Raw genomic sequence first — 72,089 nt, forward strand, 5'->3', positions numbered from 1 at the left:
TTGTCGTTATATTTGTCAAACAGAATAAGTAGGTTTTTTTTTTTTCAGTTTTCTTTTAGTTCTACATATCCTGGCAGTAGCATTTCCCTAGGGACAGGCCAAATAGTCTTTCAAGTTTGCACATCTCATTTGCAGCACTGTCATTTGAGCTGATAGTCATTTATAGTTTGCAGAGGAATAACTTCATTCATATGAGTGAACAAATGGGTTAATAAAAGCTGTCTAAAGTTGTAACCTGGTTCACAAGCTATTTCGGAAACATCCATCATGATGGTCATGATGTTAAATGAAGAACTACCCCAATAGTCTACTAGATTATAAGACCTTGAAAACCAGGGTTAAATCTCATTTAAATCAGTACCATCGAAATACTGAACTATGCTTTGAGAAGTAATGGTGGTACAGTGTTTATTATTGTCTTATTGAATACAGAAATATTAAAACAGTGACACTAATTTAAATAATGTGTTTAGAATTGGTTTTGTGCTGCAATTTTATTCTAAAATGTATGTTCTTTATCTTATAGCCCTCTATCAAATTACTTTGGCATCTTGCTAAAAATATAAATATATTTTTACTTTATTTAAAGAAAAAATGCATTGTATAGTTGACATTGTTGACCCTAATACATTTGTTTCCAGATAAGTAAAAAAAAACTTATAAAAATAAAATAATAATAATAATACAATAAAATAAAAATGTACAAAAAAAAGAAAAAAAGGGAAAAAGACGAAAGAAGAAAAAGAAAAAATATGTTTCATAAAAGAAATAAGAAAGAAAAGTAGAGTAGCAAGCAACACATATGTGAGAATTACTGTATCTTCATGACGTTATTACAATCGGCAGAAGGTTATTGTAAGGTCTCTGTTGTTAGCTGTCCATTCTTTTTTAACTGGTATGTTCTTTGATGAAAGAATCAAACCAAGTTAGCCAGAATTTCAAAACACTATTACTAATACTGTGTTTTTTATGGGGAGTATTAATAGCTGCTAGGCCTGCTGGGAAAAGAAGGATGCAAGGAGAGTGCCCCACCCCTCACTTCATAAAACCCTAGTGAAATCAACCCAAAGTCAGCGTACATGAAGTTTAGTCATACTAGTGTCCCCGAAGAAGAGAATCATAGAGGATTCTACATGGTGCTGGGCCATCAGCAAAATGATGACTCTAGGTTCTGAATACATCAGGTGTGTCTTCAGCAAGGTGCAGGGATTGGCCCATTCTCTGCTCCTGAGATCTCTAGCTTTGTGTTGCCTGGGCCAGTGTAGCCATAATCTTTAACAGATTGCTTTACATCTCATTGGAGAAAAGGAGCTGGCCTGGTGAGAACATGACAACTGCAAAATACAAACACATTTAAGTCTAAACTCTATGGCTTTAGGTAAAGGTACTATTTTAATGTAGTTTTATGGGTTTTGAGCAACAGCCAACTGTGCTCAGGGCTTACTTCTGGTTCTGAGCTCTGGGATCACTCCTGACTTTGGGGAATGCTAGGAATTGAACCTGCTATTGGCCATATGCAAAGTAACACCCAATATGTTTCATTATAATTCCAGCCTCTTAATGTGTTATTTTAATTTTATTCCAACCTCCTCATTTTGGAGTGAGATTGGTTTAGTTTTTCAGTGCAGCACATAGTGTGATTTGAATTCATTTTGAATTTACATAAGAAGGAAATGTAGGGAAGGCATTTGGGGCAATTATAGAATTTTGGGCATGTATGGACATTTTTAAATCTTTTACATTTGATCTTTAATAATTTGCATTTTATTTATATAATATATTTTTTTGAAGTATAAACCCATTTATATCAAGTAACATTTAGTTATTGAAAATAATGGATAAACTTTTTCTATCTCATTTTGTTTCATGAGAATGTGTCTTTACTTAGACACAGTTCATTCTGGTTTTTTTTTCCTGTTAGCATTCACAGAATTTTGAGTCTTCATTATAAGTTAGCTAGTTATAATGTTGGGAACAATAACTAGTTATAATGTTGGAAACCAATACTAGAGGAAAAAGGAACCATTTCCAGTTATCTTGTGAGAGTTTAACCATTAGAAAATCACTTTGGGAGACAGTGCAGTATGGAGAAAATTGTCCTGTGTCCAATTCAATACATTCTGCTGGGTTATGACAATGAAATACAGTGTTTAGAAAGAGATATTGGAACATCCATTAGAAAGGATGAGAGGGGGAAACCCAAATAGATTTGTCCTTATAGACAATTTCTCTTCACAACCCTGCAACACTTCTTTCAAGCACACATAAAGACCAAATGGCATGAATGGAGCTGTTGAATTTCTAGGTTTCTGCTATACTCAGTTGTATATGAGTGCATGTATATAAGGTTGCATATTGATACTCAACAGAATAAGATAATGGCTTCAGTCTTGACTGCACATTAGAATAACTTGTAATCTTAAAAACATACCATAAAATTAAAAATGTAGTTATTAATGTTACTGGTATTGCAAGCATTCCATGTGATTTTCATGTGTGACTAGGGTTAAAAGTCATTGAAAAGGACTGTGAAAAATTGTGAGTGCTGCCTGTGTGTGTCTGTCTACTGTCCTGTGACGTGAACCTCTTGGGAGTGGATCGAAAAGAGGCTCCAGCAGAGCACGGCCGTGTAGCGAAGTGGAGGGGCTGTACGCTCTTTCTAAGAAAAGAACACCATCACAACAAGAAGAAAAAAATCACACTAAGAACTGTGCTGGATCACTGAAGCCCAGTATTTCTCTCCGGACTGTCTTCTCTGCTGCTGTGCTCGGGCCTAAGATTTGATCCTGTGAAAGGCTTCATCCACAGAGGACTCCCCTCCCTTGGAGGCAAGTCGACCCACCCAGAAAGGGTGGAGCCAGAGAGTGTGGCTGCATACATCAGTTAGCCAATGAATACCACCACAACACGTAGAAAAACCCACAATACAAGTGTGACAATGGGGAAACAACGCAGGCCAGCATCAGACATAGAGAATAAAGATGACAATTCTGATGAACAGATAATGACCAAGCAACTAATCAACCTCTCAGATAAGGACTTTAGACAAGCAATATGGAAGATGCTCAAAGAACTCAAAGAAACCATGGATAGAGTTGAACAGAACACTAATAAGAACCAAGAAAATATGAAGACAGAAATCACAAAACTCCAAACTGAAATAATATGTCAACTAACGGACCTGAAAAACTCAGTAAACCAAGTGAATGAGAAAATGGATAAGCTCTGGGACAATATATCAGAAGCTGAGAATAGACTTGGTGCTGTGGAAGATGAGATAAATAACAATTCCATACAGTGGGAGAGATTGGAAAAAAAACTTAAAGCAAATGAGCAGACAATGAAAAAATTAGTCAAAGAATGGGAACAGATGAAAATAGAAGTCTGTGATAAGCTCAACAGAAACAACTTAAGATTCATTGGAGTCCCAGAGACCCAGGAAGAAAATTTCCAGGAATCAACGGTCAAGAACATTATTAAAGAGAAACTTTCAGAGCTAAAAAATATATGTGATCAAATCCTGCATGCTCGAAGAGTACCAACCAAAAGAGACCCCAGAAAAAATACCCCAAGACACATCCTAGTCACAATGACAAATCCCACAGATAGAGACAGAATTCTGAAAATGCAAGATCAAAAAGGGAAATTACATTCAAGCAAGCATCCTTGAGATTTACAGCAGACCTGTCACCAGAAACACTCAATGCCAGAAAGCAGTGGTGGGATATTGTGACAAGACTGAAAGAAATGAATGCTTCACCTAGAATACTGTACCCAGCAAAACTCACTTTCCAGTATGACGGAAGAATACATGGTTTCACAGACAAAAAACAGCTCAGAAACTTTACAGACTCAAAACCAGTCTTAAGAGAAAAACTGAAAGACCTAATCTAAGACAAGACTGACCAAAAGACACACCAAATTTCGATATAAAGATGGCATTAAATTCCAGGACAATTCTTTCTCTCAACGTCAATAGACTAAATGCACCAGTTAAGAGACACAGTGGCTAAATGGATCAAAAAACTCAATCCAACCTTCTGCTGCCTACAAGAAACACACCTGAATAGTCAGAACAAACATAGACTCAAAATAAAAGGCTGGAGAAAAATTATCCAAGCAAACAACACCCATAGAAAAGCTGGAGTGGCCATACTAATATCAGATAATGCAAGCTTTATACTCAGGAAGGTTATAAGGGACAAAGATGGACATTTTATATTAATCAAGGGGTATGTAGAGCAGGAAGAAATCACTCTCCTAAACATATATGCACCGAATGAAGGTCCAGCAAAATATTTAATACAAGTGTTGACAAATCTGAAAAATAATATCAATAACAACACAATAGTTGTGGGGGACCTCAGCACGGCTTTGTCAACACTGGATAGGTCAATCAGACTGAAACACAACAAGAATATACTAGACCTGAAGAAAGAAACGGAAGAAAGAGGCCTAGTGGATATATATAGGACACTCCATCCCCAGAAACCTGGATACACATTCTTCTCCAGTGTACATGGGACATTCTCCAGGATAGACAACATGCTGGCACATAAAATATAGCTCCATAATATCAAGAAGATAGAAAATTTGCAGGCTACCTTCGCTGACCACAAGGCTCTGAAATTATTTGTGAATACCAAAGGGACACAGAAGAAAAACTTTAACACCTGGAAGTTAAACAGCCTCATACTCAATAACCAGTGGGTCTGAGATGAAATCAAGGGGAAAATCAAAAGGTTCCTGGAAAGAAATGACAATGAAGACACAAACTATCAGAACTTATGGGACACTGCAAAAGCAGTACTGAGAGGAAAATTTATAGCTTTGCAAGTACACACCAGGAAGGAAGAAGGGGCTTACCTGAGTAGCTTAATGACACAGCTAATAGAACTAGAAAGTGCTCAACAAAAGGACCCAAAAAATAGGGAGACAGAAGGAAATAACAAAGCTGAGAGCAGAAATCAACAAAGTGGAAACCCCCAAAAATCCAAAAGGTCAACGAAAGCAGAAGTTGGTTCTTTGAAAAAATAAACAAGATTGATAGACCACTGGCAAAACTAACCAAGAAAGAAAGAGAGAAACTTGATAACTTGTATTAGGAATGAAAAATGAGAGATCACTATTAATATGGCAGAGATTCAAAGGGTAATCAGAAACTACTCTGAGAAACTTTATGCCACTAAAAATGAGAACCTGGAAGAAATGGATAAATTGTTGGATTCTTATTATCTTCCACAATTGAAGGAATGGGATGTAGCATATCTAAACACCCCCACCACTATTGATGAAATTAAAACAGTAGTCAAATGTCTGCCTAAAAACAAAAGCCAGGCCCAAATGTATTCACTAATGAATTCTTTCAAACTTTTCAAGAGGAACTACTACCAATCCTGGCAAGACTCTTTCATAAAATTGAACAAACAGAAACACTTCCAAATAGGTTTTATGAAGCCAACATCACCTTGATACCTAAACCAGACAGAGATGCTATGAAAAAAGAAAATTACAGACCAATATCGCTGATGAATGCAGATGCAAAGGTCCTCAACAAAATCCTGGCAAATAGGATTCAATGCCTCATTAAGAAGATCATCCACTATGATCAAGTAGGTTTCATCCCAGGAATGCAAGGATGGTTTAATATCTGTAAATCTATCAACATAATACACAACATCAACAACAAGAAAAATAAAAACCATATGATCATATCAATAGATGCAGAGAAAGTATTTGATAAGGTCCAATATCCATTCTTGATCAAACTCTCAGCAAGATGGGAATGGAAGGAACCTTTCTCAATATAGTTAAGGCCATCTACCACAAGCCAGTGGCAAATATTATCCTCAATGGAGAAAAACTAAAAGCCTTCCCTCTAAATTCTGGCACAAGACAAGGCTGTCCTCTCTCACCACTCCTATTCAACATAGCACTGGAAGTACTCACTATAGCGATTAGGCAAGAAAAAGATATCAAGGGAATCCAGATAGGGAAGGAAGAAGTCAAGCTCTCACTGTTTGCAGATGACATGATACTCTACTTAGAAAACCCTAAAGACTCTACCAAAAAGCTTCTAGAAACAATAGACTCATATAGCAAGGTGGCAGGCTACAAAAATAACACACAAAAATCAATGGCTTTTCTATACACCAATAGTAATAAGAAATGGACATTAAGGGGCCGGGCGGTGGCGCTAAAGGTAAGGTGCCTGCCTTGCCTGCGCTAACCTTGGACGGACCGCGGTTCGATCCCCCGGTGTCCCATATGGTCCCCCAAGCCAGGAGCAACTTCTGAGCACATAGCCAGGAGTAACCCCTGAGCGTTACTGGGTGTGGCCCAAAAACCAAAAAAAAAAAAAAAAAAGAAAAAAAAAGAAATGGACATTAAGAAAACAACCCCATTCACAATAGTGCCACACAAACTCAAATATCTTGGAATCAACTTGACTAAAAATGTGAAGGTCCTATACAAAGAAAACTATAAAACTTTGCTCCAAGAAATAAGAAAGGACACGCAAAAATGGAAACACATACCCTGCTCATGGATTGGCAGGATTAACATCATCAAAATGGCAATACTCCCCAAGGCATTATACAGATTTAATGCTATCCCTCTAAAGACACCCATGACATTCTTCAAAGAAGTGGATCAAGCACTTTTGAACTTTGTTTGGAACAATAAACACCCTAGAATAGCTAAAGCAATCATTGGAATAAAGAATATGGGAGGAATTACTTTCCCCAACTTTAAACTTTACTACAAAGCAATAGTTATCAATATAGCATGGTATTGGAATAAGGACAGGCCCTCATATCAGTGGAATAGGCTTGCATACTCAGAAAATGTTCCCCAGACATGCAATCACCCAATTTTTGATAAAGAAGCAAGAAATCCTAAATGGAGCAAAGAAAGCCTCTTCAACAAGTGGTGTTGGCACAATTGGCTAGCCACTTGCAAAAAATTTAACTTAGACCTCCAGCTAACGTCATGTATGAAGGTAAAATCCAAATGAATTAAAGAACTCCATATCAGACCCAAAACCATAAGATATATAGAACAACACACAGGCAAAACACTCCAGGACATTGATACTACAGGCATATTCAAGGAGGAAACGGCACTCTCCAAGCAAGTGAAAGCAGAGATTAACAGATGGGAATATATTAAGCTGAGAAGCTTCTGCACCTTAAAGGAAATAGTGCCCAGGATACAAGAGCCACCCACTGAGTGGGAGAAACTATTCATCCAATACCCATCAGATAAGGGGCTAATCTCCAAAATATACAAGGCACTGACAGAAATTTACAAGATAAAAACATCTATTCCCATCAAAAAATGGTTTGAAGAAATGGACAAACACTTTGACAAAGAAGAAATACAAATGGCCAAAAGACACATGAAAAAATGCTCCACATCACTAATCATCAGGGAGATGCAAATCAAAACAACTAATGAGGTACCACCTCACACCGCAGAGAATCGCACACATCACAAAGAATGAGAATAAACAGTGTTGGAGGGGATGTGGAGAGAAAGGAACTCTTATCCACTGCTGGTGGGAATGCTGTCTAGTTCAACCTTTATGGAAAGCGATATGGAGATTCCTCCAAAAACTGGAAATCGAGCTCCATACGATCCAGCTATACCACTCCTAGGAATATACCCTAGGAACACAAAAATACAAAACAAAAACCCCTTCCTTACACCTATATTCATTGCTGCACTATTTATCATAGCAAAACTCTGGAAACAACCAAGATGCCTTTCAACAGACGAATGACTAAAGAAACTGGTATATATACACAATGGAATATTATGCAGCTGTCAGGAGAGATGAAGTCATGATATTTCCTATACATGGATGTACACGGAATCTATTATGCTGAGTGAAATAAGTCAGAGAGAGAGAGAGAGAATAATGGAGAATGGCCTCACTCATCTATGGGTTTTAAGAAAAATGAAAGACATTCTTGCAATAATAATTTTCAGACACAAAAGAGAAAAGAGCTGGAAGTTCCAGCTCACCTCAGGAAGCTCACCACAAAGAGTGATGAGTTTAGTTAGAGAAATAACTACATTTTGAACTGTCCTAACAATGAGAATGTATGAGGGAAATGGAAAGCCTGTCTAGAGTACAGACGAGGGTTGGGTGTGTAGGAGGGAGATTTGGGATATTGGTGATGGGAATGTTGCACTGGTGATGGGTGGTGTTCTTTATATGACTGAAACCCAAACACAACCATGTATGAAATCAAGGTGTTTAAATAAAATATAAAAAAAATAAAAACATTATTAAAAATTAAAAATCAAATAAAAACTCAAAGATAAATGACTTGGCTTTTTTTTTGTAGTTTTTCACATTATTTTATTTTATGTTTTAAAGTTTCTTTTCTTTCTTTCTTTTTTTTTTTTTGTTTGGTTTTAGGGCCACACCCGGTGAGCTCAGGGGTTACTCCTGGCTATGCGCTCAGAAGTCGCTCCTGGCTTGGGGGACCATATGGGACGCTGGGGGATTTAACCGTGCTCCATCCTAGGCTAGCGCAGGCAAGGCAGGCACCTCACCTCTAGCGCCACCACACAGGTGTTTTAAAGTTTCTAACTTAATAGTTCTTATCACATTCAAAATGTTTAAGTATAGGCTGATGAATATATGTAGAGAGAAAGGACTTGGTTTATTTTTAAATTTCTCAAACCTAAATTTTGCTATTCATCTTTTTCTTTCTTATGGGGCCCTTAGCCCTATAGTTCAAAGGCAGTGAAAATGTTGGGGGTCAGAGGAACATCTTTTCAGTGTACCACCTGTACCACAGATCAGACTGTCCTTCATCCACTAGCATAACAGTAGGAGGGGGTGGAGTGATAGCACAGTGGGTAGGGCATTTGCCTTACACTTGGCCAACTCAGGTTTGATACCATGTTGGCTTTTTATATTGTCCCCAAGCCCACTAGGAATGATGAGTGGTTTCTGAGTGCATAGCCAGGAGTAACTCTTGAGAATCATCTTGGATAGGTCCCAAACAAATAAACAAAAACAAACAAAAAACAAAAAAAAGAAACTCAAAAATCCCCAAAACTGTGGCATGTGATAGATAATTCAGGGGCCGTTAGATAATAAATGTGCTGCCACTTTGTTGTGCTTCCCTCCAGTTTCCTAACTAGGGCTAAGGAAAACCATAAAACTGAGAACTTGCACAAATAAATTTATTCAAAATAAAAAATATAAGCAGTACTGCAAAATAATTCATGATAAACCAAAAAATAAGCTTTAGACAGTATGTTCTTGTGGAAAATATAGTCTCTCTAGTAACATTTCTGCCTTTTTCTTCTACAAGAAATTTCCATTTAAACCAAGATAAATCCTTTTACCTTCATGTATGGCTTGCATTTTTTATGTTTAGAAAAATAGTTTTCATATCCCTATATCAGAAATGGGTACTTTTTAAAACAAAACATGAAGAAAAGTAATTAACTGGGAGCTATGTTCTCTCTAACTTTGGAGAAGCCCGAATTTTCTCTTGAGCACACATTACTCTCTCCTCTTCCTGAGTATCTTGACTACTTTGAAGAAAAAATGGCCATGCCTTAATGGAAGGCATAGAATTAAAAATTTGCTTGTGTTATGTGCAAACTTGTATAAGTAGATATGTTTGTGTAAGTGGACTGTGCTTAGATGAGTGTTTGTCAGTATCTATGGAACATGGGATACTATATATTTTTTCTTCCTCCTTCCTTTCCATCCTCCTTGTCCCTCCCTCCCTTCTTCACTTCCTTTCTTTCCTCCTTCCCTCCCTTTTTCCTTACTCCCTCCATCTCTCCTGCTTTCTTTTTTCTTTCCATTTTCCCTCTTTACTTTATCCTTCCATCCTTTCCTTCCTTATTTCTTTTTCTCCTTCCTTCTTGCTTCCTTAATTTCTCCCTCCCTCCTTTCCTCTCTTCTTTCTTCCTTCTCCCTTCATTCTTTCCTTCTTATCCCCCTTCTTTTTTCCTTCGTTAAAGAGAAAAAAATAAAAAAACGTTGATTCTTAAAAAATGTAGTTTTGTTCTTGTCTAAATATTTTCCCTTTATACTAAGTGTTTTAGGTGTGTTCTAAAATAAATAAATGTGATATATTGATAAATAAATACATTTATCATAAATAGATGTATATAATAAAAATGTGTATACATTTATCACCAAAAAGTTGCCAAGAGATGTCAAGTCTCTGTGGTATTTGCCATTTTTCTAGGTTGTATTTTTCTATCATCTCTTCTATTTCTTTCTTTCTTTTTTCTTTCTTTCTTTTCTTTCTTTCTTTCTTTCTTTCTTTCTTTCTTTCTTCTTTCTTTCTTTCTTTCTTTCTTTCTTTCTTCTTTCTTTCTTTCTTTCTTTCTTTCTCTTCTTTCTTTCTTTTCTTTCTTTCTTTCTTTCTTTCTTTCTTTCTTTCTTTCTTTTTTCTTTCTTTTTCTTTCTTTCTTTTTCTTTCTTTTCTTTCTTTTCTTTCTTTCTTTCTTTCTTTCTTTCTTTCTTTCTTTTTCTTCTTTCTTTCTTTCTTTCTTTCTTTCTTTCTTTCTTCTCTCTCCTTTCTTTCTTTCTTTCTTTCTTTTTTCTTTCTTTTCTTTCTTTCTTTTCTTTCTTTCTTTCTTTCTTTCTTTCTTTCTTTCTTTTCTTTCTTCTTTCTTCTTTCTTTTTTTCTTTCTTTCTTTCTTCTTTCTTTTCTTTCTTTTTTTTCTTTTTTCTTCTTTTTCTTCTTCTTTCTTTCTTCTCTTTCTTTCTTTTTCTTTCTTTCTCTTCTCTTTTCTTTTTCTTCTTTTCTTCTTCTTTTCTTTCTTTCTCTTTTCTTTCTTTCTTCTTTCTTCTTTCTCCTTTTCTTTCTTTCTTTCTTTTTTTTTCTTCTTTCTTTCTTCTTTTTTCTTTCTTCCTTCTTTCTTTTTCTTCTTTTTCTCTTTTTTTTTTTCTTCTTTTTCTTTTCCTTCTTTCTTCTCTTTTCTTCTTTTCTCTTCTTTCTTTCTTTATTCTTTCTTTCTTTCTTCTTCTTTCTTTCTTCTTCTTTCTTTCTCTTTCTTCTTCTTTTTCTTTCTTTCTTTCTTTCTTCTTTCTTTCTTTCTTTCTTTTTCTTTTTTTCTCTTTCTTTCTTTCTTTCTTTTCTTTCTTTCTTTTCTTTCTTTCTTTCTTTCTTCTTTTCTTTTTCTCTTTCTTTCTTTCTTTCTTTCTTTCTTTCTTTCTTTCTTTCTTTCTTTCTTTCTTTCTTTTCTTCTTTCTTTCTTTCTTTCTTTCTTCTTTCTTTCTTTCTGTTCTTTCTTTCTTTCTTTCTTTCCCTTTCTTTCTTTCTTTCTTTCTTTCTTTCTTTCTTTCTTTCTTTCTTTCTTTCTTTCTTTCTTTCTTTCTTTCTTTCTTTTCTTTCTTTTTCTTTCTTTTCTTCTTCTTTCTTTCTTTTTTCTTTCTTTCTTTCTTTCTTTCTTTCTTTCTTAATTTCTTTCTTTCTCTTTCTATCTTTCTTTCTCTTTCTTTCTTCTTTTTTTCTTTTTCTTTCTTTCTTTTTCTTCTTCTCTTTCTTTCTTCTTTCTTTTTTTTCTTCTCTTCTTCCTTCTTTCTTTCTTTCTTTTTCTTTTCTTTCTTTCTTTCTTTCTTTCTTTCTTTCTTTCTTTCTTTCTTTCTTTCTTTTCTCTTTCTTTCTTTCTTTCTTTTCTTTTCTTTTCTTTCTTTCTTTCTCTCTCTTCTCTTCCTTCCTTCTCTCTCCTTCCTTCCTTCCTTCCTTCCTTCCTTCCTTCCTTCTTCCTTCCTTCCTTCCTTCCTTCCTTCCTTCCTCCTTTCCTTCCTTCCTTCCTTCCTTTTCCTTCTTCCTTTCTTTCTTTCCTTTCCTTTCTTTCTTTCTTTCTTTCTTTCTTTCTTTCTTTCTTTCTTTCTTTCTTTCTTTCTTTCTTTCTTTTTTCTTTCTTTCTTCTTTCTTTTTTGTTCACATCTAGTGGTTTTAGAGGTTGTTCCTGGCTCTGAGCTCTGGAGTCACTCCTGGTAAGGCATGGGGAACTATATAGGATGCCCGGGAATTACATCCAGGTAGGCCTCATGCATCACCTAGGTCAATGATGCATCATGCATCATCCTTCACTCTGGTTGCAACTTTTTGAGCCCATAATTTTCTCTTTGCAAAAGTAAAAACCAACACCATACCACCACCATCACCATACATGTCTGTGTCCAGAGCCCTCAGTGAAAACAAGCTCTACATTCAACTGTTAGGTAGCTTCCTGTTCCTAGAAAAGTCACCATCTTGTTATCTTTTTCCTGCCTCTCTTACCCAGGTGTTTTCTAAAACTTTTCTAAAGTTTTCTAAATTTTTTTTCTACTCCACATTGAACTAACTCATAATTTCATCAACCCAACTCATAGGAATCCACTAATTAACTCACGCAAAGTGTCTTCTTAAAGTACCCTGTGCAGAAATATTTGAACACCAGCAATTCTATCTTAGCTCTAAATTTGACTCTAGTTCTCTCAGCCTCCAGTTCCTTATAAATCCTGTCATTTCTAACTTAGGATATTCTCTGAAGTCTTTTAATTTTCGCTGATTCAGCTGTCATCACTTGGTCCTAGTTAGTTCAGACTTTCTTTGGAATATTTCAGAAGCTTCCTAATGATTGTGAACTGAAGTTGGTAATATTTATCTATGTGCATAATCTTCCCTTTGTAGGCATATCTAAGAAATTTAGTATCTAAGAGGATCTATCTGATTGGTTTTCACTATTTGGTAGAACCAAATAGACGGGCATGCCCGTCTCCCCAGATGAAAGAGGGTTCGCCCTCACACATTTGTTACTTTTACATATTTTCCATTTAATGGAGAGAGGAACCTGAAAAACCAGAGGAGAGCAGGGTCACATATACAAAGTTTCAGTGTCTTAAATATTATGCACTTAGAATTATAGACCTACACGGGACTTCATGTGACCAAGAAATAAATCTAATGCGTTGCAACAGGCTTTCTGGCCACATCTTTTGATTCATTTTCATTTTCATGCCATTGTACTTGCCAGTATCTAATACGGCATTATTGATTTACCTTATTGTTATGTCAAAGAATACTACTCTTATGATGAGCTACTAGTCTTTTTAATCAAACTAGAAATGGGACTCTTGTAATTGATTGTATTTTCCCTTTTATATTAGCTGTAATAAGTTCAGTGGCATTTGTATAATATCTAATTAAGGAACTGCATTTTCTTCCTGATTTCATCTTATAATTTGGTCTTAATTTCCTTTTTCACTAATTTAATATAGAAAAAATACTGCTTGCACATAGATTTGTATCCAAACTTTAAAAAAAATGAGAATAGCAAAATTTATCTATATTCTCTCTAATGCCATAAAATTTGTGTCTAAGTATATTACCAAGAAAATCTTATGAACTATGACATGTGCTTCAGAATCACCGAGATTCTATTTATTTTACAGGTTTACAGTTTGTTAATTATAGAAAGAGCATTTTTCCCAAGTAAATATAATTTTCATAGCTAGCTGTCATTTGGATATTATGGAGAAGTATATTTCAGGATAGGGAAGAAAACAAACATAAAAAGAAGGCAGTAAACCCACCAAAGGAAGCTCCTTTCACTTGTGTCTGAGAAGATAACACATCTATGCTTCTCTAGAAACTAGATAGCTAGGCATGATACATCCCTTCTTTTCTGTACTTTAAGGCAAACTTGTGCATGATTCACTAAATATCCCAAGGCCAGATTTACTTTGTGTATTGAAGACCTTTAAAAAAAAAACAAACTCTTGAGATCTTTTCCAAGAAATTATGATTCTTTTTTTGGGTGGGGGATAAAATTAGTTGTTCTGTTAAGGTCACAGATATAGCTTATCTTGAATGTGTGAAATCCTACACTGGATTTCCAGCAGCACAAAACCAAAACCGAACCAAAATAAAACAAAAATAACCATGACTCAAAGACTTTTTTTATTGTGTATGTATACATATGTGAAAACTAACAGGAAAACAGTTGATTTATTGGTGGTTAATAGAAGATAAACATAGGCTCTCTCACTTATTTTTAAAACAATATCTTTATTTAAGCACCATATTTACAAACATGCTTGTAGTTGGGTTTCAGTTATTAAAAAACACCCCCCCTTCACCAGTGCAACCTTCTCATCACCAATGGTCCCCGTCCTCTTCCTCCCCTACTTACTGCCTTGTTGAGATAGGCATTCTACTTCTCTCACTCACTACTATTGTCATGTTAATTGTTAGTGTATTATTTCTAACTGCCTTTCATTACTCTTTGTGGTAAGTTTCTTATTGTGACCAGTCCTTTCAGCTCTCATCTCTATTGTCTTTGTGTACTATTAATTACAATAATGTCATTTTTTTCTTAAATCCCATAGATGAGTGAGACTATTCTGTGTCTATCTCTCTCCCTCTGACTTATTTCACTTAGCATAATCATTTTCATGTCCATTATGCATAGGAAAATTTCATGATTTTATTTTTCCTGATGGCTGTATAGTATTCCATTTTGTATATGTACCACTGTTTCTTTAGCAACTCGTATGTTGTTGGGCATCTGGGTTGTTTCCAGATTATAGTTATTTTAAATAACTCTGCAATGAATATAGGTTGCAGAAGGCATTTTTTGTGTTGTGTTTTTGTGTTCCTAATGCATATCCCTAGGAGTGATATCTCTGGATCATATGGGAACTCAATTTCCAGTATTTTGAGGAATTTCCATATTGTTTTCCATAAAGGCCAAGAACAGATCCGGAGGGTACGACAGCAGAAAACATCTCCTGAGGGTATGTCATCAGAGTTGCGGTGAAACACCCCACCAGAACAGCTTGCGAGGGCAAGAAAGCAGGCTTTCTCGCTTTTGAAGAAAACAAAACAGAAGCTCTATTCACTGGGATGTTTATAATCCGAGGTTTTATTTCAAAGTGCCACTAGATGGCGCAGGCAATTCTTGGGATGCAGGAATTTTCTGGTATTTGGGGTTTTTACTTACCCTGTGAATTTCACTTGAAATACCAAGTTTATGAAGCTTTGTTGAGACATGCCACTTTGGTTTCTTTCTGTGAGCTAGAAACCCAGAAGGCACACTGTTTTACTTGACAAGTTGATTGAGATTCATTAAGAAAATGCTCTATTTTCTAAAGAGAGAAAGTGAACCACTACAGAAATATTAGTTCACATTTTTTCTTATTTCCAGCAGGTAAGTGGTCCTTCTCTCTATTCAATATTTCTCTATTTATTCTTATCTACAGTGAATTAGGTTTGTGCCCTGAACAACTGTTTACAACCAGGTTCTAATGGACCTATGATAGGTCTAATTCTATTTTTTCTACCTTTGAGGCTGATAAAATATTTAAGAAACTAAAGATGATTCAGACACAGCATTTGTAGAAGGTCTCATCCATTCAGGTTACAATGGCAAATTCTCATGCAGGGGAATTTATCTGCAACAACTGTGCCAGCGCCAGCCAAATCCTGAGAGAAAGAAAAGAATTTTATGAGCTCTCTCAGGGAATAGTCAAACTCGTTTCTTTTTTTGTACATCGGGTGAGGGCCAAAGCTCTGAGTTTACATATAAGTATTTGCTGCTTTCCATTGAATGATCTCAAAGCACACTTGCTGCTTTATTCCATGGAGCTGCCTCTTTCCTCTTCCCTGTCAAAATAGGAAGATGTGCTGTAATTTTTTTTTTTTTTCTCCAAAGAGATTGGATTCCTTGCTTGGCTTTGTTCCAGCCCAGCTGCTTGTCGTTCAGGGAACTGCTATTCACTTGGTGCCAGGACATACCAATGTGTTTTCTTCTTCCCCGAGTGACATACACTGGTGGGTCACTGCCTGAAACAGTGGAGCAGCGTGGTGTGTGTCCATCCGTGAAGATTCCTTGTTGTTCATTCTCCTCTGGATTCCATCTGGCAGAATCAGAAACCTACCTTCATTAAAAAACAAAACTCAGCCATTCAAAACCCTCCAAAACAATGCGAAAAATAAACATAAAAAATCTAAAATAATTGCCTTTTTTTTAAAAAAAAATAATGGCTAGCATTTGTTGAAGGCATAACTATTGTCAGCTACTACTGTTTTAAGTACTCAATTATCTGATGTAATTCTCACATGAACATCTCATACCCTGAGTTTTTATATTTATTTCAATTTTACAAATAAACAAACAAAAAACAAGATTTAGTGTGCAATGTAATATAGTAGATGAATAACAGCAAAACTTTGAGTCCAGGCAGCTAGAAACTAGTTGAAACTAGAGAACTAGAGAAACTAGAACTAGAGACCAAAAGTTTTTGTTGGTTTTTCTTGGTTTTATATTTTTTTAAATTATTTGGGACCATGACTTTTAAACCAGAAAAATACTCAGGTACAAAATCTTACAATATAGAGTAAATCTTGCAATTAGTCATTAGGAAAGGGTGCTTTTCCTATAATTTGAGCTGAATTTCATCTGGGAGATAATTAAACAGATGCTCAAAACCCAGTAAGTAAATCTGGAGGACAGAGTGCATTCTATTATATCTACTTCTTACTGGTGAAGCTATCAAGAAGAGGAAAATATCCTAACGAAATCTTATTGGTATTATCCTATGTGTCTTCCCAGTCCTTATTAACTGTAGAAAGTGAGCTACAAGGGGCTGGAGTGGTGGTGCAAGCGGTAGGGCGTCTGCCTTGCTTCCGCTAACCTAGGACAGACTATGGTTTGGTCCCATATGGTTCCCCAAACCAGGGGCAATTTCTGAGTGCATAGCCAGGAGCATCATTGGGTGTGCCCCCCCCCAAATGTAAGCTACAAGAAGATACATTTTTGGTTTTTGATGACTCACTTCTACTTTTATCTGTGAGAGATAACGGATAGAGAACATATGCAAGATGATATCGGGAAGCTTTCTACATCAGTAATATACTATTTTCTTTGAGATGACAGAACTTTAGAGGAAAGACAGAAATACAAAGCTTAGGAAAGAACGTTTTTGGAATTATATATACAATTTGGGCAACGAAGAGAACAAGCAGGTATAATGATTAGAATCAGCTACCTCCAGGGGTATAAAATATTACAAATTGAAAATAAAGAAGGTAGAAATTTATACAGCCCACAGGACATTGAAATTTCTTTAACTGGTGTATCATAAAGAGATAACTTACACAAAGGGAAAATAGAGTACATTGTCTTTGGTATGGAACAATAATAATCTCAATAGAAGAATTTCTAGTTGATTTGGTGACACTCTTCTTTGGGAAAAAAAGTATAAAACTTTCATGACTTTAAGAAGCAAAGTAAAACTCTGATTATGTTGTGATATATGAATATTAATTTGTGATTTAATGTATTATTTTGTAATGTAGTATGAATATGATGCTATGTAAGTAGAAGTAATCTCACATTACATCATACTACTAATCAAAGAACAATAGATTAGATATTTCAAACAATATAGAAAGAGTTTTAGAAGTTTTTTTTTAAGTTTTATTATACTTATTGAGAGTATACTGGTAATTTTATTTTTATTTTTTTTGAGGTATGCACTTTCAGCAGTGCTTGGAGGTCATCCAGTCTTTCTTAGAGGGTTTACAATACTGGTCAAATCCAGGACCTTGTACATACAAAGCATTGACTCTGCCACTTCAGTCACATCACTAATACTGTGGGAGAGTACAGTCCTTTATAAACTACAATTTGAGGGTCAATACCAATTACAGTCAAGAACTGCCATATCATTTATAGCTGTGGACATACAGGCATTTGCTGCTTTGGACAGGTTTTTACCACTTTGATTTTAAGAAAGTCCTACGTAAGTACTTGTTCTGGCTAACTGAAAGAAAACCTGAGGATTTCTACTCCAGAACAAAAGGTTATAAATAAATAAAATGTTCAGTATTTGTTCTGTAGCAAATATATATGTATATATAACATACACACACATATAGAGCAGCTTGCTCGCTAAGAAGCAAGAGTGACACTTGTACAAGCTCCTGCCTTGGAAACCACCTTGTACAGATTTGTAGTATCATTGTTCCTTTTATTATATGTTTTCCTTATTAATTTAGATTTTTGTCTGGATTTTTAATAGGTTATATATGGGATCTGAGAATGGTAAAATTTTTTCATATAAGTTTATGGCAATTGCTTCTTTGTTTTGTGCAAAGTGGGCTGACATTTTGATAGAAACGATTTACTTTAGCTTGTAGAAAAGTTGGTATATAATATTTTGTATTTTTAATTGCACATGATAATTCTTTAATTTAGCTTACATGAGGACCATTCTTTACTTAAAGAACTCAACTAGTTTTATTATATATTTCATCTCACCAAGAATTGTGCTGAGTTTCAGATTCACAATCGCTTGCCTCTTGACAACTCTGATGATCCATAGGCTGTTCAAATTGAACACTATCAAAACTGAACTCATATTTCCCCTACATGTGTCTTCATTCTACCAGAAATCATATTTCAGAGATTGAAAGCCACTATTTTTTGCTTAATCTTGAAACATGTACATTTTATGCTATCCTCTCCAAGCTCTCTCACCAGTATGAAAGGTCCTTAGTTTCTACCATCTAATGACTCTTGAAACAATCTTCCTTAGTGTAATGTAATTAACATCAAGACATTGCATTAATTTTTCTAAACCCTTTGACCACATTTCAAACTTTTGTTCCTATCTATGGTTTACTAACTTTTTTTTTAAAGGTATATGAATCATGAGGCCTTTATTCTTAAATGTCTTTAGCCAGTTTCAATGAACTTTTAGGATAAAACTTCCTTTATGAAATCCTTACAATTTTTTAACTCTCCTTTCTATATATATATTTTTTGGGGGGCACACCAGTTTGATAATCAGGAGTTACTCCTGGCTAAGCGCTCAGAAATTGCCTCTGGCTTGGGGGGACCATATGGGACGCCGGGGATCGAACCGCGGTCCTTCCTTGGCTAGCGCTTGCAAGGCAGACAGACACCTTACCTCTAGCGCCACCTCACCGGCCCCTGCTTTCTATATTGTTTGCTTTTTCTATCGAACACATTTGGTGCTGCTCTGAACCACTTGTGACTGAATTCTGCAGTTCATTGTATCAGTACTCAGGGGACCAGATAGTCTCCATGCTGGAGTTAACTAAGCTCAGGCACCTGGTATGCAAGGTGTGCATTCAGTCTGTTAAGTTATTTCTCCAGTGCTTCTTTCTACTTTTCTACCTACATCTGACTCTTCATGTATTTCCTCATTGGGGTTTATAAAGTCACATCTAAATGATTGTCTCACATGTTGTTCTCTCCACTAATTTCTTCTTGTCCCTCAAAATTTGGCTATGCCACTCATTCTAGAAAGACTGTAAGTGATAGACATACCCACATTTGTGTAGCTAAAATAATTTTTTTTTATTATTTGCTGAATTTGATCCTGTAGTATTTATTTAAATCAAGCTTTCCTTATGAGTAGATACTAAAATATTAACTTTCTATTGTCTCTAAAAATTAGTTTTTCATTGTTTCTAAAAAATTTTTTTATTTGCCTTAAGTATAAATTACTACCTGTCCACTGACAACAGGTTTTGGTTTATACTCTTCTACATTTCTATATTATTTCTTTGCATATTCCTCTATGATGTATATGAAAGATAAATTATTTTATAAAGGTATTTTAAGTCTCATTTTATAAAGAGCACTAATGAAAAACACAAAATAAATGTATTGAACTTTTCTGTCTGATTAATTGAATTTAGTCTTCTTGCTGTAATAATGCTGTTATCGGCAGTTAAAGTTTCGGCTATATCAAAGATTAATATACTTTATTGGTGCATAATCTTCAAAGAGAGTCATAAGGTCTGAAAACAAAGAACCAACATAGTCATAAATCCAGATATGCTCCTATGTAATGCTTATGGAAAAATAAAGGTCTTTATTTGACAATGATAAGACAGGTAGTCCAAAAACAGCCCCATTCATAAAGTTAGTCTGATTCAGATCCAATTCAAAGATATTTTACCAATAGAGGTGTGAGCTGCAATTATTAGTGGCCTTGAACTGCTCCACCTTGAAACCTAGGAAATCAATGTGGCTTTGTTCAGCAGTGACTACCTGAAAGGATCATAAATCAGGAGCTTCCATATGAATCTTTTATTGTCAAGCTAAAGGCAAAGAAAAATGATAGCAGTTATTTCATTTACAAGTTTAGCTTCTTTCTTGCTCATTGATGTTTCTTCTTATTCTCCCCACTCTTTTGGTATATGACTAATAGGCACCTACAGCTGTTTTTTTTTAAAACATTTTCCTCTAGAGAAAAAAATGTTTTTCTGTGACATTTTATTTAATATATTATATAAAATAATAAATATTTTGTAAGATTCTCTAAAAACAATTTTATATGTGGAAAAATTATACTGGATGCAGTTTATTTAGAATTGGGTAGCTATGTGTTTATTCAAGTGAGTTTTGCATTTTATATTGCAATAAACTACCTTTTATATCATGATTATATGAAATGCAGGATATATTTTATGTGATTCAAGTGACTTGGATATTTTAATTCTTTTTAAAAAAAAGCTATTGTGGGACTGGCGAGATAGCATGGAGGTAGGGCATTTGACTTGCATGCAGAAGTACTGTGGTTCGAATCCCAGCATCTCATATGGTCCCCAGAGCCTGCCAGGAGCGATTTCTGAGCATAGACCAGGAGTAAACCCCAAACACTTCGGGGTGTGACCCCCAAACAAAACAAAACAGAAAAGCTATTGGTAGTCTCAAATGTTTATGCCTTTATAGTTTAATTGCTGTGATGTGGATCTATATACAGAAGGGCCTGCCATTTTGACATGCTATGATTTGTTACCTATCACAAGTAATTTGCCAGTACTAGTTGTTAATTAGGTACTAAGATTTTTTTATTAAAAATTGGACTGGTTACAGATCTCTAGATACAGAGGTCTGATTTTATCATCCAAGATGAAGCAGAAGTCTTACATACACCACAAATGCACTGAGGGGAGAGTAAATGATCATACAAGGAGTCTACAGTTAATCCCATGACAGTATACATCAGGGATGGAGAACCCTGTAACTCCTAGGCCAAGGGAATTCCTTCTATAATATCCCCAATACTTAATGTGCCTATGCAGGGGGAAAAAAAAACACACAAAATAATCATCTTTCCACACATTTATTTATTGATTGATCGATTTTTTTGACGTCTTTATTTTGGTGTAGATATTGAAGTTGATATTTCCAATTTTATTTCATTTCATTTTATTTTATTTTATCTTATCTTTCTCTTTCTTTTTGCACTCTGGCATGATTTGATTTCAGAACCGAGACTATTGTGTGGTGCTTGTCTTTATTGCTGTAGTGCTCACTGGATATTTAATTTGATATTTCTTTCTGTATTGTTGTGGTGTTTCAATGACCTTTTTCATGTCCTCTCTCAAACTGAGCTTGAAAGCCTCTAGAAGGTCTCTGCCCATTTTCAGTGTATTTGACTTCTTTTATTTTTCTTATTTTGTACCCCATTATATTGCTTTTCTTTCCTTCAAACAAAACCACATAACTCGATTTATCTAGCTCTACCTCTTAAATAGAGGGGGAAACAAGGGAGGGTACCAGAACCAAACAGATATAGGACCACTAATAGTAAGCTAGACAAAGAGGGGACCACCTACTCATGCAGCCCAGGGGGTGATGGTGGGGTATATGGGTTGCAGAAAGGGAACTGGGATGGGGGGAGGACAAATTTGGTGATGGGTATTTCCCTGATTAAATGTTAATATCTACCTAAAATACTACTGTGAAAGATATGTAACCCATTATGATCACAATAAAAATTTAAAAAAAAATTTAAAAAAAGAGCTATTTGGGGGAAAAAGATGATGGGAGTAACCCCTGAGCATCACCAGGTGTGGCCCAAACAAAAAAAAAATACTGGAAGTAACCAGTGTTGATGGCTATGTGGTGAAAAAGGAATACTTCTTCAATGTTGAGGTAAATATTTTTTGACTCAGACTTTAGAAAGCAAACACTAATATATATATATATATATACTATATATATGATTTATTTACATCCCTATGCTACTAATTCTTGGCATCTATTCTAAGTACATTTAATTAAAAATTAAGATCTATGTATGCCTATATTAATTACAGTAATAAGGAAAATAACCAGAATAGGGAAAAAAATCAATGTCAACAATTAATGATTGGATAAAGTTGTGTTGTTTATAAATAATATAATTCTCTTTAGATGTGAGGAAAATGTAGTTTTGTTGTTATTTGCAACTTGGTTGCAACTAGAGGAAATGGCATTTTCAAGGCAAGAAGAACACTGGATAACCTGTTTTTTTTTTGTTTTGTTTTGTTTTTTTTCCTCTGTAGAAACTCATTATAGAGAATCAAAATAATATACAGAATCAAATGAGAGCAAACCTGCGTCTTTTCTTTGCAAAACTGACTTTACTAAGCTGTAAGGGATGGGAGAGGAAGGATGGGACAATGTGATAATGGTGGTGGGGTGAATGTTGTCCATCAAAACTATGAAACTGCATACTAATGTAACCTCGTGTCAATAATAAAACTATAATATAATGAATAAAAATTAAGCAACTAACATAAAAAAATTGGACTGGTTTCACAGTGATTTCTCTGATGGTTATGTTAAGCACTTAATTTTTCCTTTCCTTTGCTTTTTTGTGGTTTCCAAGTGGAGTTCAGAGGGACTAAGTGCTACTCACAGCAGTTCTTGGCCATCTGGTTCACTGGTTTAATTTGCGAATCCCAAGAATGTGGTGCTGCTCATGGATCTTGTGATGCTTGAAGGTGCCAGAATGATACCTGACAGTAAGAGAGTGAGGGCATCCAGTGTTACCCTTAGTGATATCCTGGGATTCATTCATACTAAGAATTGATTAAGATCACCTAAGTCTCTGTTTTATCTCCCAGTCTCCTCAGCTTGCTTTCTTTAGAGAAAGAAATAGTGCTGCTTGAGCTATTTTCTTATCTTCTTATATTAACTACTAAAAACTGTCTTCATTTTTAACTTTAGCTACTATATACTGTTGTAGCTTTTTATGTTAATCGCTACTTGAAAATTATCACCTGATAATAGTTTTTCATTTTCTTCAGTAAAAGAATCTATGTGTGTATTTAGCAGTGTACATGAGTGATTGTCTATCTATCTATCTATCTATCTATCTATCTATCTATCTATCTATCTATCTATCTATCTACCAATCATCTATCTATCTATCTATCTATCTATCTATCTATCTATCTATCTATCTATCTATCATTTATCTATCTATCTATCTATCTATCTATCTATCTATCTATCTATCTATCTATCTATCTATCATCTACCTACCTACCTACCTACCTACCTATCTATCTATCTATCTATCTATCTATCTATCTATCTATCTATCTATCTATCTATCTATCTACCAATCATCTATCTATCTATCTATCTATCTATCTATCTATCTATCTATCTATCTATCATTTATCTATCTATCTATCTATCTATCTATCTATCTATCTATCTATCTATCTATCTATCTATCATCTACCTACCTACCTACCTATCTATCTATCTATCTATCTATCTATCTATCTATCTATCTATCTATCTATCTCTATCTATCTATCTATCTATCTATCTATCTATCTATCTATCTATCTATCTATCTATCTATCTATCTGTCTGTCTATCTATCTATCTATCTATCTATCTATCATCATCATCTAAGCCTGTAATTTTTAGCAATTGTGGCAGATAAATGAGACATTAATGAAGTACTAGTCAGACAGCTAAGGATCAAGTGGTATGCAAAACTCAAAGGAGCATCTTTAAAGAGAGGAAAAAAATTTTTTCATTTTGTTTTGGTGTTTATTTTTTTGCCTTTTTATATTGAAAGGAATGTGGCTATGATGGTTGGTGCTCCTGAAAGCATCTTGTACCATGAATTAACACAGGGACAGGAAAACACATTAAAGAAAAACAGCTGGGCTTCTATAGAAAAGCAGTTGTGGAGGCTCCTGCCAGCTCCACTATTGGAATTATTAGGTATAAATGAGAAACTTTATTTATTGCATACATATTATCCCCAATTAATGTTCATAATTACATAAAAAACATAAAGCTTAAGAACTGAAAGTATTTATTCCATGATTCTTGAATTCCAGATAGAAGCAATTTTTCCCTTGATGTGGATAAGTTATGAATGCTTCAAATTTAATTTTTTCCACCTTTGTTTGCTTCATTAGTTTCTACTGTAAATTGACTTCTTTCATGTTCTTACAACTTGACAACTTCTTTAGTTCCTTTACTTATCACAAGTCTATGAGAAAATCTACCAGATTTTATTTCTGAAGAGATTTATAAAATTTGAATAAGTTTTTTTGGTTTCTACTGTGCTTATTGATTCTTAGTGATGATATGCAGAGCCAGTAAAAGAACTCTGGGCCATTCACGTGTTCCATTTACATCACATTTCTCAACCCCCAGAATGTATTATTGGTTGAATTTTGATCAAAATTACATGTATTCATCAAGTTGTGTCAAATTTTAGTTTGCTTTAATACTCATTCTATTTTTAGCATCATTAATTATAAAATCATCAATAACTTTCTATTATTTTAATACTTTAATTAAATTTATGATTGTATTTTGCTTGAGGTGTCAGTTTTGGTTTTGAAATTGCTAATAAGTTATGTGAAAATAAATACAAATAAATAGTACATATGTCTATGTTATTCATAATATATTTCATAATCTTCTAATAAAGTGAAAAACAAATGAAACAAGTGATCATCTTTCTAATATTTTTGTTATTAATAAAAGTATTGTGTTATATATAACATTTGAGGAATTAAAATCTTTTTTTAATTCTCATTCCTAGAAATTGATATTTAAGAAAATGTTAGTTTTCTAGGTTGTGTGGGTCTAACAAATGCTATTAATGGACATACATAATTATTTTTAGCTGTCCAGTATCTTCTAAATGACCTTCCTTTCTTTCTATGCATCATAACTATTTCTTGCCATACATGAATGAAAACATTCCAGCCTTACTGAAATGTTGGATACATATATCACATAGGTTTGATTAAACAAATAACTGTAATGAGATATCAATTCAAAGACTGGCATCACACGGTACCTGTGGAGTTTGCATTTTTGATGCAATATTGTGGAGCAATATTGGCAGGTATTTTAGAAAAGGCAATAACTTTTTTTTGGAAATGTTCCTCATAAAAAAGAGACATTGGCTTGGTAGTTGCAATGATACCTTCAGTGAGTTCTAGGATTCAATGTTTTGATGAAGCACAGGCATTGTGGTTTCTGAATTAGTGCAAATCTCTGTCACATTATAGAGTTACATCCATGTATTTGTTTTGAACCAGGCATCCAGACTTTTCAAGCCTAAGAAATACCTAAGAGATACAAATAGATATTTAGGTTTTGGTAATGTTCTATTTACTCTTGTATCTTAGTTAATTCTACTATGACATTATAAGCTTTGCAACAACTTTGGTTATATGTATATATACATAAACTGTGTTTATATTGCTATCTTTATATGCTTTGCTGTGTGAATTTCACCCAGGCAAAACTTTTTTTTTAAGTTTTGGGTCATACTCCATGTTGCTCAAAGGTTACTCCTAGTTCTACATTCAGGAATTACTTCTGACAGTGTTTGGGGACCATATGAAATATTTGGGATCAAATTCAGGTTGGCCCTGTGCAAGGAAAGTTTCATACCACTGTACTATCTCTCCAATCCCTCAAAATATTTTTTTTGCCATGCCCTGTGGTGTTCAGGGATTACTCCTGTTTTTGCATTCAGGGGTCACCTGGCAGTATGCAGTCTACTTCAAACTGGACTATTTGAGGACTACTTGGTATTGAACTGGGGTAGGTTGTGTGAAAGACAAGAGACCTATCATTCCAGACCCTCTAAGATGAAGCTTTCTGGAGTTAGATGGCTATCAAACAAACTATACTTAAAATTATTTTAACTTGTCTTTATATAAACACAAACACAAGTTTCTGTAGAATTGCCAGCATCATTGAGATAAGGAATATGTCCTTATATATCACCAAAATTTTCTTATGTCTTTTTATAATTTCTCTTTCCTGTTTCTATTGTCTGTAAAATTATTGATTTGTTTTAGTGAATATAAGCTTTGTATTGTAGAATTTTTGTGTAAATAGAACATGATTTTTGTGGCTTCCTTCTCAAATAAAAATACTTTGAAAATTGTTATTGTGTGATTAAAGCTCATTATTTTCATAGCTTGTGATTAAACGTTGCTGTTATTTTATTAAGTAGTTTTTAGAAAATTTAGAAAAATCTTAGTTGTTGTTCCTAGTATTCTCAAATATTTTACTATCTTCCCTACTGTTCTATGGGATTTCAATCATTGTTACATGAGTGAAGACAATTACATCTGTTGAATTTTTTCTTTTCAGGTTTTATTTTAGAGAGTTTCTTTTACTGTCTCCAAATTTATTTAATTTATCTCCTGAAACTTTGAGATCATCTCTAATCTTATGCAGTGGACTTCTACATTAAATAATGTAGTTTTCATATTCATTAGCTTAATTTATTTTTATTTATCTTTTACACTAAAACAGACTTAAGTTTAATTACTGCCATTCTAAAACATGTTCAATTATAGGCCAACTTGATCACTTCATTTTTATCTATTTTTGTGGGCATTCTTTCCCTGTTTCTAAATATGACTGGAAAGTAATACTACACCTGGTAATGCTTGGAGATAATCCTATTGTATGATCCTGGTGATGCTGTGGGAACCATGCCATGTTGAGAATTGAACAGGGATCCAGCATAATTATTCCCCTCTATTGAAGCAAGACCCTTATGATATTACTCAACACCATATGAATTATGTTTTCTGCTATGGGAGGCCCCTTTTAAGAACTCCAAAGCTCTTTCTGTGTTGTTCGTTCCACTTGCATAACCACACCAAGAATTCTAGCTGACTTTGTCTCCCCAGACTCTTTGAATATTCATAGGTTCAGTGTCAGGAGATATAATGTACTCCAGTTCATTCTCCTATTTTAGAGCTTTCAACCAGAGGGTGCTATTGACTTAGCTACCAAGAATCTTCCTTATAGGGAAGGCCTAAAGTTTTGTTGAACTAAAACACTCCTGAGATCATAGTGGGCATTTTATTTTGCTTCTTCAGTTCTTAAAAGTTATAACAATATTAGATAATTAGAAAAAGAAGGTACATCATGATTAGATATGAATTTAAGAATAAATGTTGAATTCTCTAAGACAAACCCATAATTTTATTCTCTAGCTATGAGAAGTTTAAAAGCACTATTCTAAACATTTGGATAGAAAGGGAAAATTGAAAGATTTAGGCAAATAATTATAATTGAATTAATATAGTAATATGGATAATTCACTATTTCTAAGTGTTAATAATTTAAAGCATCTATGTGATATGAGCAAACAAGAAAATAAGAGAACTGATTTAGGAGAATGAGGACCTCTCTCTCACTCCTTCCCTCCCTTCTGCCTCCCTCCCTTATCCCTCCCCCTTCCTTATCTCCCCTCCCTACCTCCCCTCCCCTTCCCTCCCTCCCTCCCTCCCTCCCTCCCTCCCTTCCTCCCTTCCTCCCTTCCTCCCTTCCTCCCTCCCTCCCTCCCTCCCTCCCTCCCTCCCTCCCTCCCTCCCTTCCTCCCTTCCTCCCTTCCTCCCTTCCTCCCTTCCTCCCTTCCTCCCTTCCTTCCTTCCTTCCTTCCTTCCTTCCTTCCTTCCTTCCTTCCTTCCTTCCTTCCTTCCTTCCTTCCTTCCTTCCTTCCTTCCTTCCTTCCTTCCTTCCTTCCTTCCTTCCTTCCTTCCTTCCATTTTCTCTGTTATATACGATGTTGCTCTGGGTTTATTCCTGGATCTGCATTTAGGGAAATAATCCTGGCATGCTAAGAGACCATATCAGGTATTAGGAACCAAACCTCCTGAAAGGCAAGTACCACTCCCCACCTTATGATCTCCAGGTTTAAAAATAAACTTTTCTTATCTGAGCCCTTCTTTTTGTCATCTGTATATAAAGCTTAAAATTAGATATTGCAGTTTTGACTAGGCCTTTTATAGATCTAATTGTCAACTAGGGAGACATTTTTGGTTTCAAATCAACAGTCCTCACTTTGGGAATGAGTTGAGCTCAATTCTTTCTGTTTTAAAATAAATAAGTACTATTTTTTAAATTTTTTTAGAAGTTATTTTTGGCAGGCTTGAGGGGTGGATATAGGATGCTGAGATTCCAATCCAGTTGGGCAATGTGCAAGGCAAATACCCTACCCATTGTGCTATAACTCCAGCCCCAGGAAAAGGAACTTGTTATTAAGAACTGACCATTTTGTCTAGCACTCATTTATTTAAAAGAATGCTTATATAGGGGCCAGAGAGATAACTTGGAGATAGGGTGTTTGCCTTGCATGCAGAAGGACGGTGGTTCGAATCCTGGCATCCCATATGGTTCCGGTGCCTGCCAGGAGCGATTTCTGAATGTAGAGTCAGGAGTAACTCCTGAGTGCTGCTGGGTGTGACCCAAAAACCAAAAAAGAAAAAAAAAAACCGAATGCTTTTTTCAAATGCTGGGCATTATTTTCGTTCTTGGAAGTGCTTGAAATTCAAGCAGAAGACACTGGAAAGATTGTTCTTCTGGTCAGCAATGCTGACCTTTTGCTCTTTACCAAAGTCAAGAGCCTATTGTGCAAAACCAATGTGTGCTTAGTGGAGAGTACCTTAGGCCAAGGGCCAGCATACACAGTTATGAAGCAAATGCAATTACATTCTGCAGTAGTCATTACACTTTATATATTGCTTGAAGTTTTATTATATTTTTGTGACAAACTTGTCTCTATAGCTTGTCACCAGGGTCTGAAAGAAAGCATTCCATGAAAATTATTTTCATCCCTCATTTTGCTATGGCTTGTCCTGTAGCATATATTATTTATTTTTCATAAACTTCTGAAACCTGAAACCTTAAACTTACTTCTGGGTTTTCAATTACAATCTAAGAATTTTATTTTATAAATGCTAGATTTTATTTAAAATGTACCTACTTTATATAATTTTCTTCTTAAATCAACCATATAAATAGCTGATGAAATCAAAGAGTGATTTATTTAGAAATACTAAGTTTAAGGGTAATAAATCAGTTTAACTCATACTGCATTCTTAATATGCATTAGGTAATATTCTAGTGATAAAAATAAATCAGTGAATAACACTAACAAAGATCCTTGTCTTGGTGGAATTTAATTCTAAATAGTAAAATGTAGAAATATGTAGAGTTTGGGAGATAATATGTGGGTGGCTCTTGCATTGCACACAAAAGACCTGGTTCTATCCACGGTGCCTTAGGTGATTTTGGAAAACAAAGATATTAAGTCTTGAATATTGTTGGACAAAAAGCAATAAAAAAGAGAAGTAGAAATATACATCAGTGTTAGATATCTAGTTTTAGCTCTCTCCAAATATGTTTAACCATTTACATTTTCCTTGATACTCTGTCAGTCTGCTTAGATTACAATTTTGATATGATAATGCCTAAAGTTACTCTATTTCCTCTTAGTCAATATGTACACACATACAATAATCATGACAATAACCTTCTACATACATTATCAGACTAAATTACAAAAGAACTGAAAATTACTGTATTTATGGTGACCATGAGAAAGACCATTGATTCCATCAGTATTTTCCTTTGAAGCTGATAATTGTAGTTGGTTCCAAGGCCTGTTCTTTACTTTTTTAAATTACCATCTGTGAAAATTCTACCTCAATGGCCTTAAATTACTGAATTTTCTGTTGCTTGGAATATAGGAAATGTACTTCTTAACAGATTAATTAAGAAACATATTTTCATATCTATTTATTTAATTCAATTCTCAGTTTAATTCTCTAGGATGGAAGGAAAGAAAATATTTTTTGTGGAGTATTCTTCCAGTGGGGGTAAGAAATAAAAAGGTCTCATTGTCTTCTATCACTTATTTTCAAGTGTTATTGTAAAATGCCTCACTGTCTCAGCATCTTTGGTTCTCTAAGTCAAGGGAGCCTTTGATATGACTAGTCACAATCAATAGATTCAGTTTCTATAGTGTACTCTATAAAAGTAAATATATATCTTACTAAAATATGTAATTACACATTAACTACATATAGAAAAATATGTATATATATATACTGAAACATTGTCTTTTCCAGATCATTATTCAGATGAAAATATAATTTAATTATTCATTTGTCATAAAGTCATTACAGTTTTTTTTCTCTGTCCCATGTTAAAGGTCTGCAACATTAAAGCACTGAACATAATCTGACAGTGATTCAGTCAGGTAGTGGATGTTGATTAGCTGTATTGTGGCTAAATAGTCAACTACTGATGTAGGGATAAGTGCATTAGTAGAAAATAAAAAGGACATTTTGGGAGTACAAAAGAAGTTTTGAAATTTTTTATGTTGGTTTATTTGTGATTTTGTACAGGTGATGATAGCTGCCTTAGGGGATAGATAGGTATTTGCTTAATATGTAGATGACTATTTCCCAAATAAAGTGAAACACACACACACACACACACACACACACACACACACACACACACACGATTGAAGACAGAAGAGGAGGATAAAAGGAAAAGAAAAGAAAGGATAAAATGGAGGAAATAAAGATGAGTAAGAGAAGTGAGAAGAAGGAATATTGCCTTAGAGAAAGAGGGGCCTATGCTAGGAAATTCAAGGACTCCAATCTAATTGGCATTACTGAATTAAAGAACCCATTGGACTTGTACGATATGAGCTTGGAGGGATTGAAGACAAAGCATACAAGGTAAAGGATGAGTTTTATAATTAGGCTATCCTATAGGGAAATTCTGTTTGTTCCCCTTTAGTATTGTCAATTCAAGAAAGTTACTTAACCCAGTCTTATCTATAAAAGTAGGAGAGATAAGGCTAAGAGATAAGAGATAAGGATAGATATGGCAAGACCTCAATTTTAATGTTATCATAAGGGTTCAATGGATTCATGAATCCTAGCCTGGTGCCTGCCACATAGTAGAATTCAAGAAATCTTTCTTTCCACTCCCCACATACCCTGCAATTTATCACAGAAGTCATAAAAGCTGAAGGTCACTGATAAAATGTGCTTGGTGGGTAGTTTTGGGAAGTGCTGGGTAACTGATTGAAGAGAGAGGATGAAACTGGATTAAAGAGTCTTTTGAAGCTGGGTCAAAGCTTTTGTGATTTAAAATCATGAGCTTAAATATTACTAAACCATAATATTAAGTTCCAAACCTAGCATTAAAATGAAAGCAAAAACAATTGATACAAAATTGCTAGACTCATCACCTAACAAATCAGTTTTGTCATTTATGTATGGTAGTTGGTAAAAATGAAAATCTATATTATTTTTAATTTTTGAAGATTTTCAGAAATATTTTTGATGTTTTAGTAGCATCCTAATTTTATTTCTTTCTATATAAATTAAGTACACCTATGACATTTTTCTTATTTTATCCTACTTTTATTCTTTTCATTTCTAATAGTTTGAGATAGAAAAACCAAGTAAAACCACTTGCTTTTGTAAAATCATTTACCAAAAAATAGCAACCCACTAGACTATTACTGTTCATTTTTCTAAACAAAGCATAACCATATACATTTAGTTGTAACTTAATTTTTAACATAAAAATGAATAAAACCATTCACTTAATTGTAGGATTTCTTTGATATAAAGCTCATAGAATGTACTTTCTGAAAAATAATCATTGAACTTTTATTCTTATCAAGGACCTTAGATATAATTAATTTTCAAATTTGACTTTAAGTGTATTTGAATTTAAAATGATGCCAAGGTGAGATATCCAAGTTGAGAATTCTTTTTTATTTCTGTGCTGGATATCCAACTTGGGCCTCATATATGCAAAGGCCCTGCTTTGGAGCCACAGCCAAATCTCCAAGTTAAGATTTTTAGAGGAACTTTTAGTAAAGCTCAGATTGAAAATATTTCCAATGTTCCATAATCATACAAATAGAAGAAATCTCTTTCAAATTAAGTTATACATCTCTGATTCTTTTCCTGTCTTTGAAAATAGGAACCAGGCCTTAGTCAACTTTCAATTTCTTAAGGCAGAGCTTCTCAAACTTATTTGGCCTTGTCCCCTCTTCCCCTTTAAATTATTCAGTACACTCCTGAAAAAAAAATCTACCTTCTTTAAACGTATAAATAGAAAGCACCTTTTAATTGCAGCCAAAGCTAATACCTTCATCCCATGGTTCCATTCACCCCCAGGATTCTCTTTGGTCTATTTTGGAAAACATTTTCCCAAGGCATAGTGGTTAGTAGGTGCAAAAGAAGTCACTGTGATATTGAATTGATTGAAATTTAGCGATAAAGAAATAAAGTGCAGATAATTTTTACATTTTCTGGAACTATTTAAAAATAATATTTAATTTGCCTCATTTTCCCATCCATATGGACACTAGCTCGGTGGAGCAGCCACAGGAACCCCAAAGCAACCGCTTCAAAACATGGCTGGAGCTGAGTGCAATGCCTTCCTTCAGCCTTTTCTGGGTTTAGTCACCAGCTTGATCTCCAGTCTCCCATTGCCATGCAGATACCATTGGAATAAGCAACTGCATGCCATAGACTCTTGCTACAGTGTTTGTTCATTGAATATGTTTTTGCAATTTTTTTTCAATTCAAGCTAGTTTACTATTATATCACAATGATCATGTTTTCAGTTTGCTTTCAGGAAAGGAACCTAGATACTCAAGACCCAGTAGATGATATTTCCTGGGTTAGATTCCTCATACAGTACTCATTACCATATTGCTTAGTATTCTAGACTTGGTAATTATGATTGTTTTAAGAATGCTCCATGCACAGTCTAACCCCAGAAGCCTTTCTTCAGTCTTTCTTCAGCAAAGTTTACCATCACCAATGATGATTGCCTAGGAACTGGAAAACTTTTCCCCCTGATTTGTGGGTCTTTAACGATCTTCATTGTCTGTCTATGTGTGAGTATGTATATGGTGGATACTTTATGCTTTTTCTATATTGTACATAATGCCTGTCTATGTTGTGTGTAGTCCTATATATATATATATATATATATATATATATATATATATATATATATATATATATATATATATATATATAAACCCCTCTTTTCTCTTTCCACTGCTTACCACTTTACAAATCCTTTCTATCCTCTCAACCTCTCACTTATGATTTGTTATTTTTCCCTATTTTACCCTCTTTACCCTAAGTTCTTAACTCCTCCGAAACCTGAACCTTCTCCCTACCCCACCGAGGTACCAGTCTGCTCCCAAAGTAAAAGGACAGCCTTCCGGACCTCCTGGGAAGAAGCTGCTGAAACCACTACTACTGATTAACTCTATGTGGCCCCTTTTCTCCCATCTCCCTTCTCTGTGGACTGTTGCGTGCTACAGATTTGTCTCTTGAGAGACCCTCAGCTCGAGGACATTGCCTGATCACTGACTTTTCTTAACCATTTTTAGATGCCACAGACCATGTTGTAGGTTGAAAGTTTGCTTTGGATTTTATCCCCACCCTGACTATCTCAAAAGACTTAAAGGGAACATGTATATTTGCTTTGTATATTTTTTAGATGGATTTCCTTAATAGGTATAATTCTTTTTTTTTTTTCACTTTAAAATGATATATTTTTTTTTTATTTATTTTTGATCATAGTGGCTTACATATTGTTGACAATGATATTTTAGGTACATATTTACGTAAAATCAGGGGGAATTCCCATCACCAAATTGTCCTCCCTACACCTCCGTTTTTGTCCTACCACCCATATCCTCTTCCCTCACCCCCAGGGTAGCTAGGATGTGTGGTCTCCTCTGTATCTAGCCTACTGCATAGTAGTCTTGCACCTCTTTGGTCCTGGTGTCTCCCTTGTTTCCCCCTCTAATTGGGGGGGCAGGACTAGCTAGTTCAAGTTACGTGGTTTTGTTTAAAGGAGAGAAAAGTAATAAACTGGGGTAAAAGTCTAATACGCCGAAAATAAGTGGAATTCTTCCAGAGGTTTTCAACATCGGTTTGAGAAATGAAGGAGAGAAAAAAGGTGAAACATTCCACCAGTGCAAAAAGAAGTGTCAAATATCCCGTGAGGGCTCCAACAATAAGCACAAGCACCAAAAACAAAACAAAACAAAACAAAACAAACAAAAAAAACAAAACAAACAAAAAAATAAAAACCCACAAAAATAAACACAAAACAAAACAAAACAAGCAAACAAACAAACAAAGAAATGTCATGGTCTTGATATAGGAAACATGGCATAGCATACAAAGGAAGAACAGAAAGGAAGAGAAAGAATAAGTATAACTGGGGACAACTTCAATTATCACACCCAAACAGAGAAATTGACCAAAAATAGATGGGTAAATAAAAATAATAATAATAAATGAAAATAAAATAATATATATAAAAAATAATGATTTGTGCTTTTTTTTTTTTTTTTTTCCCTCCTGCCCAGGCACAGTAAATATTGGGGTCATTCGAAAAGGAATTCACTTGGCCTAAGAGATATGGGGTTTCTCCGCCCTTGGAGTGTATTGTCATGGGATCAACTATAGACTCTGTTCAGGATCACTTACTCTCCTGGTGGTGCTTTTGTGGTGTTTGTAAGACCTCTGCTCTGTCCTGGGTGGTACTATCAGGCCTCTGTGACTAGGGATCTCAGTATCTGCACAGATCCTGCGGTGGGAGTTATGATGAAGTCAGTCTTTGTGGTTCTAGAAGTTCTGTTCCATCATTGTCATTTTAATTCATCTTCTGTGGTTGGTGATCTTGGTCTTTGCACTGAAGCTAGGATGGCACCTAGGACAGTGTCTTTCTTTGTGCTTCCAGAAGCCCCATTGCATTACAATGGTCTCTGCCAGACCTTTGAAGCTGGGGATCATGTTCATTGTGCAGATCGTAGTTCAAACCCTAGGTTAGGGCTTTTTTATTGGTCCCAAGCTGTATACAGTCTGGTCATGGTTCTAGCAGCAGTCATCTGTAACTCGAAATCTTGGCTTTTGGGCCTTCCAAAGGGTGACAAGTCTTCTGATTTTGTCTTGTCGTTAGCTAGAAAGGTAGGATAACCTTCACTTAGGTCAAGTTGTTCCCATTTTCTTCGTTGTCAGGATGTCATATTAGAGCTGGCATTTGTTGGTGGCCTCGCAGTATTGCGGCTGTCCCGGGTGGGATTTGTTTCCTGTAGCAGTTGTGAAGGACTGTGCCGTTCCTGTGTCTGGGATCCAGGGTTCAAGGCTGGATTGATGGTATCTAAACACCTGAGGTCTAAGTTAATTCCACATGACATATTTTCAAGGTAGGAGATATCCCTCTATTGTAAACAACTATGAGTTCCTATCTCTAATAGATAAGAGCTCTCTCTTTTTTTGATATATATATATATATATTTATGTAAGAATCCCCCTTTATTTTAGTGTGCCTTTGCAGGGGGAAATGGTGCTACCTTATATTGTTGGTGCATTTGGGGGTGGTCAAAAGGGGAAAACAGAAACAGGTTACATACCCAAAAAAAAAAGATGAAAAAATAATAAATAAAAAAAAATAGGTATCAAAAATGTATGTGCTTACATATGTATATGTAGGCCAGATTTTTTTTTTAAATGAGGTAGCAAAGTATTTAAAGGGCCAAAGTGATGCATATGACTATCTTACATTTGGGGAAAAGCGGGTAAAGAGGTGGTGTGATACAGTTCTTATGCTTATGTTGGAAATACAGGTTTTCCCATTGTCTTTTGGGTTTTTCTTGTGGTGTGTGGGTCCCCAGGCATCTTTCCATCCCATTCCCAGATCTTCTTCATAGTGGCAAAAGATTTGTGGCAGGGAGGTCCTGGAAGGGTTCTTGCATTGAGGATACTTTTAGACCAAAGTCCGGTTTCAGGTAACAGTCCACGTTAGGGGGAGTTGGTGGAGAGGGCCTCGCAGCATGGATCCGCAGGGGAGTTGGCTGCCTTTTCTTGCAGGAGACGAGGTGTGGGTTTGACTGGGTGTCCTCTCGACTGGGTGCTGGGTAATGGTTCGTTGGGGTAGGAGGTCAATCTTGATGCCTAATAGATTAAGGACTGAGGGTGGAGAGTTTTAATATGGCGGGAGGTCTGTATGGGATTGAGGGGTGGAGGGATAGTTGGATTTCCAGAGGGGGAAAAGGGGAAGGTATATGGAAGGGGTAGGAAGGGAGAAAAGAGAAAATACTTTAGAAGGAAAGGGAGAAGATAAAAGGAAAAAAGTAAAGAGAAGAGTAGAAAAGAGAGAGAAAAAGAAAAAAAGGAAGAGAAGAAAAAAAAAAGAAGATAGAAAATAAAAAAGAAAGTAGTGAGAAGAGAGGAGAGAATAGCAGGGGAATGCTAGTTTGCCTGAATTTGTTCACAGAATAGAGCGTGTAGTTTAAGTCTGTACGTCTCGGTTACTGCTTTGGTGGTCTGACTGGTCACGTGCTTCAGTTCCTAAAAGAAGGTGTAACCTAGAGATAAAATGTATGTTAAAGAGTTTTCTCGGGGCCATCTCATATTGCAAGCTAGGTATGGTATCTCATGTGGTATCCCGCGCTGCCATCTTAGTTTATCCGCCATTTGTATTCAAGGATGCCTGTGGATATAAAAGCTGAGAGGTTCTTTTAAATATTATAAGATAAAGACAATAAAATGTAGTGTTATGGGATGATTCCATTGCAGACAGTGATTTTCCGTGGTGTTCTTTACCTGTGTTCCTGAATACTATCTCTAAGTGATTGTTGTGGGCCTTTGTCGTGGAAGGTTGATTACATACCTGTTCTCTCTACGGTGCAGTTTTTGGTGTTGCTGCTTTCTTTGTGGAATAATGTGTAGTCAAGAGTTTGCGTTGTTCCTTTTTCAAGTACTTTGGGGACTGCTCCTGAGTATATGTTGACTATTGCAGTGTTTAGAGTTTCTACCCTGTTAAACCGTGTTATTTGATTGTTGAGTATCAGTTGTGTATAAGATGTGTGTTCTGGGTGCTTCAGAATAGTGCTACCATTCTGTGTTTCTCTTTTGTCTTCTGACTTACTTTGTTTAATATAATATGATCTAGGTCCATCCATGTTGCTGCAAAGTCTGTGATTGTATCATTTCTGACTGCCATGTAATATTCCATTGTGTATATATACCACATCTTAATGATCCATTCATCTGTTGTTGGACATCGAGGTTGGTTCCAAGACTTGGCTATTACACTGAGTGCTGCGATAAATAGTGGGGTGCACATATATTTTGGAATGAATGTCCTTCCCACTTGGGGGTATATACCTAGGAGAGCAATTGCTGGGTCAAATGGCAGCTCAATTCTGAGTTCTTTGAGTACTCTCCAGACTGTTCTCCATAGGTGTTGGACAAGGGGGCATTCCCACCAGCAGTGTATGAGAGTTCCTTTCATACCGCATCCCCGCCAACAGAGATTTTTCCCATTATTTTTAATGTGAGCCATCCTCACTAGTGTCAGGTGGTATCTCATTGTTGTCTTGATTTGGATCTCTCTGATGATGAGTGAAGGTGAACATGTTTTCATGTGTTTGTTGGCCATCCTTTTGTCTTCCTCAGAGAAGTGTCTATTCATTTCATCTCCCCATTTTTTTATGGCTTTATTTGGTTTTGGGGAGCTCAGCTTTCTGAGTGCTTTGTATGTTCTAGATATCAGCCCTTTATCTGATATGTCGAGTGAAAAGATTTTTTCCCATTCTGTTAACTGTCTTCTTGCGTTAAGTAGGGTTTCTTTCGCCATGCAGAAGCTTTTTAGTTTGATGTAGTCCCATTTGTTTATGTTTGTTGCTAAAGTTCTTGCCAATGGTGCTCCATTCTCGAAGACCTTTTTGATATATAGGTCTTCGAGTGTTCTGCCTATTTTATTCTCAATAAACTTTATAGATTCGGGTCTGATTTCAAGGTCTTTGATCCATTTTGAGTTGACTTTTGTATAAGGGGTGAGGTATGGGTTGATCTTCACTTTTGTACATGTGGTTTTCCAGTTGTACCAACACCATTTGTTGAATAGACTTTCTTTGTTCCATTTCAGGTTCTTGCCTCTTTTATCGAATATTAGTTGGCTGTATATCTGGGGGTTTATGTCAGGGAATTCTGTTCTGACCCACTGGTCTGAGGTCCTGTCTCTGTTCCAGTACCATGCTGTTTTGATTACTATGGCTTTATAGTATAGTTTCAAGTTAGGTAAGGAGATGCCACCCAGCTTCTTGTTTTTCAGTATTTGTTTGGCTATCCTGGGTCTTTTGTGGTTCCAGATGAATTTTGTGATTGATTGTTCTATTTCTTTAAAGAATGGTGTCTGGATTTGGATAGGGATTGCATTAAATCTATATAGAAGTTTGGGTAGGATAGTCATTTTGACTATGTTAATTCTACCTATCCATGAGCATGGGATGTTCTTCCATTTCTTTAGATCTTCTTCAATTTCTTTCTGAAGTGTTTTGAAGTTTTCCTGGTATAGGTCTTTCACTTCCCTTGTAAGGTTGATTCCTAGGTACCTGATATTTTTTGATACTATTTTAAATGGAATTGTATTTTTAATCTCTCTCTCCTCGACTTCGTGATTTGTATATAGAAATGCTACTGTCTTTTGTGTGTTGACTTTGTATCCAGCCACTTTGCTGTATTGGTTAATTGTTTCTAGGAGTTTTACTGTGGACTGTTTAGGGTTTTCAATGTAAATCATCATATCGTCTGCAAATAGAGATAGTTTGTATTCCTCTTTCCCAATTTGGATTCCTTTGATTCCCTTCTCTTGTCGGATTGCTATTGCTAGGACTTCTAAGGTTATATTGAATAGGAGTGGAGAGAGTGGACAGCCTTGCCTAGTTCCTGACCTTAGTGGGAATGCTTCTAGTTTCTCACCATTAAGTATAATGTTGGCTGTTGGCTTTTCATAGATAGCTGTAACTATCTTGAGGAAGGTTCCTTCTAAGCCTATTTTACTGAGTGTCTTTAACATGAAAGGGCGTTGGATTTTGTCAAATGCCTTTTCTGCATCGATTGATACGATCATGTGGTTTTTATCTTTCTTGTTGTTGATGTGATGTATAATGTTGATTGATTTGCGTATGTTGAACCAACCTTGCATTCCTGGTATAAATCCCACCTGGTCATGATGTATTATCTTTTTTATATAGTGCTGGATTCGGTTTGCTAAGATTTTGTTGAGTATCTTTGCATCTATATTCATTAGTGAGATTGGTCTGTAGTTTTTTTTCTTGGTGATGTCTTTGCCATCTTTGGGAACAAGTGTGATATTTGCCTCATAGAAGGAGTTAGGGAGGATTCCTGTTTTTTCTATGGTTTGGAAGAGCCTATGGAGAAGTGGTAGTAAGTCTTCTTTGAAAGCTTGATAGAATTCACCTGTAAATCCATCTGGACCTGGGCTTTTGTTCTTAGGGAGTTTTTTAATTACATCTTCAATTTCCTCTGAGGTGATTGGTCTGTTTAGGCTTTCTAGATCTTCCGTTTCCAGTCTTGGAAGAGGGTTTTTTTCCAAGAATCTGTCGATTTCTTCTGGGTTCTCTAGCCTGGTGGAGTATAGTTGTTCATAATATGATCTCATGATATGTTGTATTTCTTGGGGTTCTGTTGTAATCTCTCCCCTTTCATTAGTGATCCTATTGATTTGGGTGTTTTCCCTCTCTTTTTTGGTGAGTTTTGCCAGCGGTTTGTCTATCTTGTTTATTTTTTCAAAAAACCAACTTCTGGTCTCATTGATTTTTTGTATTGTTTTCTTGGTTTCGATGTTGTTTATTTCTGCTCTGGTTTTTATTATTTCTTGCCGTCTGGTTGTGGTTGGATTTCTCTGTTGCTGTTGTTCCAATTCTTTGAGGTGATCTTTTAAGCTGTTGGTTTTGTTATTTTCCTGCTTCTTGACATAGGCCTGTATTGCTATGAGTTTCCCCCTAATTACTGCTTTTGCTGTGTCCCACAGATTTTGACATGTTGTCTCTTCGTTGTCATTTGTCTCAAGGAATCTTTTTATTTCTTCCTTGAGTTGTTCTTTGATCCAGCTGTTGTTGAGCAGCATGTTGTTTAATCTCCAGGTATTAGTTTTTCTCCATTGCTTCTTCTTGACGTCAATTTTGAGTTCTGTTGCATAGTGATCTGAAAGGGTACTTCTAATGATCCTTACCTTTGTGGTCTTATATAGGTTGGCTTTGTATCCTAAGACATGGTCTATTCTGGAGAAGGTTCCATGTGGACTTGAGAAGAATGTGTATTCTGCTTTATGGGGATGTAGGGCTCTATATAAGTCTATTAGCCCCAAATCTTCTAATTTTTCATTTAGAGCTCTTATTTCTTTGCTATTTTTCTGTTTGGTGGATCTGTCCAGTGGTGATAGTGGAGTATTGAGGTCCCCTACTACTATCACATTTCCTTTCATGTGTTTCTCCAGGTTTACGAGCAGTTGCCTCACATATGTTGCTGACTCTACATTAGGTGCATAGATATTGACCAGGGTTAGTGTTTCTTGATCTAATGTTCCCCTGATCAGTAAGTAGTGGCCCTCTTTGTCTCTGATCACTTTCTTGATGTTGAATGCAATTTGGTCTGATATAAGAATGGCTGTCCCTGCTCTTTTTTGTTTTCCATTGGCCTGAATAATTACTTTCCATCCTTTTATTCTAAGCCTGTGCTTATCCTGTAATTGTAGGTGTGTTTCTTGCAGACAGCAGAAGTCTGGTTTATTTTTCCTAATCCAGTTCTCTACTATGTGTCTTTTAATTGGGGAGTTTAGTCCATTAACATTTAGGGAGATTATTGAGAGAGATGACTGTTGTGCAGTTGTGTTGTGTAGGGTGGTTTTTGTTACAATCGGGGGTTTGGATTGTGTAATTCATCTCTGAGCAGGTCATTTAGGATTGGTTTAGTTTGCACAAATAGTTCAAGCTCGTTCTTGTTTGAGAATGTTTTTAGTCTATCCTCCCATATGAATGATAATTTTGCTGGGTATTGGACCCTAGGTTGGAAGTTTCTTTCTTTCAGTCGTTTAAATATGTCATTCCACTGTCGTCTTGCTTGAATTATTTCGAATGGGAGATCTGGTTTGATTCTTATGTCCCTACCTTTGTACTTGAGATTTTTTTTCTCTCTTATTGCTTTAAGGAGTTCCTCTTTCTCTTTATTTTTTGCCATTTGGATTACTATCTGTCTTGGAGTTGTTTTATTAGGGTCTATTTTATTAGGGACTCTTTTCACTTCCTGGATTGGCATTGAGGTTTCTTTCCAGAGGGAGGGGAAGTTCTCTGCTATTATCTCTCTGACTACCTGTTCTTCCCCTTTCCCTATTTCCTCCCCTTCTGGTATACCCACAATTCTTAGATTGTTTCTTTTGTCCTTGTTCATTAGATACTGGACTTTTCCTTCCAGTGCTTTGCCTTTTATTTCTTTGTTGGTTTCTTGATCATTTTTTGTTTGCAGTTTTCCTTCGAGTTCTTCAATGTGTCTCTCCAACTCTGTGTTTCTGCTTGTAAGGCTTGTTACTTTGTCTTTTAATTCCTTCATTTCTTTTTGTATGGACTCTCTCATGTTCTTTAACATTTCTTCTTCAATTTGGCTGATTCGTTCATCCATAGATTTCTTATACTCGGTAGCTAAGGTTTCTTTCATTTGTTTTATTAATTCTTGCATTTCCTTCCTCATTGCTGCTTTTAGGTCACCTTCCCATGGATCTGTGTGTTTTGGCGGACTTGGAAACTTGATAGGGTCTGTCTCTGTATTTTCAGATGTTAGGGTTCTCTTTGATTTACCCATATTTCTTTGCGTCTATTGGTATGCTTTGGAATACACCCACGTGGAATGGTCCCAGGGGAATGCACTCTTTCTGGGCACTGGTGCGGGGGGGTCGTGGATGCGGGGATCCCTATGCCCCAGGTGGAGTGGCCTCTGGGCACTGCACTCACTTTAGGGAGAAGCACGCAGACTGTGGGGCACAGAGGTCTCTGAATGCCCACCTTTTTTTTTTCCCAATTTTATGGGTTCTTGATTATTTAAGAAATTTTGGTGTTAGGCCTGACCTGGCTATACCTATAAGTTGTGTTAAGCTATATTCGCGCGAACGCTATCACGTTCGCGCGGTTCGCGCGGGCTGCGTCTTTGGACGATGTCTCCCTAGCTGGCGGGAGCTTCAGCAAGTCGCCGGGGGCGGGGCCAGGCTACTCGCGCAGGCAGCGTGTTTGGGCGGGGTCTCCCTACCTGAGCAGCACGGAAGGAAGTCCCCTGGGGCAGAGCCGAACTGCTCGCGCGGGCTGCGTCTTTGGACGGTGTCTCCCTAGCTGGGGGGAGCTTCAGCAAGTCCAATAGGTATAATTCTTAATGTGTATGTACAAGTAGCTTTCACCATTTCTTTTTTGAATTTGGTTAGTAGGAAATTCTAAAAGATAAATTTCTCTTGAGATCTGAGCTCAGGTTAGAACAAGGTTATAGGGATTGTTTAGCTTGTTATTTTTACCCCCATATCAGTAGGATCATGTGTCATTGTTCCTTTCTGCATAGGCAAGTTAAAATGGGAGAATCTTGCATATAGAAAGAAGTTTTTTATTTAATAGGTATAGGAACCCATAAATTTTATAGTGCAGGGGACCTTTTACCCTGAATATTTTTCATAGTGATTTGATTTAGGCCTCAGTTGATCAGACCTTGAGTGTCCAATGCTAAACCTTGGATCTTATCCTTGGAATTGGCATGGTCTTCTACACCAGTACCAGGAATCAAACTTCAAGCTGGTGGCTCTAATGCTGCCCTAGCACTGACTTGCTCCAGGGCCCTCTCATATAACATCCTGACAACTTGGAAAAAGCAACAGCAACAGCTTGCTTTTAGGGCAGGTTTCCCTGCCTTACCACCTAACGGTAAGATAAAATCAGAAGACATTCCATGGCAACCTGGCTTCTACATAGGATCTGTGCAAAAAACAAGATCTCTAATTAAGAAGCCTGACTGTGACTATCATGATTGAGGTGAACTTTTTCAGGGGCCATGAAGAAAGACCTTGGAGTTAGACAGTTAGCATCCCTGGAGCCTGTAGTTGGTCTTATGAAAGGATGATTCATGGGTAGGGACACCATATTTTTAAGGCCAAGGGGTTTTCCTTTCTAATTTCCTCAACATTTTTTTTGTCTATGCAAAAGCAAACAAACAAGTCCCACCCCCTTTTTAAAATTTACTTTTATCTTCTAGTTAGGGGTTCCCACCCTTTTTCACAGAACCTTGGAACATGAATTATTTTGTTTTACTTCATGTTTCTGCATTTTTCTATAAGAATGAGAAAAATAAAAGATGACAGAGGTCAGGGGTCAAGTGGTCTCAGGGTGCATTGTTGGAGATAAAAAAGAACAGAACAAAATATCCAAGCCAAAGTCAATAACAATAGAATCAAGAGACCCAAATTATAAAAATCTAAACTTAAAATGTGCCTGTTATATGGGCAGGCCAGGGGGGCTAAGGGTGGTAGTATAGGATGCATGCTGGGAACTTTGGTGGAGGGAGATCAATACTGGTGGTGGAAATGGCCCTAATTCACAGTCACTGTGTGCCTGCAATCCAAATCTGAAGGACTTTGAAAATCACGTTTTCAATAAAAATTAAATAAATTATGTTTAATTTTAAACTGACCAAATATATCTATCTTAGTCTGTCTATATTTTTTGTCGACCATTTACTTTTTGTTGTAAGGTTAGTATGGCTATGGAAGTATCTTCTCCCTTGCTTTATCTTGGTTTGTAGACTTATAGTATTATATAGATTCTTAAGCCCTAAACACAAGCATCTTGAAAGGAGAAAAAACTGAGATTTTGTTTTATTGTTCTTATTGTGTTTAAGTTTATAGTATTATTGTGCAAAATGACTATTTCCCTCACCAACACAAAAAGGTTAAAATGACCTTTTCCACACTGTCCTCATGCATTTGTAGTTAGATCTTCATTTCCCTCCCATTTCCCTTAGTTCTGATAAATTTTGTAATCTAAGACCAAGGATTTGTCACTACTCAATACTGTATGTGAACAAAATTATTTGAGTACAAGATTTCCTTTCTGACAAAAAGTAAAAGAAAAACCATGAAAAGATAATATTCCAGATATTCCCAAATGTTGCTTACTTATCACTGTCCAATCAACTCCTCTCGAAGCTGAACGTCTTGTTTTATTTTAAAATATAAAGTCTAGGTTAGATAATAAGTGATACTTGATAATAAGTGACAATATTTTGGAGACAAATTGACATATAATAGAGATTTTATTTGGGTTCAACTTAAATACATTTATTATATTCACATTTTATTGCCCATTGCTCCATATTCGTTCAATTGCATTCTGTTTCAATTTGAGTTACAGATACAAAATAGAAGACATTCTCACTCAAAAGCATCTCCAATATTCTCTATGTCTAAACTTTCTTGTTGTTGTTATTTTTTTTGGGGGGGGGGAAAGGAGGGTACTTTCAAAAACTTCTTAGGAGGTCCAGGATCCCCACTGGAGTCTCTGCCAGCTGAATCAGTGGTCAAAGCACTCTTAAGGTACAGTATTGCTCAGACTCTGCCAAGCAGGGGGGTTACTCTGACCACACTCATGGTGCATGGGGCCTCTAGGGCTATACCCAGCAGTGCTCAGTGTCTCCATGGCTGCTCCATGTTATACTCGGGGGGGTGGGGGCGGGACATGTTGTGCTAGGGATCAAATCTGGCTAGGGTATATGCCATAAACCCAAACAACTATGCTATTTCCTGGTCCCAACATTTTCTTATTAATTTCCAGTTCCCTAAATAAATTTTAGTGACTTTAAACATGTAATTTAAAAATATTATAGTTCTTAAATATTTATTAAAAGTATGCTGCTATAATGTCTTGTCAAGTAATACTGTTTTATCTACAAGTTAGAAAAATTGGTACCTAAAAATATAGTGATCTACCTAAAGCATATAGTCTCAAAATTGGGGAAGATTACTAAATTTCTGCACAAAATGAGTGTAACTACTTTTACATGCAATTACTCTGCTAGCCACAATAAATTCACAGAAGAAAACTACTGATATAAGAAATGTAAAATATGTTTTAAAATGTAATCCATATTTTAGTCTTACATATATATGTATATATAATATATATATAAAAATATAGCTGGTAATATTGTCCAAAAAATTCTTGCCATGTCACCAGTTAGATAAAACTACAAGTTTTGAGAATGCTCCAGGACATGCCTTAAAATTTCTGGTTTCTTGATATAGGAAAAATGATAAAAGAAGGAGCAACTTGTATGAGAGTTGAAAGAGCCTTGCCTGGGGGCTGAAAGCCCTAGGGAATTAATTTTATCCATAGCAAGCAAGACAGAAGAAAAAATAGTATCAACTCTGCAGAACAGATAATTCTATGTTCAGTTTTTTATTTTGAACAGAGCTCTTCTGCCAGCCGTTAGTTCCCAAGTTTTCTGTTTAGCACTGTGTGACAGTCTCACAATTCTCCAGTGATTTACCAGTTATTTTAGGATCTCTATTTCTTTGGTACTTATAATTCCAAGTCCACTGAAAAAGTGAACAATAATACTAATCAATTGGAAACATTTTAATGAAACATTATGATGCCAAACTTTGCATTCAAATATCTGCTTCTATTGGAGAATGTTGTGCCTCCAACTTCAGTTTTACCCCATTTAGTTTTTTTCTATTTATCTAGTAAAAGGAATTTAGTCTAGGAAGAAATTTAGTCTAGGAAAAGCCAAGGATTAGAGAATTTCTAGTTAGTGTGACACAGGGGTTAAAGGTTGTTTGTGGGGAGGATATCATAGTAGAATGCTCTTTGAACAGATGGTTTGCTTAAACTGTTTACAATCCACTTCCAAAAAGGATTTGGGAACACAATTATAATTTGGCCTTGGTGTGAAATAAAACTTAGTATGATATCCTGAGTGCTAAAATTGAAGTGCAAACAGACATTTTAAATTAATTTTTAGTTTCTCTGTGAAGTAGATGGTTTTCCAGACTCTTGAGGACTCCAAAAATATTTACTCCTTTAGTTGCAGAAGATACTATGTCCATGCATTAATTTCACAGCACTAAGTGGCTAGGCAAGTGAGAAGAGTAAGGCTTGTTGATCGAATACAGGATGCTCTCTGAAAATTTGACTTTTAAGCTAATCTAATTTAAGTTAGGTCTCTGATTAATAACACATTTCTGCATCCAGGATTTCTTTTAGGGCTCCCTGGATGAATGGAGCTTCATCCTCTTTCTAGATCAGAAAGAACTAGGAGGTATGTTAGAAAATGTTTAGTTAATTTCTGGCAGTTATAAGATAACCCCAAACTTTAAAATAAAGAAACATGGTCTGTATCATTGCCAAAATTAAAGATAAAGTTTAATTGTCTTTGACCTCAGAGTCCTTTGAAAGGGTAATACGTTACTTGGAACGTATTTGATTAAAAATTATTCTGAAGAATAGAGAAACTGATAAAATGTTAAGTGAATGGGTTTCTTTTTTAGCAATACTAAATTCAGAATTAGCCTATTTTTGAGACATTTTACATAATCTGAGTTAGTGCAAGATTTTAAGCCTTTCAACTATTTCCTGTTTAGACTAAAATGGGGAGGACAAAGAGGGCAATATTCTTATTGACATTAGTTAATAGTAAGGCCTAGTTTTAAAAATCAAAGTTTTCTAGATCAATAAAGAAAACCAAATGTTTTAGTTTTTCAAAAGTTGAGTTGCGTTCTGATTCTGATCATTCTGAGATGTTTTATTAAATTAAATTTAATTTTAATTTAAAGATAGTTATTTAAAATTTCCATATGTTATTGTTATGTCTAAATAAAGATGTATTTACTAGTGAGTATAATAATAATAATAATAATAATAAAATAGTCTACCAAGCTGACCACAAGCATGACTCATTATCTACATCTAATAAAAATGTTTTTGGGGGTGGGATGGTGTTGAACACAACTGGCTCAGAGTACAAAATGCAGTGCGAAGGACTGAACCTGGGTCAATCACATGCAAGTCAAGGATATTAGGTCCTTACTATCTTTTTGGCCCTGCTTTTATAGATTTTTTTATATAGGACATGGTACTCTTTGAGTATAGTTGATTAAGTTTTCTACATTAAAATAATCTTCAAGAAAGCAATTCTGCAAGTACTATTCTCAGTTTTTGTTAAGGATGTAAGATTGGATATCAGATGAATTTGAGAAAAGAAAAGTATAGAGAAGGGAGTGTTTTTTCCAACATAAGAATTTAGTGGAGTGTGGTATGACCACACAAGGACAGAAGACTCACATCTGGCACTTTCTCTTCTTACACCAACAATTAGGAGGAGAATCAAAGCTTCTGAGGAGCAATCAAAGAAAACCTTTAAAAGAAAAAGTTTCTGTAAAGTCTCATACTTAGATCAGATATTTGGGAAAGTAAACATTTTCATGAATGCATCTTGAGATGAAAGAAAATGATAATCACTTCAAGGAAGATATTAATATACCTACTAGAATCTGTGGTAAACTACAGATCTCTAAGTTGACCCTATGTGCTATGTAATGCCATTTTTTTCTAATGGTATAAACAGGAAGCTGGTCACAGAGGAAGTAAGCAGAAAACATCCTAAACTTTATATATTCAGTTAAGGAGGAAGTTCCAGGAACTGAACTAGTCAGGCATGTAGGCTTCCAACTCTGTGTTTTCTGTTACAACTGACACAAAGAATAAGATTCCTGACTTGTACTGGCAGGTAAGGGTATAGAGTGCATATATCAATTCATAGAACTAAATGTTATGCTAAGATATATTTATCATATATATATGTGTGTAGTTATCTTATATACGTGTGTATTTACCTTATACACACACATATATATATATATATATATATATATATATATATATATATATATATATATTCAATATAGCTGGCTTTCTGAAACAATAAAAATCCATCTAGTTTCTGTCCAAGTTCAGAGTATTATTTCCTAGGTGTACAATTTGGGGACTTCCTAGATAGCTTATTTTTCTGGAAGGAACCTGAGGGATAATGCTGTAACAATGGCCTTCCAAAGGGGCATCCATCAAATGATCATGAATAAACACCGTGGGAACAAATTCATTTCAGTGTAATCAGAAACAATCCTTTGTTCCTCTTTCTCTTCAAAGGAAAACCGTTGGGAAACAGGGAAACCAACTGCTAGAACTCTGTCGGATTTAATCAGAGAGTAAACTATTGATGGTGTTGGTGTACTTAGCTGCCCTTTCTTGGCCGCACCTTCATTAGTGCAAGTACAACATGAGTGAAAGATCCACAAAAGAGGTATCTGCCATGTTTTGATGACTTAGTACTTGGCTACGGCTGCCATGCAGCTTCTTTTAAGAAGCATTAGGATCTTCCACTGGGAAATAAATAACGCTGCAATGGCAAAAAGAAACCTGTGGAGGGGCTGCTCACAGAGACAAGCACTACTGAGGGGTAGAATCAGTGGTGATTGATGATCATTCGCTTCCATGTTTGCCTTCGTTCATGCTGCAGCAGGGATGAAGGGCACCTTTGAAGGAGGAGGGAACATTTATAATCACTTCATCTTTCATTTGCTTTCACACACACTTATTCTGAAAAGATAAATGATCATCCACTTTTGTAACAATTACCCCAGACCACTGATATCTTTTGCTGGGGCCCAGATTTGTATCTGTCTAATATGTTCCTTCCGTCATGGCAGTTACTGTTTTCAATGTTGAAGATCCAATAGCATTCTTTGGTTAACTTGAAAGTGTCATGGAAGAAATGAAGAGGCAGCAAGTGCCAAGGCTCAGTGGATCTGTTTTACAAGGAAATAGTTAACTGGTAAGCTGTTCTAGTGAGTTTAATATTTATAGTTAGGACTTAGGTGTGCAAAATTGTTTGGGATTCTATTGTTGCACCTAACTCAGCTCAAGCCCTACTCTTCTCCCTATAAGTTAATTTATATACCTGCAACTTACTCAGTTTCTGAATTATCTTTCTGGTCCCTCTTCCTATCATCTATAGAGATGATGTAAGTGGTTTTTAGGTCATCAAGATTGGCTCTTCACTATCCCTTGCTAGTCATAGGAGTCTGGCCCTTGGGCCTCTTATGCAGCATTGGATGCTGATAAATGTCAATTAACTTGTACCTCTAATACCTCCAAAATTATACTTTAGCACTAATTCAGCTTCTTTAGGTCACAAATTCTATGAGTATTTTCTTTAAAGAGGATGTTCAAAAACGTTGGGCTGCTTTCTGTGCAGGGAGCAATTGCTCTGAAACTGGGGGCTTTCTTTGTGTATCAGCCTAGAGCCTTCCCCAGCCATTGTGCTGACTTCTGTAACCTATTGCTTTGTTGCCAGATGAATCATGGAATTTAAGAGCTTGCAGTGCTCCCTGGCCACATTTTGAGAGAAAAACAAACAAGCAAAAAACATGTACATCTCTGCTCTTCATGCCAGTTTTTGTTGTTTTATTTTGGGGTCATACCCAGTTTTACTCAAGTGGGGGAACTGAATAGAGGTCAATAGGTGCTGGGGAGTTTAAGTGGACTTAGCTGTATTGAAAGAGCAATGCCTTAACCCTGTACTATCTCTCTTGCTTTCAATCCAGTAATTTTTATAATTTTAGTATGATTGGCAGGTAGGCAGGGAAGCAGGCTAGTCATTGCATCCACTTATGTCAGCATGTTGAAGCATGTCAACCTCTGTGTGACTTTCACGTGGTTCATCTTACACTGCAGTACTCATTACAGACTTTACCGTTCAGTGTTGAAAAAACTCATACTTTATCTCTGATGTAAGTTTGTACTACAAATATTGTGATGATTCATTTCAGCTCTGGCACATCAGAACCCACAAATCTATTTTCTCTCAATAACTCCTGAGAGCCTTGATCTCCAGACTTTTTTTTCTCAATTACTGATTTTTTAAAAGTATTTTATTTTTTATTTATTTTTTGATTTTTGAATCACATCTGATGATGTTCAGGGAATACTCCTGGCTCTTTGCTCAGAAATCACTCCTGGCAGGCATGGGGGACTAAATGGGATGCTGAGATTCAAACCGCCATCCATCTTGTTCTGCTGTGTGCAAGGCAAATGCCTTACAGCTGTGCTATTTGTCCGGACCAAGTGACTTACTCTTTGTTAGATCAGACAAGGCCTCTGTTTTGTTTTGTTGTTTCTTGTTTTGTTTTGATTTGGTTTTGAGCCACTGGGTGGTGCTCTCAATAACTGATTTTTTTTTAAGTTAGATTTGAATATAGAAGCTGAAAATCGACATTTATTTCGTTGCTATATTGATGCACTTCTGGAATTAAGGAATGGTGTTTGAATCCATGGGTTGGGTAGGAAACAGGAGGCACTTCTGGGTGGGTGTGGGTGGAGAAAAGGAATGTAAACATTTCACCAATATTGTCCTGACTTTAATGGTTTCCCTTTTAACTGTGTGCATTTCAAAAAAAAAAATAAAAAAGCCTCAACTCTCTTCCATTTTTGTTCTACATTTTTTGAGAACATCAAAATTTCCTCATTACTGGATAAAGTTCTATGCTATTATATCTTCATTCCTATTCCTATGAATCAGATTCTTTTTTGTTGGTGGTGGTGTTATTTTGGGGGCCATACCCAGTGATGCTCAGGGGTTACTCCTGACTATGCGCTCAGAAATCGCTCCTGACTTGGGGGACCATATGGGATGCTGGGAGATTAACCGCAGTCCATTCTAGGCTAGAGACAGCAAGGCAGACACCTTACCACTCACTGCCACTGCTCCGGCTCCTGAATCAGATTCTTGTTCATTTATACACCATCTAAAATGAATTTTGATTATGAGAACAGTGTTATTATGATATTTATTTTTCATATGGGAAAACCGATTTGGAGAGACTGATGAAGATCACTTAACAAATGGCAAGCTGGGACTTGAATCTAGAAGAATAATTTCTTATATAAAAATTTAATGTATTGCCACTTTCAATTTGTGCTCTTATCAAAGTTATCATACTCATAATCATTCTCAGAAATGAAAAAAATTCTTTTTTGTGTGTTTTGGCCATACCTAGTGATGTGCAGGGGTTATTCTCACCTCTACATTCAGGAATTACTCCTGGCAGTACTCAGGGTACTAATGCTGAGAGATTAAATTCATATTGATTGCATACAAGGAAAGTGCTCTACCTGCTGTACCACCTCTCCAACTAGATAAACTAATTATTAGTTCATTTTCTGAAGTTAAGTTTCTACAAAAATTTTTATGTGTATATAGTTATAAAACACTATACATATTTTTAGCCTAAGATACAAAGCAAGATGCGATGCACCAGGCTCAACCCTCTACACTATATGACATCCTGAACACCTTTTTATCCATAAAAACACTAAGTTATATCTTTAAAATGGAAAGAAAATTAGTTTTCAGGGACCCAGGAGATATCTGGGTCAGATATCTGGTCAGAGGTACATGTTTTCATATACAAAATATAGAGTTTTGGGGCCAGAGCGGTGGTGAGGAGCGGTAAGGCATCTGTTTTGCCTGTGCTAGCCTACGACGAACCCTGGCATCCCATATGGCTCCCAAGCCAGGAGCAATTTCTGAGGGCACAGCCAGGAGTTACCCCTGAGTGTCACCAGATGTGGCCCAAACAAACAAACAAACAAAAAAAAGAAAAACAAGTAAAAAAGATATAGAGTTTTATCACTAACAGTATATGTTCCTCTCAATACCACTAGGCACAGCATTTATACTACCAAGCCTAGCATTGAACTAAATGGCCTGATTGACAAAATATATCTAGGGGAGGTCTTCCGTTCCTCTAAGTCTACTGCTTATGAGCAGTATCTCAAAGTAAAATCAATTCTCTGGTTTTTAAGAATCTTATGATTTCCTCCACTTCTTAATATTAAAAATGTTCTAAGTTGATTTGTACTTAAAATGTAGTCCAGGAAATTGGCAATATGAAATGAGTCAATAGGCTTTCAGAGAACACTGGAATTGCAAGCACCAATTGTGGGTACATGCAGCTATAATTTTTTTTTTTGTGGAGAAAAATTTAAATAGCCTGATAGATTTTATATCTATTTAAACGGATATAACAGCATGGGGAAAGAACATAAGAATGAATTATTAGATGAAAGCCTCAATAGTTTTTAGATTACTTCCAAGACTGTAGTTAACAGTAAAAGATAAATAAACCTGAAAAGAACATAGCACATGTAGTATTAGCAAGGTGATTTCACTGTTTCAAGTGGTAGAATTGTCAGCAGTTGAAAGTCTGAGATAAATTTCTACTATATTTATGAACATACTAGAAATCCCAAAAGATATAAAGTTCACCATTCCTTTCGTAAGTGATACCAGATGCTTTTAAATAGGAATCTCTTAAACCCTTGTACTTTGAAATGCTGATAAGCTGCAGACATATATAATACACTTTGTAAAGTTGAATTATCAAATTTGGGTTTCTAGGTTCTTAAATCACTACCTGGTTCAGCTACAGGACATTGTTAAGGGGTTAATTTTCAAACCAACTAGTGGTGAGGACAGGTGATAAGAAAAAAGGAAAAAGCAATTGTAATCGGTAAAATTCTTTCCGTGTGACTAATTTTTTTCTCTTAAACTTTATTTTATGTGTGTTTGGAGGAATACCAATTACATATTTCAGTTTTGTTAGCAGAGACATTGTGTACTGGTTGGCAAGTTTAACTGCACAAAAATTGTCATCTCACAATGGTGGGCTCGCTACACATAAATCACAGAAAAATAATATCTGTGAAAGCCACCCTCAGCACTTCTGAGTACCAACAGACACTGTTGCTCTCTGGTTGTTGCTCTCAAGTTGGCAGCATGTTGCACTTAGAGCAGCAATATTCATCTGTTGCTCAAATATAGTCTTAATTATATGTGATACTCTGACTTCAAGGTGAATGTCTCTTTAACTTGTAGTAAGCTACAACATTTTTCTGAAGAATGTTTGATTTCATATGAAAATTATTAGGCAGTACTGAGAATCAGTAGTGATGTGATTGATCAGACTCTGTTGACAGATTATGTGCCTGGATTTTTGCACAGAGGCTAAAGCTCTCTGTTATCCCCCCAAATCATGAGATCTTTCCTCCCCCATGCTTCTGCACTGCACCCCACAGCTACTAATCTATAAACACTAAAAGAACAATATTGCATCAGAACTATAAGCTACAGAGTGTTGGAAACAGATACACACATACATCAGCTTTCAACTGTACCAACCAGATACAGGTTTAAATTACTATTTAACTTATAATGAACTACCATTTCTCAGGAAACAATTCTCTCCTTATAGAGTACTGGTATTGTAGTATCTTCTGTTTTTTTTTTGTTTGTTTGTTTGTTTGTTTTGGGCCACACCCGGCGGTACTCAGGGGTTACTTCTGGCTGTCTGCTCAGAAATAGCTCCTGGCAGGCACGGGGGACCATATGGGACACCGGATTCGAACCAACCACCTTTGGTCCTGGATCGGCTGCTTGCAAGGCAAACACCGCTGTGCTATCTCTCCGGGCCCGTATCTTCTGTTTGTGGCAATATTATTTCTTATTTTTCTATCATAGTCACTTTTTGTTTGTGGCAAGATTTAAAAAAGAACAGAGGTTAGGGCCAAAGTGGTGGCTGTAAGGCATCTGCCTTGCGCACGCTAGCCTAGGATGGACCGCTTTTTGATATCCTGGGGTCCCATATGGTCCCCAAGCCAGGCGCGATTTCTGAGCACATAGCCAGGAGTAGCCCCTGAGCATCACTGGGTGTGGCCCCAAAACAAAAAAAATAAATAAATAGAGGTAATCTAATAATAAAATGTAATTATCTACCACATTAGTAAAATGCTATTTTTTCAGATTCCTGTCATGTCTCAATATACAATCTAAAGTCATTATATATTTTATAGGAGCTAGGTGTCCTGCTATAATAACTCCTGTATAATTACCGTATTTTCCGGCATATAAGACGACTTTTGAAACAAAAAAAAGTCAACTGAAAATCGGGGATCGTCTTATACGCCCAGTATATCCCGAAACATGTTTCAATATGCCGCTAAAAGAAAATTGTCTGAATATTGCCACAAAACGAATTTTCCAACTCCATCCTGCACCAATCACTGCCAGGCTGCTCGGACCGCCTCTCTAACTGAGCCAATCCAAGCAGGCTTTTTATGCATGCAAATTAGACAATGTTCTGGAACCGAATCTACACTGTAAAAGCCTGCTCAGATTGGCCAAAGCCAGAGAGGAAGTCTATGACAGTACAACCTTTGAACATTTGCTTGTTGTGATTGGCTCACTGTGGTACATACAGTTGCAGCACAGGAACGTTCTGTCTGATACAGCGAATGTAGACCTAAACCTATGTTTTAACTGCAAAATTAGGGGGTCGTCTTATATGTCAGAAAATACGGTATATATGTACATAATGCTGCCACAAATTTATTCTGCTATTTTATAGTATAGAATATAGATTCTAACCCCAGTATGAAGTTATAGTGAAGACCCAGTTTTAATTGGCCTTTGAAAAAGGATTTAAAAATCAACTTAGATAATGTTCATGATGCCATACACAAAGTTTAGAGCAAACTGGATTAAAGACCTCAGTATCAGACCTGAATCCATAATGTACACAGAGGAAAATATAGGCAGATCTCTCCATGACATTGAAAACTAGAGATATCTTTTTTTGGTTTGTTTGGTTTTGGGCCACACCCAGTGACGCTCAGGGGTTACTCCTGGCTATGCGCTCAGAAATCACTCCTGGCTTGGGGGACCATATGGGATGCTGAGGGGATTGAAACACGGTCCGTCCTAGGCTAGTGTGTGCAAGATAGATACCTTATCTTTTGTGCCACAGCTCTGGCCCCAAAAACTGAGGTATCTTTAAAGATGGAAGCAACTAGATTTAAACATAAACAAATGATGCTACATTAAATTAAGAAGCTTCTGCACGTCAAAGGAAATAAAGATCAGCACAGAAAGAAAGCCCACAGATCGAAAGAACTTATTTGCCCACCACTTATTTAATCAAGTGTTAATATTCAAGATATATGAAGCAGTAGTGAAACTTGGCAAGAAAAATCTTCCAACCCCATCAAAAAATGGGGAGAAGAGATGAAAAGGAACTTCTTCAGAAAAAGAAATAAAATTGTCAAGTCAAATGACACATTAAAAAATGAGTCTCTAGGGAAAACGCAAATCAAAACAAAAAAGAAATATCACCTCACACCAAAGAGACTGGCTCTCATTCTAAAGAGCAAAACAACCAATCTTGATGTGAATAAGGGATAAAGGGACTTTCACTAATCTCTGGAGAGGATGTTGAGTGATCCGGCCTTTTGAAAAAATAAAATGAATATCTCTCAAGTAACTAGGTATTGAGTGTCCATTCAATCTAGCAGTTCTGCTCCTAGAAATGTGCTCTAATAGCATAGCTCCCCCCCCCTCAAATGCAGAAAAGACACCCACACTCCAATATTCGTTGCAGCACTATTAAATTAGTTAATATCTGGAAACATCCCATGTGCCCAGGAACAGATGACTAGATAAAGCAGCTATGGTACACTATACAAGTGTTAGAAAAAATAAAGTCATGCAATTTGCTAATACATGGATAGATATCAAGAGTATCATGATGAGTGAAATGATAGATTGTCATAGATGATCACATTCTTTTTCAGGATAGAAAGAATCATTGTAGTATATTAATTCCCAAAGACTATAGAAATGAAGTCCAGGAGTCTAGTTCTTAGAAAGTTTGTCAAAATAGGAGGTAAAGTGACTTGCACAATGCCATTTTAGTAGCCGTATCACAACCACTGTGTCTAAAAGAAAAAAATTATAACTATTTACCATAGTGGCATGCTGGAAGTGGGAGGGAAACTAGAGGCATTGGTGGTGGGGAGTAAACACTGGTGAAGATTGAGTGTTTAAACATTGTACAATTGAAACTCAGTAGTAAATAACTTCGTAATATTGTATGTCATGGAGATTCAATTTAAATTTTAATAAAATAAAAATAAAAGAACTAGAGTTATAGTATAGAGAACAGGGTTTTTGTCTTGCATAGGTTGACTGGGGATTGATCTTTGGCAACCCATTTGGTACCTGAGTCCACCAGGAGTGATACCTGAGTGCAGAACCAGGAGTAAATCCTGAGCATTGCCATGTATGGCTCAAGAAAACAGAAAACAAATTTTATGGTGACTAAGTATTAACATACATATACATAAATATATTTATATATACATGTAAGTACATATGCAAATGCATGCATACATATACATGTAAACTCTCTATATATACATATAGGCTTTTGAAATACACTTGGCAGTATTCAGGTTAATACTGATTCTTAACTCAGGAATTATTCCTGGTGGTGCTGGGGGGGCATATGGAATGCCAAGGATTGAACCCAGGTTGGCCTCATGCAAATACTCCTACCTGCTGTACTATTGCTCAGCTTTAATATATTTAAATGAGATACCTTCATGCCTTTAAGTAAATATATAAATTTTAATTTTAATAATTTAATTACACTTAAATATTTATTTTTTTGGTTTATTATGCTATTAATTAGTTTTCTTATGGACATAATTCTAACACCACACCCATTAAAATGTTTTTAATAGAAAGGATCTTATCTTTTGTAACTATTTACATTTGTGCTGGTATATTTGAGAGGATACCTTGATCCCTATTTAATTTAATTGTGATTGCATATTTAAAAAAAGTTTATGAACATCCAGTGGTGATGATAGAATGAACATTGTATTAACTTCCATAATTATGCAATATGTAATCTTGCATCTTATTATTTACTATAATATAAGTATACTAAAGATGAAGTGTAAAATGAAAGCTATTACATTATTCTTACTCTGGCCACCATATTTAGTAGCAACTCTAATCCATTTTCAGTCTCCTGAGTAGTATTTTCTGTATATTCATGTGAAAAATTAAAGTGTCACAGATAAAACTAAAATTTTCTATAATAACACACTTTCCAATGGAAAATCCTTTTTCTCTATCAGAGAAAAATATCATTACCCATTTGGTAATGTTCTTTCAGATGTTTTCTAGTCATTGTAGATAAATGTGGATAGCGTTTATATGTTTATATGAATTTAGTTAAAGTTATACTCTATTCCACTTTTTATAAATTGCTCTTTTAACTGGCATATCTTAGAAAGAAATATTCAAGCTTCATTACTAATTATTAGGGGAAACTTGTAAAGAAAACTTAAATTTTCTGCCTTTATTTCTTCATATGACAATGAGAAGAGCAACATGCCTCACAAAATTATTGGAGGATGAAAGAAGTTGGAACAGGGCAAATATGTAAAATAAAGTCAATAAACAAAGTAAGTGCTGTGTCAGTGTTTGTTCATAATCTTTTTTTACCATAACTTCAAGTTATTAATATATACAATCATTTAATACAAATTAAATAAAATAATACAGTTTATAATTTCACATAATTAGAATAAAAATGAATAGTTTGATCTTTTTAGTAGATAAAGAAATGTTGCCAATTAAATAAAATTAACTCCTTATTAGTTTGTAATCCTCCATTTGGAAATGCTTTAGGAATAAAGTATCAATTTTCTTTACAGTATACTTAAATTATATTCCTTCAAACATATATTAAATACCTACATTGGGGGATACACAAGTAGTTGGATCTATTAATATTCCCTTGAATAAAAATAAGAATATTTTCATGATTACAACATATATTAAACAATATTTATATTGAACTTCCTGACAAGCTATTTTACATGTATTAATTCACTTCATGTTCATTAAGCTCTACCAAGTTGTTGTAAAAAAGATGAATGTTCATTTGCACATGTCCTTTGAATGAATGTTTTCTTTCCTGGAATTGCTGGGTCATATGCCAGCTCAATTCTGAACTCAACTCTTACTATATATTTACTATATATATATATTACTACATATTTCTAATCTGTTGTAAAATATTTCAATGAGTTGGCATACTATGCTTTGTTTAGACATTTTGAAGCTAGGTTTCAAATTTCTCAGATATTTCATTGTGAAATACACAATGAAAATAGAACATATTTATTTAAAAATAACTAATCTGATCTATTTCACATGTAAAGAATTAAACTTTGGCAAACTGTTTTGAATCTACTGATGGCAGAGACTTCCTTTAAATAATGGTGTTGCTGCTTGTGTGTATGTATATATATATATATATATACTCAGATATATATACTCATATACAGCATATATATTTATGTACAATTTTTTCCCAGACTTCATAGCTCATCCTGTTCCTGTTTGAGATGGCATTCAAGGGAGAAAGGGAAAGACCCTGGGTTATATAATAATGTCATTTTAATCTTTTCTAATATCCCAAAAGGTTGAACTGATTGACTGTCAATGCTGGTCTTTATTGTAAAATTATATCCCATGTAATCTTTGGAGATGATACTAGTATTTGCTATTTCTCCCTTGTCTGAAATAATAAACCTGTAATACTCTATTCCTTGCATCTTCAGTCATTCCTCTAAGTTCTCTTAGAAATTCTGGGTTGCCACAGTAAAGTCTTAAGCTATTGCCTGATTTTGAGGCATTTGAAATGTCAGGAGCGCTTTCTCAGGCTCATTTGCCTACAGGCCTGCTGCTGTCATTTCTGCCCCAGTTTTACTTCCCTGAAGAAAGGCCCAGTATGAAGAAACAGGAATAAGGGTGGTAAATGGGATTCCAATTGCTCTCTCAGTTCACCCTCCATTACCACTGTCCCATCACCATTCAGTTCAGGAATGCTGGACTTTGAGCTATAGTTTCCTCTACTCAATTACTCCCTCCACATCGTACCTTGGGTTCAAATGCTAATAATACTAGAGGGGTTTATTCCTACTATGAAAGCATGTTATGCAATCTGAATTCTCTAGGTTAGAGCTGATAAGTTAATAGGAATTTAAGGATTTTAAGATATACCTTATGTGTGATATAAGATATACCTTATGTATGAGGGCCATTGCCTTATCTTTGGGGCATTATCTTTGGAATGCCAGAACATAAATATTAACATTTTCTTTTTATTTGTATTCCTGCTGTAATAGTCCTAAATTATCCCAAAGCAAATGAAGTGAGTGTGTGGTGAAGGTCAGTCAAAGATTTTGCAATAGAAAAGAATATTAATATATTTAAATATTATTTCCACTGGTTCCTGTATGCTGCAATAAAAATCTGTCTGTATATCATTCTGTGCATGTGTATTTCTCTAAATTACATACTGAGAAGTGTAATTCCGAGAGTATAAACATCTTCTATTCTTCAGTGTAACAAGGAATTGCGCTACAACGTGACTAAATACATTTACACTATACTGAGTGACTGTTAGCACTTCTACTTTATCATATTAGGTGATATATATTTATGTATATAAAATATATTTTATATAACTTATTTCACATGCTTTCACCCAGAGACAAATATTTGTATTTTTATTTCCATTGCACATGAGAAGGTTAAGATTATAACAATTTGTTCAATGTCACTTGGTCAGTGTATAATTCGTAACTTTTCAAACAAAGCATAAGAAGATTTTATCCTTCCATAATAGAAATCAGATTCTATTTATGGTTAATTGTAATCAAACTGACTACTATTACTTTTATCCTGTTCTGATTAATAAGCTGGGATAGACCAATATAGTATGCAAATGTTGCTGTAACTAATTTCAGTTTTAACCACTTACTTACTAGTCAAAGACGAGGTTAACTCCTCACATGTTTTTCACTCACAATAAGAGTTACCTGGGAAAAGACTAAAACTCAGTTCTCTGAAAGAGTGGATCTGCAAGGAGCTATTTTCACCAGAATGGTGAGGCCTGAAGCATAGCCTCTAGACTCTAATCACCAGGGTTTATTTTGTGTTTACCTCACCTACAAGCTTCTTTATTGAGACAGAGTGAAGCAAAGTCCTTATGTCCCAAAACAATGCTCTTTCAGCTGAATTTTGGTATTTTAAAGAAACCTCTCCTTTTGAATCTTGCCTGGCCAATCACACTGTCCTCACAAAACATGTTGGATAATGAAACACAGAGACTGTAACTGGAGAGTGCTGTCCTATTTACAGCACCCTCTTCAGCCTGAGGCACTGCTGTGGTTGTTCCATTTCTATCTATAAGTTAAAGCAATGGCCTTGTCGAGTACACTCTGTCCACCAGCTGCAACTCGTTATCGGCTTTGTCCAGAATAACAAACAGAACAAACACATTTTGCAAGGGCTTTCCCCCCTTATGCAGAGAGAGAGGAATTAAGCAATCAGTGAAACGCTGATTTATCAGTTGTGCTGACTGAGGGAAGTCCAAGGTCACATTAGTACTATTAATTAACCCCTGAAAACAAAAAGAAATTCTCAAAACGTTATTTAAGCCAACAGTTCTGAGGTCTGAAATTTTAGTTTTTTTTTCAAATGGAATAGTAGGAAAAAGACCTCTGCTTTACTTATTACCACGTACTTTCCAGATTGCTTTGAACATAACAATGGTTAACTAGTTAATTTTGTAAATGATCCATGTTACTTTGCAGATATGGCCTGACCACAGAATATCTCAACTTTTAGGTTTATTTTTTGTTTGTTTTGGGGGTATTTTTTGGGGTCATACCTGACAGTGCTCAGGGGTAACTCCTGGCTCTATGCTCAGAAATCGCCACCATCCTTCTGCATGCAAGGCAAACGCCCTACCTCCATACTATCTCTCCGGCCCCAATATCTCAACTTTTATGTTGGCCACCAACCCCTGAATTTTTATCAGAAATGACACTACCTCCAAATTCAAACATCTTACTCTTCCTCTCTTTATTTTGATTTGACAAATACACAAGTATATGTCAAATGTGAACGTTTTGTATGTGTGTGTTTGCTTTCTTTTTTAATCTAATTTAATGTGTTTGGGCTACCTTTATTACTTCAAATATTCATTTAACTTTCCTTTCTAACTGGCCCAAGAAAACTCAAATGTACGGGGAACATACTCCATCTCTATGTTTGCTTCATGTATTTTAACATGGTTGAAAAAACACACATACCAGGTCATTTGAGTACAATGTAAACTCAACATCAAGTACCAATCTCAAAAGGAAATACATATTATTGCTTTTTTCTACTATGGTTTTCTGAAAGAATATGATACTACTATTCAAATAATAAATTTAAATCTTCCAATGCTCACTTAAATAACTCTACATTCTCCTTCATAGTAAATTAGAGATTACTGTGTAGATATGTTATCACATGAGCAAATCAACAAGCTGTAGAAGAAAAGAAATGAGATATTTCTGCATTAGTAAAAGGAGATGTTTCTACGTCTCCTCTCCTCAAGGTCCTGTTACCAGGATAGACCAGTTCTTTCTCTTTTGAAAACAAAACAAAACAAAACAAAATAATCCTTCATGGTTTCTTCATTTCATTTCAACTCTTTAGTCAAACATAATCACATTTGGGCTTTACTGTTACTGTAATAAAAATGTGCCTCTTCCTTTTATGCAGACTGTCTAATATGCTATAGTGACTTAACATTTTAAAGAAAAACACCTAATAATGTCTTTTCTTGCTCCTTATCCTCATTCACCTGTTCAATTATTTTGCTAACTTGTTTTTTCTCTTCATGTTTTTGCCATTTCTTTAGGTCTCATTCAATTATAATTCAAATTTAACTTCCTCTGTACCTAAATAAACTTAATAGATGACTTCAAGTAAAGTCTAGTTATTTTGCTTTTTAGCCTGATTCACAAAAAAGGACTCTGAAGCTTTAAAAAAGTGATAAAATTCTCTGCTTTTAAGGGAAGGGAATTTGACATTTCATGACCTATTCGAGAGAGAAAATCCTAGTCAACCAGAGAAATTTTCTGGAAAGGGTGTCAGAAGTGAATGATTAGCAGCTAACGGTCATAGTTAATGGAAGATAGATGTGCTGATCTAGTGAAGGAAAGGCCATCCATACTGACCTATCACAATCATTTTTTTTTCATGTCAACTTACTTTGCAAGAAATGCATTCTCTACATAGCAATTAGATTGAGCTCTTATAGAATACTTTTACCTTTAGGTACTTCAGACTGAACATTTAATGTACTCTTCTCTAGTTCAATATAAAAATCCTAGTTATTAATATGAATGTAACTGGGAGATGGGATTCTGAGACAGTAATTCTAAGTATCAAACTTAGAGACCAATGTCTTAAATGAAGACAATTGGGGAGTTTGCTTCCTAGAAAACTAGGAAGATTATCACCAAACATTATAGCTTAATGTTTTGTTGTTTAAGTTACCATTCCATTAGCCTGAGTCTACAGTCTCCACAGAAGTCTTTTAATGAATTTCCATTATCATATGAATGACAAGTTACGATTTTAATATGTCTTATCAACTGACAGGGTCTGTATTCCGAATCTCTTTTCATGTCTTCAGGCAATACACTTCACTTTGCCATCCTCTTGTCTCACATTGGAATGGAATTAAATGGAATCCATCAATTCCCAACTAAATTATTTTCTTTTAAGTTTTTGGGCCACAGTTGGTTGCATTTAGGGTTATTTCTGGCTCTGCTCTCAGAAATCATCCTGGGCAGGCTCAGGGGATCATATGGGATTCCGGGGGATCAAACCCGGGCTGTGGCTCAGGTCTGTAAGGCACTACCAGCTGTGCTATTGCTCTGTCGGCTCCCAACTACATTCTTTGGCTAAAATGTTTGCCTACCACGTCAGACAATTAATACATATTTTCTCTTTTCAACTTAAATATTATTTGATTAAAAGAATGGTTCCTCACCATGCATTCTTAATTTTACTCCCCATTATTATTTTATAGTTAGAAATGCTGCTCTTTTTCTCTCCTCAATTCTAATGGATGGTAGGGAAATACCTGTTGTGTGAATCCATTTTTTAATCTATTAAAGTTATCAACATAGGATTACTTGATATTTAATCAAATTCCTATTTTTTCAGTACTATGTGAGATCATAGATTTTGATAGATGATCATTTATTCTTTCATTTACCTTTCATGTTCATGTCAATCATATAACATTGACTTAGTCAGTTTGAGGAGAAACTGAGAAATAAAATGATTATTGATTTTAACAACAATAGAACACATGTTTTACAAAGACAAGAAATACAGGATAGAATTTACTTCTACTACCTAATAAGTTAGTATGTTGAACACTTCCCAACAGTTAAAAATTAATAAAGTGATAAAACAATAACCTTTTTCCTGAAATATTTTAATCTAAGTATTCTTTCATATGCACAAAGCAATTCTGATGAGATAGTAGGCCAAATACTTTTTAAGATTACTAATATTTTTCTGTTTATGTGAAAATGATGCAGATGAAGATTAAATAACAGTCACTGTGATAGGATGAATTCAAGTCAAAGCTATCTTATGGGATTTCTAGTTGACATGTATAAACATGTACCCTTTAAAACTCATTTTAGGAGTGGTTTCTGTGTTCAATATTAAAATCCTAATATTTTCATTGGTAAGCCTTTAAGGACACATGTCAGATAATATAAACTCTACTAAGAAAGTGTTTTATAAACATTTTCTTATTTCTATCGATGTCACTCTATATGACATAAAATATTTCTAACTCCACAATTTTCCAGATGCTTTTAATTAGAATATTTTGCATGCTATTTTGAATGTTGATAGTTTTAAAGTAAAAAGTAAATACATTGAAATATCAATAACATTTAAAGTATATATCTGCTAAGTAATTCAAAGTATGCTGTCATTTTGACATATATTACATTATACCTGTGTAAGAATGCTCTCTAGTTTCATCTCAAAACTTATTTAAGTAGCTAGGACACGTATTCACTGTGGAAATATGTTAATTTTTCAAGACTTAAGAAGTTAAAATGTCTAGCACTTTTTTTTCTGCTCCCATACTAGTTCTGAGTCAGGTGATCTAGTTAAGTCACTAATCCTATAGGTATTAGAACATGACTTGTCTTCTGGACTTTGGAACTAAGCTTTTTCTTGAGAGGAGATAAGAAAGTGTCTTATATTTAGTCTGGAAGAAATGTGGAGTCTAGTATCGGGTAGTGGAATACTTACTTTCCCAGATCTAACACGAGCCTGAAGAAAAAGGTTAATCTCCTAAATACAGACTTTGCTAACGTGGGTCTGGACATGGCAATCCTGTTTCCAGCCATTTTGTGTATAAGCTTTAACAGTCAAAGGTTTATTTGCTTTGATTTTGAAGTGGCTCATCTTTTCTTAGCTGCTTGTATTCCAGATTTTGAAAAGAAGAAACAGTGGTGAGCTGAATATTTCACTGGATTCTAATGAGAAGTTCTTTGGAAGTTTTATAATTTCTGAGTTTTAAGCCCTTGAAAATTCACATTACTGGTATGACACTTCGTTTTTCTCATAGCAACTTACAAGTTATATTTTAGTATACCCATTTGGTATGGTATTAATATGGATTTGTAGTTTAATGGATGCTTCAAATTTTGCTTATTTAAAATTTGTTTTATATATTACGTCTTATGTTTTTATAGCATTCAATGTTAATTTACATTCATTTAAAATACATAGATTTATTTTTATTTCTGTGTTTTTAAGAAAATCTTTATTTTTTAAAAATAAATTAATGTGAGATTTTTATTTGTCATCACAGATGCAGTGGTTATTTATAATTTTACTCAACTTTATTTGGTGTGTCATTAATTGATTGCTTAATTAAGATTGGCTGTGAAAAGTGTGGTTTCTCTTGTTTCCTTGAGAAGTTATTGGATTTGAAGAGGCTCATAGGGTACATACAAATTAAATCCTTTGGGATATAAAAGATGATAACAGAACTTTTTACTTTGTGGTGTCTGTTAACAGGTGATCACATACTATCCTTAGTGAGAGCTGTTGAAAAGGAATATTTATTTGGCATTTTATGTTTTGGGTGTTTTGAATCTTGACTTTCTTAGGTTTTAAATTCTTTGTATTATTCTTTATCATTCAATCTCAAGAGTAGAAAACATATGTAATCTTTCCTTCTAAAAATGAGTTTGAAAGGCTTTATAAGAGTTTTGAGAGACAAGTATATCTTTGAGTCAATTTCTCTTTAACAGCACTGTACTTGGCACATAAAAGACAATAAATTTTGAAAGAAGGAATGAGAGAATGAGTGACTACTTATGGCTGATGGAAGGCCACAATTACCAGCATATCCAATTTAGAATGACATAAGGATAATAAAGCATAGAAATGCTTACACAGTGGAAAATTATGTATATTGTATTCTGAGCTTTGTGTTTTGGCCAGTAAGTGTAAAGCTATTTAACTATTTTAATCAATAAAATAGTTGTAAAATATTATGTAAATAGCAATTTATTTATATGATACATACACATGTACAAAATGTTAAAAATTGTCATTTTACATGGCTTTTAAGAACTGACCAAACAAATTAAGAAAATTAATCTAATACATGTTTGACCTTACCTTGCTTCATCAGGCAAATATTGCATCATTTTATATTAACTCTGATTCGTAGTCTATTTCATTATTTCTCATAGATTAATCAACACAATTTTATAAAGAGAAAGTCTAAACAAACAGAACTAGGGTGGTCTTTGGCACTGATGATGTGTGTCACATCACTATAAAATTCATTTACATATTTAAATGTATTTATTCTTCCTTTGACCTCTATGTTTCATTGTTCCTTGTCCCCTTTTATTGTGTGTCCTGACAATTCCTTTCCTGGAGAAATTAGTATGACAGGTTGAGGAAGAGAGAGATAAAACTTCAGACATAGGGAGGACTAACTTAATTTGGATTGTAAATGAAAGATGTTAAAAAAAAATCACAGTAGAATAGTGTCCTTAGATTAAATGTCTCTAGTTCCTACTATGAATCAGGCTTAATTTTCAGTGTTAATTCTTTTATTTATTTATTTATTTATTTATTTTTCCTTTAAAGAGTTCTTTTGGACTTGTGCTTTGACTCCTGTAGCATTACCACAAGTGTCTTCATGTCCCTCCTTCAGTGTTCAATTGTCATTTGGACAATTGTAAAGATTCTTTCCTGACTTTATTGTGTATACCAAGAAATTTAGACTACCTCTAGATCTTTAAGACTGAAATAACAGTTTGAAAACATGATAACATATTTGTTCACTTATTCTTATGAATAAGAATAACTTTAACTCTTATTTAAATGTAATGCTATGTTTAAAAGGCAATTTCTCTTTAAAATACTAATTTTCATTGAAATTGCTTCTTTTTTTTACAGCCTTAAAAATCATTTTAATAATATTTTATTTAAACACCTTGTTAACAAACATGATTGTGGTTGGGTTTCAGTCATATAAGAGGACACCCCCTCCCCATCACCAGTGCAACATTCCCACCACCAATGTCCCAAATATTCCTCCTTCTTGTACCCAAGCAGAAAGTGGTCTGCAATGGTATACTCTAAAGAATACAGTAAATATAAGATTTTATTTTGAATTATTACAAAGTTATTTTTTCAAATTTGAATTGTTTTCTCAGTTTACTGTGATATTTAAATTTGCCTTTTAAGTATTATCAAAATAAATATTAAAAGACTTCATAAGAAGGAAAATTCCTATTTTTATAACACTGTATATTAAAAATAAATGTAAAATAAGAGTAATAGCATCTATTGGATCTTCTTCTATAGTGTTCAACCTTAGTGTTCACAGAATGATCATTAGATTTTTGGTGCTTTATTTGCATATGAATGGAGAAATTAAAATATTCTTCTGAACAGCCTTAGCTGAAGGGTTTAGTAACTTTATTAGGCTTTAAGTTTTAGAATCTTACACAAATCAAACAATAAGAAAAAAAGTATAATAAAAGATCTTGTCTTTTTTTTTTTTAAATTTTACCTCCCAGTTCATTAAGGGCTCATACAATTATTTTTTGTGAATTTGTTTTGTTGTTTATTATTATTATTATTATTGTTGTTGTTATTATTATTATTATTATTATTATTATTATTATTATTATTATTATTACTACTACTACTTGGTTTTTGGGCCCACCTAGTGATATTCAGGGGTTACCCCTGTCTCTGCTCTCAGAAATCGCTCCTGGCTTGGGAACTATATGAGTCGTCAGGGGATTGAACTGTGGTCTGTCCTAGGTCAGCTCCAAGCAAGGCAAACACCCTACCACTGCACCACCGCTCCTATATTGTTTTGGGTCCAAACCCGGTGTTGTTCAGGGGTTAATCCTGGCTCTGCACTTAAAAATCACTCCTGGAAGGTTCAGGGGATCATATGGTATGCCAGGGATTGAATTAGGCCAGTTGCATACAAGGCAAATGCTCTACCTGCTGTGCTCCAGCCCCAAAGAGATATATTTTTGAGAAAATTCCTAGCTTATGATTGGATAGCAATAGTTTATAACTAATGCATATTTATAAATGTTACTCCTTTTGGTTTTAAATATAAAATAAATTGATCAAATATTAATTAATCCTATGAGTAGTATAATATAGATACTTGAAAACATGGGTCTTTTTGAGTCAGGGACTTTATTAATTTTAGGAATGCAGACAGTTTTTTTTATAAATACCATTCTATTCTAATAAGACTTCATCTTCTAAGTTTCATCTATATATCTGTATCATCCAGACAAGCTCATGTAGTACTAATACTCCTTCTATTATGTTACTCTTTTTTTACTTGTGCTTTACTTTACACATTATTTCTAGTAATTCTTTTGTAAAAATTTTTATTGCTACACCTTCACCTTAATTTCTCTCCTATTCAGTTGACTATTGACACAACTTTTAAAAAACTTGTTCAGTTTTCTATGTTCTCTAATATTCATTCAGTTCTTTGCTTTTCTATTAGTTCAAAGTTTACAAAAATCTTATTTTAAAAGAATCTTTAGAGAAAGTGTTCTTCTATATGAGTTCAATAAGCAGCATCATTATTTATCCTTTTTATAAGCTGAAGATATCTTGAGGAGGACAAGATGAAAAATAAATGATATCAAGTAAGCAGTATAGGAATAAACAATTAAATCTAAACACCGAGAGATGTGCCAGCAGCTTGAATCCAACCATGTAGGTACTTTTGTATAAAAGTAGTTTGTAGAATTTAGTAAGAAAATGTTGGCTCCTTTCCATCTTCCTCTTCTTTCCCTCTTTCTTCATATATCTTAGTCTCTCAATACCATCAGTTTTCTCCAATTAAATAAAAACTTGTTGAAACTTGTAAAAACAACAACAACAAAGCAACTTATTTTTCAGTTATTCAGTTCAAAAGTTTCCAGATAAAAAGAAAGAAATAGCTGTATGATCCAATCATGGGGATTTGCGATTTTTCAGAAAGATTGAACTCTTTGAGAGTAATGGTCTATTGCTCGTAGGATATAATATATCTTCTTAGATCAAATTCATCTGAAAATGGTATGGCATAGAAGAAATCAGATTCACTATAACAGATGTACTATAAACGGGGATAAGTAGTACTATAAGTAGGAAAGTGCATGGGTGACCAGTAAAACAAAGGTCTTCTACGTCATTCCAAGGTGATCTGCAGCCCCTTACTAAAACGAAGTCGGTAACTTCAAGAGGCGTTGCACAATTGCTTCTCTGTGATCATCAAATATGTTTAAAGATGATCCAGTTCTTCTAGCACATGACCTAAATCACCATCAATAACCCCTGATCATGGCCGGAGTTGATCTTTTGGTCCTTGCAAAATCATTGATATTTACTTTCAACAAAAGTCAAGAAAACAAGTCCGTCAGAGCTGTTCGTTCTGTTCAGCACTTTGCAAGATGGTTTTCTTGCGATGACAATAATTGTTTAAAAAAGCTGATGATGAATTAACTTTTTAAGTGTTTCTTAAAAATATTAGATATTTTGAATAACAATTACTTAATAAACTGGTCATTCTATTTTATCAAATTTACTTAATAGGCATGCTTATGATAAATATGAAATAAAATGCTTAGACAAGTATTAAGAATGAAGTTTGATTTATGTTATTCCTAGTCTTCAACAATCACTCCATCACTTACAAAATTATTTCCATTTAAAATGTATTTATTCAGAAAATCTTTCTACAGTGATTACTCTCAAGGATTTACCCTCAGTATTAAAAATTTCTAGAATGATATGTAAGCCATTATGGAAAAAATATGTTTTTAATCAGAAACTTTCTTTGACTTACATGTATTATTATTATATCAATTATATTATATGTTATGCTATGTCACTATATTATGTTATGTTAGCTTACCTCATTATGTTAATCAATTTTGTCTTTTGAATAAATTCTTACAATAAAAAATTTCTAGAATAATGAGCCAAATTTGCTTAATTTAGATACTTGTTTATCTATAAAACAAAGAAATTGTAAAGGATTATTTAAATTATTTATAATTAATTATTAGATAAGTTTTTATACCTGAGACATATATATATGTGTATATATATAAAGGTATACCTCTCAGATTTATAAAATGATAGAAATAATTTTAATACTTTATATTTGTCTGGTAAGAAGTTGGATAACATATTTAAAATGCTTTAAATTTTTTTGCTTAATAATCTTTAGGAGAAAATAATCCTGTTTTCTGATATATAAAAAATAATCAACAAATACTTCCTGAATTGTTTACATGTTTGACTATTTCAGACCTAATTTGTGAGCAATCATGAAAATTAAGTGTTGGTAAATCACACAGATTTTGTAGTTCTTAAATAATTAGCTTTGGCCATAGAATGTAGAATAAAAAATTTAAAGCCTTTGGTATTTTAGATTAATCAGATGAGTAAAATGTGTGACTTTCTACTAGGTTACTGGAAAAAATGACATTTTAATTTCTATGTTACCTTTCACATTTTTTTTAAAAAGTCAATTTGGATTCAAAGCACCTACAGTTCAGAAGCAAAACTTTCTCATAATTTTAATTTATATTTATATATTATTATTATTTTAAAGGGAGAGTGCTGCAGTTGGAACCCAGGACTTCAAACATAGAAGGCAAGAGCTACACTGTTGAGCTACATACTGGCATCATTAATTTAATTTAATATAATAAAAGATATGGAAATTATGAATGGTTCCTAATGTCACTGACTTTTACGGTTGCATTTTATTCATTCTCTGTTTCTGAGCACTGCTATCTTCCCAACATACATTCTTCCTTTCAAATTGGATATTAACCATATTACTAAGCTTATTCTTTTTTTGTTATTTTGGGTCACATTAGTGAGACTCAGGTCTTTGCACTGAAGAATCACTCTTAGTGATGCTGGGGGTACTGTGGAATTCTGGGAGTGGAACCACATCAGCCACATGCAAGACAAGCACCCTACCTGCTGCTCTCACCCTTGCTTACATTTTAAAAATTAGTTTGACAGAATTGTCATTCTAGGAAAAGGATGCTTTTTGATTGCTTTCTTTTATAATCTTGACTATGCAGCTCCTTAGCTTGTGTTACCTTGTAGAAATTCCTAACTTTCTGATGCTCATCCTCTCATCTATGAAACAGGAACTAGTATTAGTTGTAGTTCAGGAATTGCTTTTAGGGTGAACATTTGAGTTAAGGTAACTGTCTACAGGTGTCATTCAATAGGTAATAAACAGATAACAGTTACCCATTCGGGCAAAAATACATTTATGATTGTTGTAACCATTAAAGTTGATTGATTTGATATCTACATTCACTGATATAGTTGAAACTGGTGTATTTCAATACCTGTATTTAGATAAAGATCTGTGATAAATATATAGTGGTTATAGATGCCAATGTCTTACCTTCCTCTGTAAGATTTTTTCCTAATAATTTCATGTTTTAAATTTTATAAGATTAAATACTTTGATAGCCATTTTGCATGGCATGACTCTAAATGTAATACCATTTCATAAAAATTCCACTTTTTAGCAATAGCTGTTAAATATTGAACTTTGAGCACCTTTCTTGTACTTCATTTTCAATTCTTTCTACATCTGGCTTTCAAAATTGACACTAATTATAATTTTAAACAGATTATAACTTATGCCTTTTACATGTGATTTTTGATTTATTTTCATTTGATGTGGTTTTCAAAAACTTGCATTTCTAGTTTCATTTTTCTCATTTTTTGGAGGAAGAAAAAGAAATGGCAAATATCAGTTTTGTGTTTCAAGTGTTTTTATTTTCTGTCCTCTACCATTTGCCTTAACTTACTTGGCATTAATTTGCCAGGGTAACTAAATTCTTTTTTTTTAGGCCACACATGGCAATGCTTAGGAGGTACTCCTGGCTTCACATTCAGAAATTATTTCTGGTGGGCTCAGGGGACCTTATGGGATGCCGGAAATTAAACCCTGGTCTGCATGTACAAGACAAACACCCTATCAATCCACTGTACTATCTTGCAGGCCCCTTGCTTTAAATTTTCAATAAACTTTCTAAAACATTGTTCATTTTTTTACACTCAAATACATAACAAGCATGGTTAGTTGTCTAATACAAATTATTCTCTTCCATTTATATACATTTTCTAAAACGTGTATATGTTCCCCTAAATTATCTAGAATATGTATGTACTCAATGTTCCTGAATTTAGATAGTTTACTTCTAACATTGCTATTTAGCTAGATGTTATGTCTCTTTTTTAAAGATAGAAATTAGTATAATAATATGTATTATTTATATATGCATGCAGGTTATAGCAATTAATCTTTCTTTCTTAAGGTGTTTTCAAATAGAGCTTTGAAAATAATAGTTTTGAAAATATCATACTAGATTGGGGCCAGAGTGGTGGTGCAGCGGTAAGGCATCTGCCTTGCACTCTCTAGTCTGGGATGGACCATGGCTCTATCCCCAGCGTCCCATATGGTCCCCCAAGCCAGGAGTGATTTCTGAGTGCATGGCCAGGAGTAACCCCTGACCATCACCAGGGGTGGCCCAAAAAGCCAATATATATAATGCTAGGATATGAATCACATGTCCATGCATTATAATGTGTAAAACAGTTTGGAAAATATTTTCTACCTTCACTTTCTACTATCAC

At 34.9% G+C, this 72,089-nt stretch overlaps 1 long non-coding RNA gene across 1 annotated transcript; it reads right to left on the minus strand.

The window, feature by feature from the left end:
* Positions 1-15,787: 15,787 nt before the first annotated feature.
* LOC126023975 (uncharacterized) lies at positions 15,788-48,583 on the minus strand. Its single transcript, XR_007500865.1, has 3 exons — positions 48,473-48,583; positions 47,339-47,411; positions 15,788-15,898 (listed from the first exon to the last, which is right to left on the minus strand). It is a non-coding gene; the product is annotated as an uncharacterized LOC126023975 (long non-coding RNA).
* Positions 48,584-72,089: the final 23,506 nt, after the last annotated feature.

Source organism: Suncus etruscus, chromosome 1 (genome assembly GCF_024139225.1).
Source record: "Suncus etruscus isolate mSunEtr1 chromosome 1, mSunEtr1.pri.cur, whole genome shotgun sequence".
NCBI classification, from domain to species: Eukaryota; Metazoa; Chordata; class Mammalia; order Eulipotyphla; family Soricidae; genus Suncus; species Suncus etruscus.